This window comes from Manis javanica, chromosome X (genome assembly GCF_040802235.1).
Source record: "Manis javanica isolate MJ-LG chromosome X, MJ_LKY, whole genome shotgun sequence".
Classification (NCBI taxonomy): Eukaryota; Metazoa; Chordata; class Mammalia; order Pholidota; family Manidae; genus Manis; species Manis javanica.
Genome location: NC_133174.1, coordinates 110711787 through 110783875, shown reverse-complemented (window position 1 = coordinate 110783875; position 72089 = coordinate 110711787).

Below are 72089 nucleotides of genomic sequence, written 5' to 3'. Positions count from 1 at the left end.
GTCACTCTTAAGAGAAATTAAAGGGGACACTAATAAATGGAAACTCATCCCATGCTCATGGCTAGGAAGAATTAATATCGTCAAAATGGCCATCCTGCCGAAAGCAATATACAAATTTGATGCAATCCCTCTCAAATTACCAGCAACATTCTTCAATGAATTGGAACAAATAATTCAAAAATTCATATGGAAACACCAAAGACCCCGAATAGCCAAAGCAATCCTGAAAAAGAAGAATAAAGTAGGGGGGATCTCACTCCCCAACTTCAAGCTCTACTACAAAGCCATAGTAATCAAGACAATTTGGTACTGGCACAAGAACAGAGCCACAGACCAGTGGAACAGATTAGAGACCCCAGAAATTAACCCAAACATATATGGTCAATTAATATTTGATAAAGGAGCCATGGACATACAATGGCAAAATGACAGTCTCTTCAACAGATGGTGCTGGCAAAACTGGACAGCTACATGTAGGAGAATGAAACTGGACCATTGTCTAACCCCATATACAAAGGTAAACTCAAAATGGATCAAAGACCTGAATGTAAGTCACGAAACCATTAAACTCTTGGAAAAAAACATAGGCAAAAACCTCTTAGACATAAACATGAGTGATCTCTTCTTGAACATATCTCCCCGGGCAAGGAAAACAACAGCAAAAATGAGCAAGTGGGACTACATTAAGCTGAAAAGCTTCTGTACAGCGAAAGACACCATCAATAGAACAAAAAGGAACCCTACAGTATGGGAGAATATATTTGAAAATGACAGATCTGATAAAGGCTTGACGTCCAGAATATATAAAGAGCTCACACGCCTCAACAAACAAAAAACAAATAACCCAATTAAAAAATGGGCAGAGGAACTGAACAGAAAGTTCTCCAAAAAAGAAATACAGATGGCCAAGAGACACATGAAAAGATGCTCCACATCGCTAATTATCAGAGAAATGCAAATTAAAACTACAATGAGGTATCACCTCACACCAGTAAGGATAGCTGCCATCCAAAAGACAAACAACAACAAATGTTGGCGAGGCTGTGGAGAAAGGGGAACCCTCCTACACTGCTGGTGGGAATGTAAATTAGTTCAACCATTGTGGAAAGCAGTATGGAGGTGCATCAAAATGCTCAAAACAGACCTACCATTTGACCCAGGAATTCCACTCCTGGGAATTTACCCTAAGAACGCAGCAATCAAGTTTGAGAAAGACAGATGCACTCCTATGTTTATCGCAGCACTATTTACAATAGCCAAGAATTGGAAGCAACCTAAATGTCCATCTGTAGATGAATGGATAAAGAAGATGTGGTACATATACACAATGGAATACTACTCAGCCATAAGAAGTGGAAAAATCCAACCATTTGCAGCAACATGGATGGAGCTGGAGAGTATTATGCTCAGTGAAATAAGCCAAGCGGAGAAAGAGAAATACCAAATGATTTCACTCATCTGAGGAGTATAGGAACAAAGGAAAAACTGAAGGAACAAAACAGCAGCAGAATTACAGAACCCAAAAATGGACTAACAGGTACCAAAGGGAAAGGAACTGGGGAGGATGGGTGGGCAGGGAGGGATAAGGGGGGGGAAGAAGAAGGGGGGTATTAAGATTAGCATGCATGGGGGGGAGGGAGAAAGGGGAGGGTGGGCTGCACAACACAGAGAGGACAAGTAGTGACTCTACAACATTTTGCTAAGCTGATGGACAGTAACCGTAATGTGGTTGTTAGGGGGGACCTGATATAGGGGAGAGCATAGTAAACATAGTATTCTTCAGGTAAGTGTAGATTAAAAATTTAAAAAAAAAAAAAAAAAAGAAAGAAAGAAAGAAAAGGGGGATTACTCCTTAACAGGATAAAACTATTGGTAAATCAAAGATCAACGCATGCTTTAAATATCCTTAATGTTGATCACTTAAAGGGTGTCAGATGATCAGCTATGGAGGTACTCTTTTCTGATAATATTCCTTTCTCTTAATTAAAAAAAAAAAAAAAAAGCAGTTACTGTGTGCTGACCTCCAATGAGTTCTGCACAGTGGTATAGAGGGCATGTCAAAGTGTGGGCAAAGGGTCTGTTTGTTTCTACGCAGAAGATCAAGGCCTAGCTTGGATACCCAGAAAATGAACTAAGATACGATATGAGGAGGAGCTTCCGGCATCAGCACTCTCTGGAGGACTCGTGCCGGGGGATGATCATCAAAAAGCCTCCACAGGGATCCGGACGATGCTGCGGTTGTGGCTGCATCCAGCCCACCATCTCCTGGACTTGCCATAAGAAGGAGGAGGGAGATGTCTAGGCTGGCATGTGCATACAGTGAGACAACGAATTTGACTGGATCTGTACTGTTGGAACTCAACCAGGAGTTGGGAGGGGTGCAAGTTGTAGCACCCCAAAATCTCATGACTATAGACTATCTATGGTTAAAAGAACATATGGGATGTGAACAGATCCCAGAAATGGGCTGCTTTAATTTGTCTGATGGTTCAAGTACAGTTGGAAAATATCCATCATATCATAGATAAATTTTCACAAATGCCTAGGGTGCCTAAATGGTTTTCTTGGCTTCACTGGAGATGGCTGGTAATTATAGATTTGCTTTGTTTATGTCACCGTATTCCTATTATGTCAATATGTGTGTGCAAATTAGTTAGTAGTTTAAAACCTATACATACTTAAGGTACTATACAAGAAGATATGTCAAAGAAATAATCAATCCTCCCAAGTTTCCTTCATATGCTACATCTATAGCTTTTCTTCTTCCTTCCTAATTACAAACTTTAAATAGAATTCGTGCCTCATATCGAATTTACCGAGTATCATAATTCCTCCAGGTGGTAAAGATACCTCGAGACAAGTGCTGGGCATAGAAGCCACAGGGCATAAATCTGCAAAGAAGTAAAAAGCTAACCTTTGCAAACAATATGGCTTCTCTCTCACTTACCAACTTTACATTTCCCTGTATGGCCCCGGAAGATGACTGGTTAGCCAGAGACGGGTAAGATTCCTCAAGGGAGGAACAACCTAAGACAGGCACAGTCGCAGGGGGGCCATCAGGTGAGAATTTGGGGGTCAACAGAGGTGAGGCTCAGAACCTCACCCCCCCTGCTTTGAGAGAAATCTTCTGCATCCGTGGATGTCTTGCTGCCCTTGTCTAGCCTGGATTAATACTTAGTCCATAGGCACACACCTGATCATCTGTATCATCTACATTTGCCTTCTTACAGCACTAAACTATGTTTTCTACCTTTATCTTGCATCTACCTACCACTTCAGCATTTTATTAAAAATAAAAATAATAATAATAATAGGAGAAATGTGGGATCAACATATAAATCAAGTACAAAAATCAAATGAATATTCATATTTGACCTGATGGTTTAAAGGTCATATTGCATGATCAAAACCGAAAGTTTCTGTGATGACTGCCCTTGTACTGTTCACCATGTAAGAATTTATTCACTCTGTAAGAATTCGTTCACCATGTAAGAACTTGTTCGTTATGCTTCAGAAGATTGGAGACTGACGAGAATTAGGCTTGAGATGGATTAATGATTGTACATTGAGCACTGACCCCCCTATACTGAATTTTATTGTTGTTAACAACCATTTGATCAATAAATATGAGAGATGCCCTCTCAAAAAAAAAAAAAAAAAAAAAAAAAAAAAAAAAAAAAAAACATGGTCCCCTTTCTTCTTTGCTTTCCATTATCTGTATAAAAACTTCTACTCCTGAATCTGAGCCCTTCTGTATGACAAGGTCAAGTTTATGTCATATGATTAAAAGGCCTGTCTTACTAAATCTGTTTCCTAAATTCCATTATTTTATTCTGTCATTTTTGGTTATTCTTATTTATTATTCTGTCATTTGTCATTACTCTGTCTGAAATCTCAGGATAATAAGATCCCTTTTGTAAAGTCTGACAATCCTTGAGAAACTTCCAGGTGATCACTCTTTCATATCTTAGTATGAACTTATTGGATCACATTGCTCTACTTTAAACACCTAGCTGAGATTAGCACTAAGGAAAAAAGAATTTGGTAAACAGGTGGGAGGATGAGAGATGGTGCCAAGTTAAGAGAGAAGAGAGTGTTTTGGAGCATGAGGGAAACCCATTCAGGGGAGCTACTGCAGATTCAGGCCCGAGGGGAGATAGGGCCTGGAAGCAAAGCATGGCTACAGAAAAGGATTTGGTGAATGACACAGTCAAATTTAGAATCATCAAGTCATAGACTACAAGGGTCAAAATGATTATCACAGGCCCCTAATACCAATAGGATGTGCAGGTATAGAAAAGTTAAATGACTTTCCCAAGGTCACATGACTATTTCTTGGTTGAACTCAAAATAAATAAAACCAACTTATATTCCTACCAAGCGTTCCCACTTCTCCGCATCCTCGCCAGCATTTGTTGTTTCTTGTCTTTTGGATAGTGGCCATTCTAACTGCTGTGAGGTGGTATCTCATTGTGGCTTTGATTTGCATTCCCCTGATGATTAGTGATGTGGAACATCTTTTCATGTGCATGTTGGCCATCTGTATTTCTCCTCTGGAGAAATGTCTGTTTCGGTACTCATTTTAATCAGGTTATTTGTTTTTTGGGTGTTGAGGCACATGAGTACTTTATTCATTTTGTATGTTAACTCCTTATCAATAAATTATTTATGATATATTTTCCCATACTATAAGTTGCCTTTTTGTTCTGTTGATGATGTCCTTTGCTATACAGAAGCTTTTTAGTTTGATGTAGTCCAACTTGTTCATTCTGATTTTGTTTCCCTTCCCCAGGGAGATGTGCCCAGAAAAAAACTGCTCATGGTTATATTCAAGAGATTTTTGCCTATTTTCTTCTAAGAGTTTTTTATGGTTTCATGTCTTATATTTAGGTCTTTAATCCATCTTGAATTTACTTTTGTATATAGAGTTGGGCAGTAATCCAGTTTCATTCCCTTGCATGTAGCTGTCCAGTTTTCCCAATACCAGTTATTAAAAAGACCATCTCTTCCCCATTGTAAATTCATGGTTCCTTTATTGTGTTAATTAATCATATATGTGTGGGTTTATATCTGGGCTCTGTATTCTGTTCCATTGATTTATGGGTCTGTTCTTGTGCCAGTACCATACTGATTTGATTACTGTACCTTTGTTGTATAGCTTGAAGTCAAGGAATGTAGTTCTTCCAACTTTGTTCTCCTTTCTCAGGATTGCTTTGGCTCTTTGGGGTCTTTTGAGGTTCCATGTGAATTTAAGACTATTTGTTCTAGTTCATTGAAGAATGCTGTTGGCATTTTGATGGAGATTGCATTGAATCTGTAAATTGCTTTGGGCAGGATGACCATTTTGACATTATTAATTCTATTTGTGTCTTCTTTAATTTCTCCCATTAGTGTCTTGCAGTTTTCAGAGTGCAGGTCTTTTGCCTACTCAATTAGGTTTATTCCTAGGTATTTTACCCTTTTTAATGTAATTGTAAATTCAATTGTTTTCCTGATTTCTTTTTCTGCTAGTTTGTTGTTAGTATATAGGAATGCAACAGATTTATATGTATTAATTTTGTATCCTGCTACTTTGCTGGATTCACTTATTAGGCTTAATAGTTTCTTGGTGGCATCTTTAGGGTTTTCTATGTATAATATCATGTCATCTACAAATAGTGGCAGTTTTACTTCTTCCTTAGCAATTTGGATGCCCTTTATATCTCTCTCTTCTCTGATTGCCATGGCTAGGACTTCTAGTACTATGTTGAATAAAAGTGGTGAGAGTGGACATTCTTTTCTTGTTCCTGATCTTAAAGGAATAGCTTTCTGCTTTTTGCCATTGAGTATGATGTTAGATGTGGGTTTGTCATGTATGGCCTTTATTATGTTAAGGTACATTCCCTCTTTTTCCAATTTTGTTGAGAGTTGTTATGATGAATAGATGTTGAATTTTGACAAATACTTTCTCAGCATCTATTGTGATGATCATATGGCTTTTATCCTTCCTTTCATTATCATGTTATCTCACATTGATTGATTTATGAATATCGTACCAACTTTGCATCCATGGAAGGAATCCTACTTGGTTGTGATGCATGATCCTTTTGATATATATTTGAATTAGATTTCCTAATATTTTCTTGAGGATATATGCATCTATGTTCATCAGGAATATTGGTCTATAATTTTCTTTTTTTGTAGTGTCTTTTTCTGGTTTTGTTATTAGAGTGATGCTGGCCTCATAGAATGAGTTTTGAAGTATTCCATGCTCTTCTACTTTTTGGATTACTTTAAGAAGGATGGGTATGAGCTATTATTTAAATCCCTAGTAGAATTCAGCTGTGAAGCCATCAGGTCTTGGACTTTTGTCTGCTTTGAGTGTTTTGATTACTAATTCAATTTTATTACTGGTAATTGGTCTGTTCTGATCTTCTGTTTCTTCCTGAGTCAGTCTTGGAAAGTTGTATTTGTCCATTTCTAATTGGTTGTCCAATTTATTGGCATATCATTTTTCAATGAATTCTTTAATAATTCTTTATATTTCTGTGGTAACTTGTGAATTTCTTTTTCATTTCCAATTTTGTTTATTTGTGTCCTCTCTCTTTTTTTTTTTTTTTTTTTTTAGGAGAGCAAAGCAGAGGCTTTATTTAGAGAGAAAGCGAGAGGACAGATCTCCTGGCTCACGCCTGGAGGGGACAAGAGAGCCCCATCCTCTCTCTTTTTTAATTGATAATTCTGGCTAGGGGTTTTTCTGTTTTATTTATCTTCTCAAATAATCAGCTCTTGGTTTTGTAGATCTTTTTTACTGTTTTATTCTTCTCTGTTTTAATTATTTCTGCCTCCTACTATTAATTTTGGGTTGCATTAATTTATTGTTTTCTAGTTTCTTTAGTTGTGAGTTTAGACTGTTTATTTCGGATTTTTCTTATTTCCTGAGGTAGGCCTGTATTCCTATGTATTTGTGGTGTCTCCAAAATTTTGAACTGGTGTGTTTTTGTTTTCATTTGTTACATATATTGCTTGATTTTTACTGTGATTTGTTCATTGATCCATTGATTCTTTAGAAGCATGTTGTGCCATGTGTTTGTATGTTGTTTGTTTCCTCCATGTAATTTATTTCTAGTCATCATTGTGGTCTGAGAAGTTCTTGATAGAATTTCAATCTTTTTTAACTTATTGAGGATCACTTTGTGGCCTAGTATGTGATCTATTCTGGAAAATATTCAATGTGCATTTGAGGAAAATGTGTATCCTGTTATTTTTGGGTGGAATGTTCTGTAGATATCTCTTAAGTCTGTCTGATCTCAAGTGTTGTTCAGTGCCTATATTTCCTTATTTATTTTCTGCCTGGATGATTTGTCTATTGATATAAGTGGGGTTTTAAATGCTGACTGCAGCCTGCAGTGGGTGGCAGCTTGCCTTCTCCAGCCCTTTGTGAGCCATGCAAAGTGCTTGTGCTGGGATCATTGTGGGTGGGGCTGCCCTCTGCCTGCCTTGTGGTGATGGCAGGAATGCTGTGCTGATGGGTGGTTGAGGCAGTTGCATAGGGTATCTTGGAACAGGACTAGGCCACCTGCAAGAAGGAAGGAGCACTCAGAGCTGGCTTACACAGGCATCTGTGCAGTTGGGATGAGTGAGGGCTGAAATGCTAGGAAAGCCTCCCGACACCTGCCAGGCAGCAAAGTCTGATCGCTGCTGGGTTGAATGGGCTGACAAGCAGGTGGGCATGCAGGGAAGGACCTTGCCATCAGCCATTGCTGGCAGACAGAGAGGCAGAAAGGCGGTCCTGCCCTTAGCCCATCAGCAGCAAATGGGACTCTACCACAGAGGAGAATCAAGCACAAGAGAATAGAGTTTTGAGCTCCTGGGCACCACAGAATACCTTTTTCATAAAGGCATTACTCTAGACCAGGAGGCATAGTGGGTCTATGTAATACAAAGGAAGAAACACAGAAACCCTGACAAAATGAGGAGGCAAAGAAATATATGTTCCAAACAAAAAGACAGGGTAAGATATACCTCCATTCCTCTACCAATGAAGAAAAGGAGCATTTGGAGCCCCTGCAGGTCTCCAACCAGTTGGGCTGAGGAAAGCCTGGAAAAGCGTCTTCCATCTGCCCTTTCTCCTGCAGAGAGAGCTCTGTTCAAGCCTTGTCCCTCTGGCACCCTTCCCACTGCTAGTAAATCTTTCAAACTGCTGCCTCTGTGTTGGCTTTCAATAGGACAATTGCAGCATGCCTGTCCTCCACAAGCGGCAAGATCTTAGCCTCCCAGAGTGCCCCAACTGTCTCTGGTGTGCAGCCCATCAATCACTAAAACCCAGTGCAATGTGGACTGGTGTTCCCAAAGCAGATCTCCAGTGCCAGGTGTGTGGAGTCCCTGAGTGCTTCTCTCCTCCCCCCTTCATTCCTCTACCTCCCACTTGTGAGCTGGGATGGGGGAAGGGCTTGGGCCCCGACTGATCATGGCTCTGCCACTTTACTCTTCTCTGGGTAGTCTTCTTCACCAGGTATAGGTAGTCTCTTCAGGTAGTTTTCAGGGTTAGTTGTATTTGCTGTAGTTGCTTCCTTGGTGTGTGTAGGGGAGAAAGTTTCTGTCTTGCCTTCCTGCTCTGCCATCTTCCCTCCCCACCCCCTTATGCTGATTTTACAGTCATCCTCTTTGTCCTCTTCTGTAGTCATCTGTTTATGGATATTTTTTGTTCCTGACATTAGCTTATGCATTCATAGGGGCATAGAGTCTAGCTTCTTATCTTCCAATTCCCATATCCTAGCACAAATTAGGCACTCAGTAATGTTTCTTATTAATGATGATCATTTCTTATAATATTAAAGTGTTTTCATTTAATGTCCCATAATCAAATTTACAGAAGACATTTCTGCATTTGCTAAAGGCTTATGTTGTTATTTGATTTAATTTTTGTAACCATTACTTTTCAGAACACTATTTCATATTACATACGGTTTTACACACATACACACATTGGCATAGAGTTAAGTCAAGCTTTGTCAGAGGCTGACCTAATTCCTTAATATGTATCCCAGACACCTACACTGTTATGAATTGACTTGGTTCTCAGTGATTAAGCTTAGATCTGTCTTATCACTACTAAATATACAACCCATTCTGTCCAAGAATATTAAGAGAGAACAAATAACTCCCCCTTCTCTTTATGTTTTGCATTTGTTCTTTGTACTGGTTCCCACAGTGGGTACATTCCCAATGGATCCATAGGGAATGACCAGGAGTTTTAGCTGAAGACAAATGATGGCTTGTGTTCACTCAGGGAAATTGTGTACTCATTTTTAACAAGCTGGCAAACAAGATGTCATGGAAAATCATTGGCTTAGAAATCAGAACACAGGGTTCTTGACGGTTTTGCTGGGATAACGGTATAATCTTAGAGTCATACAAATACTCACTGTGAATCTATTTCCACACCTGTCAAACAAAAGGGGTCGTGGATTTGATTCATTCAGTTCATAGATCTTTGATGGTTTGCTGAATATGTGACAGGCATGGTGCAAGACACTTTGAGGAAAAGAAGGATGAACCAGATATGAGTGTCTGTCCTTGAGAGATTAATTTAAGTCTAGAAGGCAGAAGGCCTGAAATACAAAGTAGACAGGCATAAGAACCATGAAATAGGTACAGATAAAGTATGCAAGAATCATGCAGATCCTTTTAGCTTAAATATTCTATGATTTGTAATTAGCTCGTCATGGAGAAAATTCCTCTCTTCCCCAGAGATACTGTAATTATTTATTAAGTGTTTTTTCCACTAAGATTACCTCCTACATCAATGGGAAAGTTAGGAAGGTACAATTGAGTGATTTTGGCCTAAAATTGCAAGGAAATAGGAAAAGGATATTTTACAGAAAAAGTTAATACACTTTAACAAGCCAGCAAAAGGAAAAAACAGGAATTAAAAAAATTTACATTTTTAAAGTAACAATTTTATAAAAAATGTTGAAGACAAAAATCAATCACATATTACTGAGTCTCTGCTGTGCTTCTAGCTCTCCTCAAGAGGCTACACAAGTTAAAAATGAAACTCAGCATATGGTGCCTCTCCTAACCTGATTAGTATACAAGCAGTAGATAAAACTAAATACACAGAGGACAGTTTTAAAACAGTTTGGTGTAAAATTGCATAGTGCAAATTATGGTACCGTAGGAGGTAAGACAAGAGAAACATCACATAAAATAGAAGGCTTTGTCTTTAGAATCAGCCAGACCTGGTTTAAAACTTCTCTGTCACTTTGTGGTTGTGTGACCTTGGGCCTACTGCTTAATTTCCTTGTAACCCAGTTTCCTCAACTATACAATGAGGACAATTGTGGGATTTGTTAGGCAGGTTTATTGTGTAGATTAGATGAGCCAAACACGTAAAGTGCCAAACAGACTGTCTGGCCAATAGACATGCTTAATGGCTATTTGTTGATTTTGACAATCAAGGTGGGTGGGAATACCTGAGGAAAAGGTTCAGACCCAAGATGAACATATAAAGAAAGCAGAGAAAGATGTGGCTCTAAAGGATAGCCCCAGGGAGATTTTTCAGAGTGATGGGTTCCTTTGGAACAGTTCTAAATCCTGAGTGTGGTGTTGGTCATATGAAACAATATGTGTATTAAAATTTTCACAGAACCATATAGAAAGCAATTATATATAAAAATTGGTGAAATCCAAATAAAACCTGTCATTTAGTTTTTTAAAAAAAGATGCCAGAGAAGAGGGAGAAGGAAAACATAGAAATGCAATCTGGTTGTAATTTTGACCTGTAAGGAAAAAAATCAAGAGAGAAGAATACATATTATCTATACACTTCCACAATATATATAGCAATATACTAATGTCAGCAACCACCAACTAATGCCTCATAATAATTAAGAACCCAATTTATATCTGGTTCATGGACCATGAGAGTAAATACTAGAACAATTTATTATTTGCTAAGTTGACAAATTTTCTTTTGATTGGCTAGTAGACCCAAATGAGTACAACTTTGAAAAATAGTTCCCAGTAGCACAACTGTTTCTTTTTTGAAATTTTTTATTAAGGTATTATTGACATATACTCTGATGAAGGTTTCACATGAAAAAACAATGTGGTTACTACATTTACCCATATTATCAAGTCCCCACCCATACCCCAATGCAGTCACTGTCCGTCAGTGTAGTAAGATGACACAGATTCACTACTTGCCTTCTCTGTGCTACACTGTTTTCCCCGTGACCCCTCATACCATGTGTACCAAACATAATACCCCTCAATCCCCATCTCCCTCCTTCCCAACCTGCCCTCCCACATCCCTCGCCTTTGGTAACCACAAGACCCTTCTTGGAGTCTGTGAGTCTGCTGCTGTTTTGGTCCTTCAGTTTTGCCTTGTTGTTATACTCCACAAATGAGGGAAATCATTTGGCACTTGCCTTTCTCTGCCTGGCTTATTTCACTGACCATAATATCCTCCAGCTCCATCCACATTGTTGCAAATGGTAGGATTTGTTTCCTTCTTATGGCTGAATAGTATTTCATTGTGTATATGTACCACCTATTCATTATCCATTCATTTACTGATGGACACTTAGTTGCTTCCATATCTTGGCTATTGTAAATGGTGCTGCAATAAACATAGGGGTGCATATGTCTTTTTAAATCTGAGAACTTGTATTCTTTGGGTAAATTCCAAGGAGTGGGATTCCTGGGTCAAATGGTATTTCTATTTTGAGGTTTTTGAGGAACCTCCATAGTGCTTTCCACAACTGTTGCACTAATTTACATTCCCATCAGCAGTGTAGGGGGGTTCCCCTTTCTCTGCATCCTCACCAGCATTTGTTGTTCTTAAGTCTTTTCGATGCTGGCCATCCTTACTGGTGTGAAGAGATATCTCATTGTAGTTTTAATTTGCATTTCCCTGATGATTGGTGATGTGGAGCATCTTTTCATGTGTCCGTTGGCCATCTGAGTTTCCTTTTTGTAGAATTGCTTTTTCTTACACTCCATCCAGTTTTAATCGGGTTATTTGCTTTTTGGGTGTTCAGACGTGTGAGTTCTTTATATATTTTGGATGTTAACCCCTTGTCGGATACGTCATTTACAGATATATTCTTCCATACTGTAGGGTGCCTTTTGTTCTCTTGATGCTGTCCTTTGAAGTACAGAAGCTTTTTAGTTTGATGTAGTCCCATGTGTTCATTTCTGCATTCAGGAAAAAATTGCTCATGTTTATATTCAGGAGATTTTTGCCTATGTTGTCTTCTAAGAGTTTTATGGTTTCATGACTTACATTCAGATCTTTCATCAATTTTGAGTTTACTTTTGTGTATGCGGTTAGACAATAATCCAGTTTCACTCTCTTGCATGTAGCTGTCCAGTTTTGCCAACACCAATTGTTGAAGAGGCTGTCATTTCTCCATTGTATGTCCATGGCTCCTTTGTCATATATTAATTGACCATATATAGTTGGGTTTATATCTGGGCTCTCTAGTCTGTTCCATTGGCCTATGGTTCTGTCCTTGTTCCAGTTCCAAATTGTCTGGATTACTGTGGCTTTGTAGTCGAGCTTGAAGTTGGGGACCGAAATCCCCACAGCTTTATTCTTCCTTCTCAGGATTGCTTTGGCTATGCTGGGTCTTTTGTGGTTCCATATCAATTTTAGAACTATTTGCTCTAGCTCATTGAAGAATGTTGTTGGTATTGTGATAGGAATTGCATTGAATCTGTAGACTGGTTTAGACAGAATGGCCATTTTGAAAATATTAATTCTTCCTATCCATAAGCACAGGATGATTCCATTTATTGATATCTTCTTTAATGTCACTGAGGAATCTCTTGTAGTTTTCAGAGAATAGGTCTTTTACTTCCTCGGTTAGGTTTATTCCTAGGTATTTTAGTCTTTTTGATGCAAATGTGAATGGAATTGTTTTCCTGATTTCTCTTTCTGCTAGTTCATCATTAATGTATAGGAATGCACCAGATTTCTGTGTATTACTTTTGTATCCTGCAACTTTGCTGAATTCAGATATTAGATCTAGCAGTTTTGGAGTGGATTCTTACGGGTTTTTTATGTACAATCTCATGTCATCTGCAAACAGGGATATATTACCTTCTTCATTGCCAATCTGGATGCCTTTTATTTCTTTGTGTTGTCTGATTGACATGGTTATGACCTCCAGAACTATGTTGAATAACAGTGGGGAAAGTGGGCATCCCTGTCTTGTTCCTGATCTTAGGTGAAAAACTTTCAGTTTCTCACTGTTAAGTATAATGTTGGCTGTGGGTTTGTCATATGTGGCCTTTATTATGTTGAGGTACTTGCCTTCTATACCCATGCTGTTGAGAGTTTTTATCATGAATGGATGTTGAATTTTGTCAAATGTTTTTTCAGCATCTATGGAGATAATTGTGTGGTTTTTGTCCTTTTTGTTGATGTGGTTGATGATGTTGATGGATTTTCAAATATTGTACCATCCTTGCATTACTGAAATCAATCCTTCTTGATCATAATGGATGATCTTTTTGATGTATTTTTGTTTGCAGATTGCTGATATTTTGTTCAGTATTTTTTCATCTATGTTCATCAGGGATATTGGTCTGTCATTTTCTTTTTTTATGGGGTCTTTGTCCAGTTTTGGTATTAGAGTGATGCTGGCCTCATAGAGTGAGTTTGGAAGTATTCCCTGTTCTTCTACTCTTTGGAAAACTTTAGGAGGATGGGTATTAGGTCTTCACTAAATGTTTGAAAAAATTCAGCAGTGAATCCATCTGGTCCAGGAGTTTTGTCCTTAGGTCATTGTTTGATTACCAATTCAATTTCATTGCTGGTAATTGGTCTGTTCAGATATTCTGTTTCTTTCTGAGTCAGCCTTGGAAGGTTGTATTTTTCTAGGAAGTTGTCCATTTCTTCTAGGTTATCCAGTCTGTTAGCATATAATTTTTCATAGTATTCTCTAATAATTCTTTGTATTTCTGTGGTGTCCGTAGTGATTTTTCCTTTCTCATTTCTGATTCTATTTATGTGTGTAGACTCTCTTTTTTTCTTGATAAGTCTGGCCAGGGGTTTATCTACTTTGTTTATTATCTTGAAGAACAAGCTCTTGGTTTCATTGATTTTTTTCTATTGTTTTATTCATCTCAATTTTATTTATTCTGCTCTAATCTTTATTCTGTCCCTCCTTCTATTGACATTGGGCCTCATTTGTTCTTTTTCTGGTTTCATTAATTGTGAGTTTAGAGTGTTCATATGGGATTGTTCTTCTTTCCTGATATAGGCCTGTATTGCAATATACTTTCCTCTTAGCATGGCCTTCTCTGTGTCCCACAGATTTTGTGGTGTTGAATTATTGTTTTCATTTGTCTCCATATATTGCTTGATGTCTATTTTTGTTGGATCATTGATCCACTGGTTATTGAGCAGCATGTTGTGAAGCCTCCATGTGTTTGTTGGATTTTTCATTTTCTCTGCATAATTTATTTCTTGTTTCATACCTTTGTGGTCTGAGAAACTGGTTGGTACAATTTCTATATTTTTGAATTTACTGAGGCTCTTTTTGTGACCTAGTATATAATCTATTCTTGAAAATGTTCCATGTGCACTTGAGAAGAATGTGTATTTTGTTGCTTTTGAGTATAGAGTTCTGTAGATGTCTGTTAGGTCCATCTGTTCTAATGCGTTGTTCAGTGCCTCTGTGTCCTTTCTTATTTTCTGTCTGTTTGATCTGTCCTTCAAAGTGAGTGGAGTGTTGAAGTCTCCTAGAATGAATGCTTCGAATTATATTTCCCCATTTAATTCTGTTAGTGTTTGTTTCACATATGTAGGTGCTCCTGTGTTGGTTGCATAGATATTTATAATGGTTGTATCTTCCTGTTGGATTGACCCCTTAATCATTATGTAATGTCCATCTTTGTCTCTTGTGACGTTCTTTGTTTTGAAGTCTATTTTGTCTGATACAAGTACTGCAACTCCTGCTTTTTTTCTCCCTATTAGTTGCATGAAATATCTTTTTCCAACCCTTCACTTTTAGTCGTGTATGTCTTTTCATTTAAGGTGAGTCTCTTGTAGGCAGCATATAGATGGGTCTTATTTTTTTATCCATTCAGCGACTCTATGTCTTTTGATTGGTACATTCAGTCCATTTACATTTAGGGTGGTTATTGAAAGAATATGTATTTATTGCCATTGCAGCCTTTAGATTTGTGGTTACCAACGGTTCAAGGTTAACTTCCTTCCTATCTAAGAGTCTAACTTTACTCACTTATTATGCTATTACAAACACAATCTGAAGGTTCTTTTCTTTCTCCTTTTTATTCCTCCTCCATTCTTTATATATTAGGTACCATATTCTGTGCATTTTGTCTATCCCTTGATTTACTTTGGGGATAGTTGATTTAATTTTGCATTTGCTTAGTAATTAACTGTTCTACTTTCTTTACTGTGGTTTTATTGCCTCTGGTGACAGCTATTAAACCTTAGGAACACTTCCATCTACAGCAGTCCCTCCAAAATACACTGCAGAGACAGTTTGTGGGAGGTAAATTCTCTCAACTTTTTCTTATCTGGAAATTGTTTAATTCCTCCTTCAAGTTTAAATGATAATCTTGCCGGGTAAAGTATTCATGGTTTGAGGCCCTACTGCTTCATTGCATTAAATATATCATGAACTCCCTTCTAGCCTATAAGGTTTCTGCTGAGAAGTCTGATGACAGCCTGATGTGCTTTCCTTTGCCTGTGATCTTATTTCTCTCTCTGGCTGCTTTTAATAGTCTGTCTTTATCCTTGATCTTTGCCATTTTAATTACTATATGTCTTAGTGTTGTCTTCCTTGGGTCCCTTGTGTTGGGAGATCTGTGCACCTCCATGGCCTGAGATGCTGTCTGCTTCCCCAGATTGGGGAAGTTTTCAGCAATTACCTCCGCAAAGACACTTTCTATCCCTTTTTCTCTCATCTTCTTCTTCTGGTACCCCTATAATGCGAATATTATTCTGTTTGGATTGGTCACACAATTCTCTCAGTATTCTTTCATTCTTAGAGATCCTTTTTTCTCTCTGTGCCTCAGCTTCTTTGTATTCCTCTTCTCTAATTCTGTTTCATCTATCGTCTTCTCCACACTATCTAATCTGCTTTTGATACCCTCCATTGTGCTCTCAAACTATTGGATCTCCAACCAGAATTCATTCCTGAGTTCTTGAATATTTTTCTGTACCTCCATGAGCATGTTAATGTTTTTTATTTTGAAATCCCTTTCAGGAAGATTCATGAGGTCGATTTCATTTCAATCTTTCTCAGGTTTTGTATTCATAATTTTACTTTGAACCAGGTTTCTTTGGCGTTTCATATTTGTATATGGAACCCTCTAGTGCCCATAAGCTCTACTCTCTGGAGCTGCTCAGCCCCTGAAGCAATGTCAGAGATAACAGGGGAGTGGGATTGGTGCCTGGGGGGAGGAAAGAGCTGTTTCCTGCTTCCCAGCTGCTATGCCTGTCTCCACTGCCAGAACCAGTGGGCTGAGCACATATGCTTTGCATTTGTAGTTGCTGTAGACAGGTCTTTCCTCTGGCTGGCCTAATGCCAGAGTAGGTTTTGCTGGTTTGTGAGCCAGGTGGGGCTGGCCAGGAGAAAGGCACAGCTGGCTGGGTATCACAGCAGGGTTCCTTGGAGCTGTGTAGCCAGCCAGGGAGCTGGAGTGCCTGAAAATCAAGAAAGTTCCCAACCTGTTGGGCAGAGTGCACCCAGACAATTTTGTCTACCTGTCCTTTGTCCTTAGCAGTAAGCTCTGTGAAATCCTTGCCCCTTTAGCAGCCCTCTTGCTATTAGGAAGTCTCTCAGACTGCCCACCTTTCTTTTGTCCCAGTGCAGCCAGATATGGATCCCTGCTTTCCACAAGTGGCTGGAATCTCAGTCTCTCCAGGTATTCTGCCTGTTTTAGCTTTCCAACCCCCTAATCATGAGAGTACCATGCAAGCACCATGAAATGTAGGTTTGTGCTCCCAGAGCAGATCTCCAGAGTTAGGTATTCATCAGTCCCACGCCTCCACTCACTCCCCACTCCATTTCTCTTCCTCCCACCAGTAAGCTGGTGTCAGGGAAGGGCTTGGGTCCAGCCGGTCCATGGCTTTGGTATGTTACCGTGTTCAGTAAGGTTTATTCTTTTCTCCAGGTGTATGCAGTCTGGTGCAGCCTTCTTTCTGTTGCTTTTTCAGGATTAGTTGTATTCATTATATATTTTTTATTATATGCGATTTTAAGAAGAAGCTTCTGTCTCATCTCTCATGCCACCATCTTTAATCCAATCTCTGCGTAACTCTTATATCAACCTTTCTAAAATCATTGAAACTGGACGAAGCATTTGACCAGTCTTGCTCCTTTTCTCTTTTTACATAGTTAACATTCTGATGACTGGTAGACCAAAAATATTTTGGTGTTTGGGGATGAAATATGTTATTAGAAACACAAGAAAGAAATAATCAAAAATGAAATTTGGAAGAGAGAAGCTTATCCACTGAATTCAGCTCTCAAGGGAGAAAACCAAGCACACTATTGAGAATAAGTTATTTTCAGATTTTGATATGAACTATAGATATACTGTTTTGTCTGAAGTATAAGCAAACAATAGTCTTATAGTCTTTGACACACTGGAGCTGTTGTGGAAACATCACATCCCACTTTGATTCATGTACTGTAAGTTAGGAAAATTGATTTGGAAAAAAACCAACTCCCTCTATTTAACTTTCTGATGAAATTGGACTTGCTTTTTCTGTCCCTATTACTTGATTTTGAGTGGAAGTAATCATGCTCTTCCTACAGCCCTGCATGATTAGAAAAACTCACAGCAGCATTTGGCCTTTACTTTGTTTCAGCTCGACCCAAGAATCATCCATCCCTGGGATGTCAGTGAGGCATATTTCCAGACATGATAAGAAAGCCATTTTCTGAGGAATTGATGGCATTTTTTAAAGGAGGGGGGAAAAACTCATAAAAGCATTTTCAAAGACTGAGCACTTGAGAATCAAGTTCTTTCCAGAGTTCATCTTTCTGTGCACAGCCAGTGCTTCTAAGAAGTAAACCCCAACTGCCCTCACCCCTCATAAATGAAAGACTTCTACCATTAGGAAAGATTATCCCCAGAGGTGTGCCTTTGTTGTTAGAAGATGAGCCATAAGTCTAGTTAGTGAAATCAATTATTTAAAATCTACCAAACCGATCTGGAGTCAAGCACCAATTTTAAGGTTTAGTAACACAAGCATCCTTACATTGGCTTGAGGCCTGAGTCACAACCCGGAATATATTGTGATCCTGTGGGGGACAAGCTCATTATTTCCTGCAAAAGAGATTTAAAGAAACTTTAAAAATAGTTAAGTACATCCAACCTTAAGAATAACAAGACACATTTTGAATAAATAGGTAATAAGATATAGGCACACAAAAGATGTAATAAAATTGTGATGTTCTTCCAGTGTCTAACATTAATAGACGTTTTTCACAATTAAAGATTTTAAGATCTTGTCTTTCCATCTGGAGATGGTTTTAACATAAAAATATGGCAGATGAAATGGATAATTCAGGTTGCAAGTCTATGAATTTTATGTTCTTTTCCAGCTACATGTTGTTTCCCTCCCAAGATACTGTCTCAGAGATCTGCCAATTACAACAGTTTTGAAAGAATGTTCATTTGAGCACCCAGCAAAAATAATTTCAAGGAGACACTGCCATTCAAAACATTCACAAATGAACTCCATACTTCATTACTTCAATTGCAGAAAAAAATATAAAGGCAATATGACTTTTTCATTCAAAATATGTTTTTGGCAGAAACAGACAGAAAAATCATGCTCTCTGTTAGAAAAAGATGCCCAAAGAAGGGTGAAGAGGTGAAGGTAGATTGCCTCTACTGCTAATGTGAACTGAATAACTGTGTTTTGTGACTGACAATGACATACACATTTTGTTCCCCATGGAGCCTATTTTACTACCTCTGACCATTTTATAACTGTTTAGGTTTGTAGGCTGTTTAATATCTGTGCCCATGGCAAACCACTGGAGAGAAAATGTACAGAGGAAAGAGAATGTGGTTTATTGGATCCTAAGTTAAACTGAAATTCAGCAGCCCTCGGCTCTATTTCTGGCTCCTCTTTTGACAAGTCATACCTTCCTTGACCTTCAGCAAGTCATTTACTCTCACTCTGCCCTAGATGGTGCAATTAGGTATCATTATAAGAAAACTCCAATACCACATTTTTCCATAGCATAATTTATAAAGCAAGGAATAAATATAAAATGCATTAGTTGAAGAATTTCACATTCAAGATGCCACAAAGTCCCACTGCCTAATGGTACCATTAAAACTACAGCTAAGAACAAGCTCTAGAATAGCAGCAGGAATAAATGGCTCTTACGTCCTCAGGTGAGATCTGAGGGGGCAGTTGTGGGAAGAAAAGCAGAAGCCAAGGACAAAATTTGCAGTTAGTCTTCCTTTCACCCTTTCTTTCTTCTACATCTTTTACGGGAGGAGGAGTTGGAATTGCTGAACTTTGCTTCCATTGGGGACATCCATAGTGATGTTATTGACCAGAGGAAAATTCTACCTGACCAAGGCAAGGGAACAATGACTGGGGGTTTCATAGATGAGAGGAACGGGAGTGGTCCATCATCTGCACCTCTGATAATGTAATTGAAGCTTCAGAAGGGGAAACCAGTCTTACTGCCAGTATGTCTGAAGGGATTTCTAAGCAACTAGGCTATATAAACCAAGCTGCTATTTTGAAGCCACTTTTTTTCCAAGCCTGGGAATGTGACTTTTAACAAAGTCATATCCCAGGAATACATCTTCAGCTATAGGAAGAGTAAGATGGTGGTAAGCCAGCATTAGTTTTTTCAAGGTTGCTCTACCAAAAAAAAAAAAAAAATGCATGGATGATTTTATTTTATATATTGAGGGATAGTTAGACCACATGATTGTTATTTCTGTTCTATTTTATGGAACCAACTTAATTCAGTATAATAATAAAATAGAGAGTTCTGGAGCTGGATGGTGCCTTAGAAATAACCCAGTCATTTTATAGGCGAATACACTGAGGCGTAGAAAAAGAAAGTGAGCTGCCTAAGAACAACACTTAGTAAGCATTGAGATTAGAAATGAAATCTTCCAAATTTCATTACACCAATAATTATTCCATTGCTTAGATGTGACATCATATGATCTGACAAGTTCCTAGAAGTAGTAGTCTTTGAATTTTCCTGCTTTCTGTGTTTCCTATTCCACTTTTTAAAAAATTGAAGTATGGTAAATACACAATATTACATTTGTTTCGAGTATACAACACAGTGGTTCAACAGTTACACACATTATTAAATCCTCACCTCCACTAGTACAGTTATTATCTGTCAGCATAGGAAGATGTTATAGAATCAAAGGCTATATTCTCCATGCTGTTCTACTATCCCTGTGACCAACTTATATTATGATTGAGAATTTTTGTGCCCTTTACCTCCCTCACCCTCCCGATCCACCTAACCCAAACCTTCCCCTATGGTAACCACTAGTCACTTCTCAGTATGTATGAGTCTACTGCTGTTTTTCTCATTTTGTTTTTAATTTTATTCTTTTAACTTAAGAAAGTTTTAATCCTTTGGTTGTTTAATGTATAGTTGATATACAATCTTATACTGGTTTCAGGTATACAACACGGTGATTCAATAGTTACCCATTTTAAATCCTCATCCCCACTAGGGCAGTTACTATCTTTCAACATATCCACGTGCTTATTTCACTTAGCAAAATACCCTCTAGGTGGACTCATGTGCATTCATGTTGTTGCAATTGGCAGGATTTCTTTTCTTATGGTGGAATAATATTGCATTGTGTATATGTACCACCTCTTCTTTATCCATTCATCTACTGATGGACACATAGGTTGCTTCCATATCTTGGCTATTGTAAATAGTGCTGTGATAAACATAGAGGTACATATGTCTTTTTGAATCAGGGATTTTGTTTTCTTTAGGTAAATTCCTAGAAGTGCAGTTACTGGGTCTCATGGTATTTCCATTTTCAGTTTCTTAAGGAACCTCCATACTGCTTTCCGTAGTGGCTATACCAAATTACCTTCCCACCAACAGTGTAAGAGGGTTCCCTTTTCTTCTTACCCTTGCCAACACTTGTTATTTCTTGTCTTTTGGATAGTCACCATTATAACAGCTGTGAAGTGAGACTTCATTGTAGTTTTAATTTGCACTTCCCTGATGATTAGTGATGTGGAGCATCTTTTCATGTGCCTGTTGGGTATCTGAATTTCTTCTTTGGGAAAATGTCTGTTCAGATCCTCTGTCCACTTTTTAATTGGGTTATTTGCTTTTTTGGTGTTGAGGCATATGAGTTCTTTATATATTTTGGATGTTAACCCCTTATTGCATAAATCATTTACAAATATAATTTTCCACACTGTAGGTTGCCTTTTTGTTCTGTTGATGGTGGCCTTTGTCAAACAGAAGCTTTTCAGTTTGATGTAGTCCCACTTGCTTATTTTTATTTTGTTTCCCTTCCCCAGGGAGATGTGTCCAGAAAAAACTGCTCATGCTTATGTTCAAGAGATTTTTGCATATGTTTTCTTCTAAGGGTTTTATGGTTTCATGTCTTATATTTAGGTTTTTAATTCATTTCAAGTTTACTTTTTTGTATGGAGTTAGGCAGTAATCCAGTTTCGTTTTCTTGCATGTAACTGTTCAGTTTTCACAACACTATTTGTTGAAGAAACTGTATTTTCCCTGCTGTATATGCATGACTCCTTTATCATATATTAATTGACCATACATGTGTGGGTTTATATCTTGGCTCTGTATTCTGTTTCATTGATCTATGGGTCTGTTCTTGTGCCAGTACCATACTGTTTTGATTACTGTACCTTTGTAGTATAGCTTGAAGTCAAGGAAAGTAATTCTCCCAACTTTGTTCTTCTTTCTCAGGATTGCTTTTGCTCTTTGGGGTCTTTCACAATTCATATGAATTTTAGAACTATTTGTTCCAGTTCATTAAAAAATGCTGTTGGTATTTTGATAGGGTTTGCATTGAATCTGTGAATTGCTTTGGGAAGAATGGTTATTTTGACTATATTAATTCTTCCCAGCCATGACTGCCAAAATCCATAAGATTTCCACATATTTGTATCTTCTTTAATTCATCTTGTGAGTGTCTTATAATTTTCAGAGTATAGCTCTTTCATTTCCTTGATTAGGTTTATTCCTAGGTAATTTATTCTTTTTGATGCAATTGTAAATAGAATTGTTTTCCTGATTTCTCTTTCTGCTAGTTTGTTGTTAGTTTATAAGAACGAAACAGATTTTTGTGTATTAATTTTGTATCCTGCAACTTTGCTGAATTCAGTTATTATTTCTAATATTTCTTTGCTGGAATCTTTATGGTTTTCTATATATATTGTATCATGCCATCTACAAATAGCAACAGTTTTACTTCTTCCTTACCAATTTGAATGCCTTTTATTACTTTCTCTTCTTTGATTGCTGTGGCTTGGACTTCCAGACTATGTTGAATAAATGTGGTGAGAGTGGGCATCCTAGTCTTATTCATAATCTTAGAGGAACAGCTTTCAGCTTTTCACCATTGAATATGATGTTAGCTGTGGATTTGTCATATATGGCCTCTTACGTTCCCTCTATACACATTTTCTGGAGAGTTTTGATCATGAATGGATGTTGAATTTTGTCGAATGCTTTTCCAGCATCTATTGAGATACTCAAATATATTATTAAATTTTTTATTTTGTTATCATTAATCTACAATTACATGAGCAACATTACAGTTACTAGATTCCCCCCCCTTTAATGAGTCCCAACCACATACCGCATTACAGTCACTGTCCATCAGCATAGTAAGATGTTATAGAATCACTACTTGTCTTCTCTGTGTTCTACAGCCTTCTCCATGCCCCCCACCCTCCACATTATGATTACCAATTCAATTTCCTTGCTGGTAATTGGTCTGTTTAGATTTTCTGTTTCTTCCTTGGTCAGTCTTGGGAGGTTCTATTTTTCTAGAAAGTTGCCCATTTCTTCTAGCTTATCCAGCTTGTTAGCATATAGATTTTCATAGTATTTTCTAGTGATTCTTTGTATTTTTGTGGGGTCCATCATGATTTTTCCTTTCCCATTTCTGATTCTGTTTATGCGTGTAGATTCTCTTTTTCTCTTAATAAGTCTGGCTAGGGGTTTATCTATTTTGTCTATTTTCTCAAAGAACCAGCTCTTGGTTTCATTGATTTTTCCTATTGTTTTATTCTTCTCAATTTTATTTATTTCTTCTTTGATCTTTATTATATCCCTCCTTTTGCTAACTTTGGGCCTCATTTGTTCTTCTTTTTCCAGTTTCAATAACTGTGACTTTAGACTATTCATTTGGGATTGTTCTTCCTTCTTTCAACAGGCCTGGATTGCTATATACTTTCCTCTTAGAACTGCCTTCGCTGCAGAAGTTGGAGCATTGTGCTCTTGTTGTCATTTGCTTCCATATATTGCTTGATCTGTTTTAATTTGGTCATTGATCCATTGGTTATTTAGGAGCATGTTGTTAAGCCTCCATGTATTTGTGAGCCTTTTTGTTTTCTTTGTACAATTTATTTCTAGTTTTATACCTTTGTGATATGAGAAGTTGCTTGGTAGAATTTCAATCATTTTGAATTTACTGAGGTTCTTGTTGTGGCCTAGTATGTGGTCTATTCTGGAAAATGTTCCATGTGCACTTGAGAGGAATGTGTATCCTACTGCTGCTTTTAGGTGTATACTTATATAGATGTCTGTTAGGTCCATCTGTTCTACTGTGCTGTTCAGTACCTCTGTGTCCTTACTTATTTTCTGTCTGGTGGATCTGTCATTTGGAGTTAGTGGTGCATTGAAGTTTCCTAAAATGAATGCATTGCATTCTATTTCCTCCTTTAATTCTGTTAGCATTTGTTTCACATATGTCAGTGCTCCTGCATTGGGTACATATATATTTATAATGGTTATATCCTCTTGTTGGACTGACCCCTTTATCATTATGCAATGTCCTTCTTTATCTCTTGTTACTTTCTTTCTTCTGAAGTCTATTTTGTCTGATACAAGTGCTGCAATACCTGCTTTTTTCTCCCTATTGTTTGCATGAAATATTTTTTCCATCCCTTCACTTTTAGTCTGTGTATGTCTTTGGGTTTGAGGTGAGTCTCTTGTAAGCAGCATATAGATGGTTCTTGCTTTTTTATCCTTTCTATTACTCTGTGTCTTTTGATTGGTGCATTCAGTTCATTTACATTTAGGGTGATTATCGATAGATATGTGCTTATTGCCATTGTAGGATTTGGATTCGTGGTTACCAAATGTTCAAGGGTAGCTTCTTTACTATCTAACTGTCTCACTTTAACTTACTTATTATGCTATTAAAAACACAGTCTGATGATTCTTTATTTATCTCCCTTATTATTCTTCCTCCTCCACTCTTAATATGTTAGGTGTTTCATTCTGTACTCTTTTTTGTTTCCTTTGACTGCTTTTCTGGATAGTTTATTTTATTTTTTGCCTTTAGTTAGTATTTGGCTGGTCTGCATTATTTCCTGTGATTTTATTTTCTCTGGTGACATCTATTTAGCCTTAGGAGTGCTTCCATCTAGAGCAGTCTCTTTAAAATACCCTGTAGAGGTGGTTTGTGGGAGGCAAGTTCCCTCAACTTTTGCTTATCTGGAAATTGTTTAATCCCTCCTTCAAATTTAAATGATAATCGTGCTGGATAAAGTATTTTTGGTTCAAGGCCCTTCTGTCTCTTTGCATTAAATATATCATGCTATTCTCTTCTGGCCTGTAAGGCTTCTGTTGGGAAGTCTGATGATAGTCTGATGGGTTTTCCTTTGTAGGTGATCTTTTTTCTCTCTCTGGCTACCTTTAATACCCTGTCCTTCTCTTTGTTCTTTGCCATTTTAATTATTATATGTCTTGGTGTTTTCCTCCTTGGGTCCCTCGTGTTGGGAGACCTGTGGGCTTCCATGGTCTGAGAGATTATTTCCTTCCCCAGCTTGGGGAAGTTTTCAGCAATTATTTCTTTAAAGACACTTTCTATTTTTCTCTCTTCTTCTTCTTCTGGTACCCCTATAAAGTGAATATTGTTCCATTTGGATTGGTCAAACAGTTCTCTTAATATTCTTTCATTCGTAGAGATCCTTTTACCTCTCTCTGCCTCAGTTTCTCTGAATTCTTGTTCTCTGATTTCTATTCCATTAACAGTCTCTTGCACCTCATCCAATCTGCTCTTATGTCCTTCTATTGATTGTTTCATTTCTGTTATCTCCCTCTGAACTTCATCCCTTAGCTCTTGCATATTTCTCTGCAGGTCCATCAGCATGGTTATGACTTTTATTTTGAATTCTTTTTCAGGAAGATTGGTTATATCTATCTTGCCAGGCCCTCTCTGTGGGGTTGTTTGAGTGATTTTTGACTGGACCAGGTTCTTCTGCCTTTTCATGGTGATAGAAGTGATAGCTGGCACATGGTGTGTGTATCAGCTGGGAGAAAAAAATCCCTTCCTGCTTGCTGGTCACCTTGCCCTTGTCCACTGCCTGTGCCAGTTACCTGCACACAGGGAGCAGTCTCTGGGTTAATCTCCTGAGTTGCCATGGGTGGGGTGGCCCACGGCATAACCTAGGGCACTGTGGGGGGTCTCAGACATGCTGGGTGTGTTCTTCTATGAGAAAAGCACCTCTTCGTGCTTTTAGGATTTTGTGCTGGCTTCCTTTGCCTGTGCAGTGCAGCTGCATGCTGGCGGCAGCCCCTGGGTCTGTCCCTGTTATATGCGCACTGGGACTTGAAGACTCTGTGTGGTTGCTGTGGGCGGGCCTGATCCCTGGCTGCTCCACAACAGTGGTGGGTCAGCTGGTTTGCTTGCTGCACCAGCAGGTGGGAATAAACAGCAGGCTGCTTCTCTCTATGAGGGGCTTTGGAGCTGCACTGCCACCCAGGGAGTTAGGGAACCTGAAGTTCCTTACAATTCCCTTCCTGGCTGAGTGGGCTGGGATGACTTTGTCCACCTATTAAACCCTTGTCCCTTTAAGACTTATAAAGCACCCCCTTTTTTTTGTCCCAGGGGAGCTGGCTTTGGGGACATGCTTGCAGTCTCCATCTCAGACCCTACCCTTCCATTTCTCTAATATCCAGTACACCATGCAATGTGTGTCTGTGCTCCTGGTGCAGATTACTAGGGCTGATTATTTAGTAGTCCTGTGCTTCCACTCCATCCCCACTCTGATTCTTTTCCTCCTGCTGGTAAGCTGGGGTGAGGGTAGTGCTCGGGTACTGCCAGGTCAGGGCTTTGTATCTTACCCTTTGCATGAGGTGCTGAGTTCTCACAGATGTAGATGTAGCCTGGCTGTTGAACTGTATCTTCTGGTCTCTCTTTTAGAAATAGTTGTATTTGCTGTATTTTCAAAAATATATATGGTTTTGGGAGGAGATTTCTGCCACCCTCCTCCTGCTGCCATCTTGAGTGCCTCCACTGATCATATGTTTTTTATTATTCCTTTGTTAATGTGGTCTATGACATTAATTGATTTATGAATACTGTACCATCCTTGCATCCCTGGCTTGAACCCACTTGGTCATGATAGATGATCCTTTTGTTATCTTATTGACTTCATTTGCTAATATTTTGTGGACAATTTTTGTATCTATTTTCATCAGGGTGAATTTTCCTTATTTCTATAAGAGGTCCAACTACTAAATATGAAACCAGTTACTGAGGTCATAATTTACTTTAGTTGGATGTTCCCTATTTTCATTTTGGCTTTAATTTTTCCACCAGTATGGCATAAGTTATTAATTATTGTGATTGTTATTATTAGTCCCCACAGAATGAAAAGAGGAAAAACACATTGAGATGGAAATGTGTTGCTCAACAATGCCAGAGGACTTTCTACAGAAGTTTTAATAAGGAAGAAAATTACTGATGGCTTATTTTCCTGCCTAAATATAGTAGGCCAGATTAATGTTCTCTAAAGCAATCTTTTACTAGTCTATAGCATTGCTAGGGCCACTACTGGAACATACACTATCTCTGGCAAATTACAAAATGGCACTTCATCTAGGCCCAGTATTGAGGGAAAAAAAGTAGAAAAAAGAAAGTGTCCCCTTTCAGCAGATCAATTGCAAAATGGCACAGAATCTGGAAGTGTATGTGCCAGTGGATTTCCCCATTTCCTGCCCATTCACCCAATGCCTTTGTGCAGAGTGAGGCCTACACACCTTAAGCAGAGACCCTGGGCATTATTCTGTTTACTCCAAATGCTGTCACATCTATTTACATCTTCTTCATTAATAATAAGTTAAAATTAAGTTGTGGAAAACACACAGTCTTGAGTTTCTTTGGCTCAATGTGAACAAAGGGAGGAGCCCCATGTCTTTGCAAGATCCTAGCAATAAGAATGGATTTTTATGTGACTAAACACATCAACCCATTCCACAAATTTGAAGACTGCCATGCCCACCTCTTCTCTCCAGCCAAATCCTACTGATGTTTTCAGGCCTCCGCTTCCAAGTACTCTTTGCTGACTCATTCCAATCCTCATTGATATTTCTTCCTTACATTCCCTAAGATTTGGCAGTGATTAACATAGCATTGAATGGCATTTGGTAAGACAATCCAGTAACATTTATATCCCTGGGCCTCAGGGCAGTGACAGTGGCATTCTTCCAGGAGTGGCTTCAGGGCAAGGTGGAAGTTAGTAGGAGATTATCCAGCATCTCTGTATGTGGAATAATGTAGACTTATAAGAAAACAAGCATCTAGCTGCCCAGAATTCCCAGTTTCTTGGCCTATAGTACAGACACCCACCCAACCAGTGCTTCCGAAAACAGAGAATTGATTCCTTCATATGGCAATTGTGATAATAATTGAATGTATGTCTCATAAGTAATAAAGGTGGGGCTTTTACTGTCTCCATTACTTTCAACATGAAAAACTTCTGTAGACTGTTTAAAAATGGGGGAAAGAATTAAGGTAGCTACTAAATTATCATAGTAATGAAGAAATTTATTGTAAAAATGTAGCTCATCCTCTAAAACAGTTGCCACCAGATACTCCCTCTCTTAAAATTGGTGAAAGTTTAAGTTAAAAAGATATGAGCACTTACAAGTTTACCTTTTTGTCTTCAAACAGAAAGGAGCTAAGCAGGGAGTGGGAGGAATAACAGGAACTGATATGACTACTGCTGATAGCTTATCAAATATGTACATAGACGTGTTTATTCTTTGCAACTGGTTTGTAGTTGTGGTGCTAATGAATGTTACTTTAGAGGTTGCTTTGAATTACAACTTGCTTTTCTATGAAAAAACAAAACAACTAAAGAGTGAGGAAGGAAGCTAAAAGCCACTTTACTTCTCTTTCTATCCCAAAACCCATCCCAAATCCTAACAGTCCAATTGAGATCAATCATGCTGATGAAATAATAGAAGATGAACACATACTCAAGCTCCAATGCCTAGATAGGTGTGTGTGTGTGTGGAGGTGGAGGGATGAGGTTGGTGTATGATTCTTGGATGAAAATGCCTGTGGCTTCTCTACCTAACCACTTACAACTGAACAGAGCACTGTCAGACGGACAGACAGAGAGATAACCCAGCTTGCTCAGAGCAGCCCCTATGCTCTTATGGAAAGGTAAGAAGCCCACTTCATTTCAGTTTCTCTAGCAGAGTGAGCGACTTTTAGAGGCTGTCCTTTTGGGGGCATTTGAGTATATTCCATGTAATACACATATTAGAACCTAGGACGGTCTCTGTTTTATAATGTTGTCTTGAATCCCCAGAAAGATTAGAAACTTAGTGAGAACCAGGTCGATATCCATGATGCTTCTATTTCCTGAAGGGTTTAACTGAGGTACATAAGTATTCAGTCAATATTTGTGTGATTAAATGTAAAAAATGTAAATCTTTATTCTTGAAACTCAGTATATCCTCTTTTATAGATATAAGGTTAATGACATAGCATATTATATTCAAAGGAGGTAGAAAAGAGTTAATAACTGGCAAATGAGTTTAAACCATCAAGAGTAGCTCCACTGGATGAAAAAAAGCATACCCTCAAACCTTCTAATTATAGACTAGGCTCTGTGAGTTAATGACATTTCTTTATAAGACATGCAATTTTTTTCTGTCTGGAAGCAACACACATTCAGGAATTGAGAGAAACATCAATAGAACAAAAGCTGTAGCTCAGCTGTTCAGAGGAAATCAATTCAAACAACTCATAATTTGCTGGGTGACACATCATGAAACAAGCTAAGTGGTGGCACCTGGCTTCAGAAGCGTGATCTCTAGTACAGCTACCAATTTATTCATGCTGAAAAGGGAATTCTCCCTCTCCCCACTCCTTTCATAGAGAGCTTATAAACCAAAATGAGAATGATATCAAAGGGCTGTAGAAAAAAAGAGCTTCCCGACAGACAGTTGTCTCTTTGTCGGGTTATTTCAAGCAACTTTCTCAAACAAAGTGAACAATGAGCTGTACTAAGGAAATGCTTTGAGGTCTGTAAGCTGTGAACAGAATTTATGAGGCTCAGTATGGAAGTGAGCAGATCTGCCATCATTGTGGCAGATACCAGTATGATGGAAGCCTGCTGCACAGGTTTGCAAGGTTGTCAGCAAAGATGTTTTCATTAGAAATCAGAATTAGCAAAGGAAGCACTACACCTTGGTACCTTAAAAATAGCAGCCAGAGAAATGGGCACTGGTTCATTATGATCAGCTACTTCCTGTCTCAAAAAAACACAGTGAAAGCAGAGCACGCAGAAGGGAAAAGAGGCAGAAGGCTGACTTAGACTGGGAAAGATGGTCAATAGGTGTACACTGTTTGTGATGAGCAAGGTGTTAGGTGTCATGGAGAAACTTGGGGAATATTCACCTCAACATTGTTGACCACAAGTAAATACTGAGTGAAGACTTCCTATATGGTCAGCTTGAGCAAGTTGAGATGCAAGATAGAGAACAAATGTAGCCATGTTTCTCAGAGAATATATCATCTAATGGTGACAAGATGAATAGTGGTCACTGAGTGCTCACTGTGTGCCAAATAGTGCTTCATATGTGCTATCCTACAATTGAATCCTCATAACACCCCAATGAAGAGGGTGCTGTTATTCCCAATGTTGTACAGATAAGGAGACTGAATTCAAAAGGTTATGATTCTTAGACAACATCACTCGTCCAGTAAGTGATAGAGCCAAGATATGAACCATGATTTTACTCTCAGTCTATGCATTTAATCACTAAAATAGAGCCAACTGTAAAATGGTGATAAAAATGGTGTCAACCACAGAGTTGTCACGAGAATATATGAGTTAACATATGCAAACAAGGAGAGTGCCTGGTGTGGAGCCAATATTTTTAAATGGTCAGCTCTTTTCATCTTTAATGTCAGTGGTGTTTTCCTGTGTCTTAATGCATGAATCCTTTGCAACATCCTTGACAGGTAGTTGCCAGCTCCTGATTATACATCTCCCCAAGGGTAGGAAGCTCAGTACTTGAGCAAGCTGCTTCACTGTGCAATAGCCTTTGTTGTTCAGAGGGATTTCCTTTGAAAAGCTGAAATAAACCTTCCTTATAACTTTTGCCACTGGACCTAGCTCTGTTATTGAGAATAACACAGAATAAACTGACACATTCTTCCATCTGACATGACAGATTAAATATGTCAAGAAATAGAGAGTTATTTAAGATTGTTGAGCTGGAGAACAACATAAGGAAAGGCACGTCTAAGCAAGATGTGTTTGATAAGAATGAGTAGAGCTGGGTTGGAGAGCATTGAGAATGGAGACAGGGAGGCCAGTGAGGAGGATGTCACAGTGATCCAGGTCATATGGGCCAGGACAAGAGTAATGGCGGTGAGGGAGGGAGGAGAAACAGCGCAGATAAAGGAAACCTTTCATGGAGAAATCTTACAGGGCTTACAAGGACTGGCCAGCTGTGGGGATGAGGGGATAAATAAAAGAAATCTCACTATTGACCCTAAGTTTTCAAAGTTTACCATGGAGAAGAACCAGGCTTTTTTGTTTTGTTTGTTTATTTGTTTGGCAGGTGGAGGACATTTTGCAATTGGAGGGTGGGAAGATGATGGTTTGGATTTGAGTTAACAAATAAGCCTTAAAAAGTATCTAGTAAGTAACGATTTGTGACTGGCAAGAGATATCTTGGTAAGAGTTTACTTATTTTAAAGTTTCAGGCCTCCAAATGCTAAGATAAGAATCTGAATGTGGTCCAGTAGGTAGTGAAGCTCTGAAGGAATTGGTATTCTGAAGCCCCACACTATCTTTTTCTTTTCTTTTGATGGTGCCAGCTTCCACACCACTTAGATATCTGACACCATTATTTCCCTCCTCTTGTCCTCCTATTAATAACATGATGAAGGCAAAATTAATTTTAACGGGTCAAAGTGGTCATGTGGGAAGAGCATAAACTATGAGTCAAGAAACCTGGATTCTCGTCTCAACATTTCCACTCCTCCTGAATCCCAGAAGGGCCCTAAGGGTCCCTACAGCTCAAAAAAATCAATGTGTATCCAATCTGCCTGTAGTGAACACTGTCTCAGTTCATTCACTTAGTGCCATAAACCTGTTTTCAGATTTTCGATTCACTCTAAGGTGCAAAAGACAGCACAGCTTCTTGTGTCCTGCTGGAAAGAAAGACACGGATAATATGTTTGAGTATCCTGAAACGATCGTCTTTGGTCTTGGATGCAGTCTGATATAGATATCCAAACACATGCCTACTAGTACAACTAGTGCAACACTCATTCTTTCTCTCCTGAACTCAGCTGGATAGTTCGCTGCTGGAGCAAGGTAAGATATGGTAGGGGGAGAGAGAAGTTGCACCAAATAGACTTCTCATAGGGAAAACCTAGTGTTATTTGTTTGTTGCATATCATTTACATAGGTAACTATAAAGAGGTCTGGAGGGCCATATATGGAACAGTCAGCAGCATTTCCCTCTGGGGATGAGAATAACATCAGAATGTAGGGTTGAGAGTGAAAGGGGACTTACAATGCACTCTAGATGGTTCCATGTGTGGAGTTTTATAATGAGAATGTATTCCCGTAGTCCTAGTGTAATTATAAACAATAAAAATGCTTTTTTAATTAAAAAATACAACTACTTATTAAATCTGAGAAGCTGAGAAGTTTAGAGCAGCATTTCTATTTATCTCTCTCACTAGTATCGCAATGATAAATGACTTCTTATCTTGGGTTGCTTGCATTTTTGGAATGGTGGACAACTTCCTCCTCTCCCTTTCCAGGATCACCAGCCTCTCTAGGCTCAGAGCCACTGAAGAAATAGAATCAAAAGAAAGGCTGTTTATAAATGAGAAAGGAAAAATCATGACAGATACCACAAAAATGCACAGAATTATTAGAGAACACTATAAAAATCTATATGCTAACAAACTGGATAACCTAGAAGAAATGGAAAACTATCTAGAAATATACAACCTTCCAAGGCTGACCCAGGAAGAAACAGAAAATCTAAACAGAACAACTACTAGCAATGAAATTGAATCAGTAATCAAAAAACTACCCAAGAACAAAACCCCAGACCAGAAGGATTCACAACTGAATTTTATAAGACATTTAGAGAAGACATAATACCCATTCTCCTTAAAGTTTTCCAAAAAAATACAAGACGAGGGAATCCTTCCAAACTCATTCTGTGAAGGCAGCATCACTCTAATACCAAAAACAGGCAAAGGACACCACCAAAAAAAGGAAACTACAGACCAATGTCCATGATGAACATAGATGCAAAAATACTCAACAAAATATTAGCAAACCAAACTCAAAAATACATCAAGAGGATCATGCACCATGATCAAGTGGGATTCATCCCAGGGATGCAAGGATGGTACAACATTCAAAAATCCATCAACATCATCAACCACATCAATGAAAAGAAGGACAGAAACCACATGATAATCTCCATAGATGCTGAAAAAGCATTTGACAAAATTCAACATCCATTCATGATAAAAACTCTCAACAAAATGGGTATAGAGGGCAAGTACCTCAAAATAACAAAGGCATATATGACAAACCCACAGCCAACATTATACTTAAGAGTGAGAAGCTAAAAGCTTTTCCTTTAAGATTGGGAACAAGACAAGGATGCCCACTCCCCACTTTTATTCAACATAGTTCTGGAGGTCCTAACCATGGAAATCAGACAACACAAAGAAATAAAAGGCATTCAGATTGGTGAGGAAGAAGCCAACTGTCACTCTTTGCAGATGACATATTGTACATAATAAATCCTAAAGACTCCACTCCAAAATGAACTAATATCTGAATTCAGCAAAGTCGCAGGATTCAAAATTAATACACAGAAATCTGTTGCATTCCTATACACTAAGCAGAAAGAGAAATCAAGAAAACAATTCCATTCACAATTGCATCAACAAGAATAAAATATCTAGGAATAAACCTAGCCAAGGAAGTGAAAGACCTATATCCTGAAAACTACAAGACACTATGGAGAGAAATTAAAGATGACAGTAATAAATGGAAATGCATCCCATGCTCTTGGGTAGGAAGAACTAATATTGTCAAATGGCCATCCTGCCTAAAGCAATCTACAGATTCAATGCAATTCGTATCAAAATACCAACAGCATTCTTCAACGAACTGGAACAAATAGTTCTAAAATTCATATGGAACCACAAAAGATCTCGAATAGCCAAAACAGTCCTAAGAAGGAAGAATAAGGCAGAGGGGATCTCGCTTCCCAATTTCAAGCTCTACTGAAAAGCCACCGTAATCAAGACAATTTGGTACTGGCACAAGAACAGACTCAGACCAGTGGAACAGAATAGAGAGTCCAGATATTAACCCAAACATATATGGTCAATTAATATATGATAAAGGATCCATGGATATACAATGGGGAAATAACAGCCTCTTCAACAGCTGGTGCTGGCAAAACTGGAGAGCTACATGTAAGAGAATGAAGCTGGATTACTGCCTGACTCCATACACAAATGTAAACTTGAAATGGATCAAAGACCTGAATGTAAGTCATGAAACCATAAAATGCTTAGAAGAAAACAAAGGCAAAACTCTCTTAAATATAAACATGAACAACTTCTTCATGAACACATCTCCACAGGAAAGGGAAACAAAAGCAAAAATGAACAAGTGAGACTATATCAAGCTAAAAACTTCCGTAAAGCCCAGGACACCATCAGTAGAACAAAAGGGCATCCTACAGTATGGGAGAATATATTCATAAGTGACATATCCCATAAAGGTTGACATCCAAAATATATAAAGAGCTCATGCACTTCAACAAACAAAAAGCAAATAATCCAATTAAAAAATGGGCAGAGGAGATGAACAGACACTTCTCCAAAGATGAAATTCAGGTTGCCAACAGGCACATGAAAAGATGCTCCACATTGCTAATCATCAGAGAAATGCAAATTTAAACCACAATGAGATATCACCTCACCCCAGTTAGGGTGGCCACCATCCAAAAGACAAACAACAACAAATGTTGGCGAGGTTGTGGAGAAAGGGGAACCCTCCTACACTGCTTGTGGGAATGTAACTTAGTCCAACTATTGTGGAAAGCAGTATTGAGGTTCCTCAAAAAACTCAAAATAGAAATACCATTTGACCCAGGAATTCCACTTCTCAGAATTTATGCTAAGAATGCAGGAGTCCAGTTTTAAAAAGACATATGCACCCCTGTGTTTATTGCAGCACTATTTACAATAGCCAAGAAATGGAAGCAACCTAAGTGTCCATCATTAGATGAATGGATAAAGAAGAGGTGGTACATATACACAGTGGAATATTATTCAGCCATAAGAAGAAAACAAATCCTACCATTTTCAACAACATGGATGGAGCTAGAGGGTATTATGGTCAGTGAAATAAGCCAGGCAGGGAAGGACAAGTATCAAATGATTTCACTCATCTGTGGAGTATCAGAACAAAGCAAAAACTGAAGGAACGAAACAGCAGCAGACTCACAGAACCCAAGAATGGACTAACAGTTACCAAAGGGAAAGGGACTTGGGAGGATGGGTGGAAAGGGACGTATAAGAGGAAAAAGGGGCATTATGATTAGCACACATAATGTAGTGGCAGGGGGGTGGTCACGTGGAAGGCAGTACAACACAGAGAAGACAAGTAGTGATTCTATAGCATCTTACTACGTTGATGGACAGTGACTGTAATGGGGTATGTGGTGGGGACTTGATAATGGGGGGAATCTAGTAACCGCAGTGTTCCTCATGTAATTGTAAATTAATGATGCCAAAATAAATTTTTTTTAAAAAAAGGAGAAAGACTGTTTAAAAAGAAAGCAAAGAAGAAATGGAATGTTTCAAATGGCCTCAGGAAGGCTGGCTGGTGGGCTACAGTCCCCAAAGATTAGCCAAGCAGTGTGTTTGGCTGAAAACCAGAGGAGCCTCCTTAACCTCCTCCCACCAGTTGACAAGCAAACAAGAGAAAATGTGGCTGGTGAGAGCCCACTGCAGAGGTGGTGAGTTCTTTATGCAGTAGTGACAATGCCCCGCTTCCCTAGATCTGGCACATTTCAGAAGCTGCTGACGTGTTGATGCCTGCTAAAACATGAAGTGGGAAGAAGAATGAATGTGGGCAAGCTTGGCTAGCCACTCAGAGGGAAATGATCTCATTTCCCCTGCTGGGCAACCCCCAGTTGATGGTAAATGGAATAAGACAGGGTAGCATTTAAATTCCATCATTATGGGTTTTTTTCTTGAAAGCCACAAGTTTACAGATGATGGCTTCTGTTGTCTCTTGAGCTCTTTATCATAGCCGTAGCCATAAAAGGAGAAAGATTCAGAAACACTGTCTTGGCCAGAATTTCATTCTCCTGCTTCTTTTGGGGATACTTCTATTATTTTTTTCCCCAAATATACAGGGCAGCCTTTGGCACTTGTTATGGTCTTAAGTGCTGGCTGGTTGGAAGTCATGAATATTGGAGCCTTTAATCTATAATCTCTCCCAGTGCAATTTGTCTGTGAGACGCCTTTCCTTTCCTGCCAGAGGGTAGTAGAGTTATAATTCATGATCCTGTGATCTTCAACACAGCTCTGGCTTAGTGAGTAAGTTCTTTGTTCTTTTAGGACAGAACTGTCACTCATCACTAAACAGCCTTTCATTTTTTTCCCCAACACTGACTCATAGAATCATAGATTCTCAGGGATGGAGGGAAGCTGAGAGGTCATCTAATCCAACCCCTTACTAGTTGACTCCAAGCAGTGCCTAGGCATAGTGAATTACTTCATGCCCCAAATAAGTAATATTGAGTGAAATGAAAAGGATGATTTCTGAGAGATGAAACACCTCCAAAAGGCCCTAAAGAGATGTGTGTCCTAAAAGGTATGACGTAGAAAAAAGTTACATTTAATAACATCTTTGTTTCTGTGAGAATTAAGCAGGTACAAACCCAAACTAAAAACTGAGAACCTCCTAATTATATAATAATAACAGTAGTAATGATGATGGTGATGATAATAAGAACAGTTCAAATCAGTTAAGATTTTTCTGAACCCTTGCTATATGTCTGGCATGGAGCTAAGTTATTCATGTGAGTTATATAATCGTCAAATCACTCCTATGGGTCTGAATATTTCCTCAATTTTGCTGATGAGGAAATTGGGGTTCTAGGAAGGCTGGAGTAGTTTGCCCAAGGTCATATACCTTTGAGGTGGCAGAACTAGTACTGGAACCCAGGAATATGTCTTTATCATCAGGCCATACTACCCTATTATTCTCAAAAGCAGACAATTACTGCAGGAAATAGTTATCTCCCAGACTGGTCCCCAGTGCCTGGCTAGTAAGGGAATATGTTTCATAGTCTTCTCCCTAAATCCCTTGAGATGCTTTTCAGTTTATAAGCCCTCATTTGAGCTGAAGCAGAAATAGTTCTTGCTTCTCCCCCTTCATACAAAGGATGTTTTGGTTTCAGCCAAGAGCAAAAGAAATGCTTCCTTGAGCTTCCGGTATCTAGGAGCATATTTAAAGCAGGTGATACATTTAAAGAGAAAATAATAGCCTGTGGTCCTGGACAGCTGGTTTGAAAGGAATTAAAACCCTACTCTGATCCAAAGAATAAGGATCTTTCATACAAACTCTCTGCACAGCTTGTCAAAAATCCATAAATTCATCAGATAGAGTGAAGTTTCTGTCTTAAATTGCCTCAAGGATAAGTGCTCCTATTAAGTGCAGCTTCCTTTGAACACTGCATTTTCAAAAGCTGGGTTGCACTGGTGTGAGTAAACAGCAAAAGGGGGTAAGAATATTTGCTCTTTTGATTGTGGTGATCTTCTTAACAGTGTCTACTTATGTCAAAATTTATCAAGTTGTATACTTTTAAAATGGGAAATTTATCATATGTCAATTGTACTTCAAAAAAGCTGTTTTTTAAAAAATGCCACAGAAATAAAGAATCACATGGAACAAAGGACCCATGCTTTGGTCTCACGTTCATACTTTACTTGAGCATCACAATGACCTGGTGAAGTAGACCAGACATCTTTTATTTTCCTAATTTGGTGAGAAAGAAAATTGAGACACAGAGTTTAAGAGGAACACTTAAAGTTATGTGGTGAGGAGACAAAAAAGAGGGCTAGACCCAGGAATCCTTTTATCTTGTTCTACCCATAGTGAATAGCCCTACTTATGGATATCATGTTTGTGATTTTTTTAATCATTATGAAACGTCTATAATAATTTTATTATCCTCCTTTGATCATAGAGATCTTGGTGTTAACAATGTCCTTGCTCTTTAATCCTCATGGAAGTTGGTATATGTCAAAGCATTAGTATGTTATGTCTGTGCTGGAATTTCCTGAATCTAATACTTTAAAATTCAATATACAGTCATTGTCCTCACTAAAGGTTAGCACAGCAATAATTATTCTTAACTACTCATTAATTAATATTAATTAAATTACTATCTTAACATAATGATTATCAATACTCACTAATCTTTAATGAGTTTGTAAATATGATCGGTTGTACATGTAGAAAGAAGAGAGGGAAATAACACTAATTGAATATTGACTATCTCCTGGATACTTTATGTTCATTATCTCATTTAATGCTATCAATACCAAAAATATTCACTATTGTCCCACTTTACATTTAAGAAATTGACTCTTAGAGATGTTAAATAACATGACCAAGGTCCCACAGATATCAAATGGCAAAGCTAGGATTCAAACTGGTGTAGTCTGACTCCAAAGTACAGGTTTTTAACAACTGTGCACAGTGCTTTCTAGTAGCTGAAACCGAGTAAATACTAACAGTATTTATTTGAGTATTTATTACCTACTAACCACTGTGCTGATGACTTTACCTTCCTTATCCCATTATTGTTAAAACCTAGGAAATAGGCACTAATACTATCCCCATTTTACAGATGAGGAAACTGAGACTAATAATGTTAAATAATTTAAGTAAAACAGCAAATAAGGGAAGGATGAGAATAATTACTATACATCTCTGATTTTCTGTGTGCCATTTAGACAACACAACTTATGAGTATGAAAAAGGAGTAAAGAATCACTCTGCAGCAATAATTTGGTTTGGCATGTATATGCACAAACTCACAGGTCAAAAGCTCAAGGCCTGTGAGAAACATCACACTATTGTTCTCAAGGTTACTGACTGGTTATGTGGGGGAGTGGGGGGCATGCTTTATATGTAAGAAGCCCTTAGTGAAGACAGAAACCATTGAATAAATGAGTAAGGTTAAGAAGTGCTAACTGGGGCACGGCTTATTCATTCGTTGGCTTGATCGCATTAGCCACTTCATACATAATCTTTTATGTTGTACCTGTTTTGGAAATTTTATAGATGAAAAAAATTCAGATAATGATGCAGTGAATTGCTATGTGATGACACATGAACTACATTGTCAAAATATATAAAAGATAAAGTATATACACACAGAAAAGTATCATTTGGGATCCCAACTCTGCTGCTTCCTAGCTGTGTGATCCTGGTCTAGATATTTAATTTCTCTGAGCCTTAGGCTACTTGTCTTTAAAATGAGGCAATCACACCTACTTCACAGGGTTGTTGCTGGCCTCTAATGAGTTTAAATATGCAAAGCACCTAGACCTGTATTTGGCATATAGCAGTGACTCAGTATTACATCAGTGCCCTTTGCCTTTCCCTTGAGCATCATTATTTAAAATTAATCTCCATAGAGAAAGAGCCTTTTAAGATCTGAAAAGCAAACATTTTATGTGTATTTATTATTATTATTAGTTTCATATTATTTCACCATTTCTACTTTATTAGGTAGTTGTGGCTACCACAGTTCCTGTGCTTCTTAGTAGCATATGTAGAAACTGACCCACACAAAATGGATAACTTTGTGGCTAGTTTAATAAGATTTGCACAAAATTATTGCTGCATTTTCACTTGTTTACTCTTTTTTCCTTTTCATAGTTTGGCAGAATTGCCTAAATGACACTTAGAAAAGCAGAAAAACACGGGAAAGTAAGTTATCCAAGCAGACACTCAGAATTGCTTAGCCTGCTTCACCACAACTGGTACATTAACCTTCACAGAGTCTGATAATACTGCAGAGTTAAAGGAGCAACTGCACAGCCTCCATGCAGCTGTCTAGTTTGCTAATGCAGTGTTCCTAAAATAAAAATTTAAAAAAGAACCACACACATACTAACTGTCTTTCTCCTTCCAACAACCCAGCCACTCAATCCTTCTTGAAGCCCAGTTTCGTAAACACTGTTGACCAAGAAGTGTCTGGAGATGGGAGGGTGGAAAAAGCGTGTATTGTTTATTGAGTATCAGAGGACATTTCCTCCAAGCGACCTAAGGCATGTGTGAGTGCTATCATGAGAGGCACATTTTAAACGGGTGAAGTCATTGCAAATGCCTTAGAAGAGTGTGCTGGTGCCAAAGACTATCCTCAACAGCATTTCCAGATTTGCTTTTATAAAAATCCAGAGTTTTTGTTTAAAGCACATAAATCAAGAGTAGACAAAGGTTCAGCAGTTCACTTCCATGCACTGATACTCTTCATCACAGAACTCAATTTCTTAGCCAGGTTGCCTTTTGGGGCTAAAAAACGGAAAACAGAGATGGGGAAGACAGGGCCAAGAATCCAGTACAGACACGGGCTGTATGAAGGTATAATAATCAGTAATCCTAAGCAAGAGAAAGCAGAGGAGAAGGAAAGTTACTTAAAATCAGAGAAAATGGAGAGGAAAAAAAGTTACTTAAAATTGGAATACAGCAAAAAAAATGGTAAGTTCCGTTTTACTAACGAATGCCTTTAAGTCTGGAATTAGAATTCTGTAAAATCAAACAAAGAGCCACAGTTAATTTCCTGGAAGACTCCAGTTTCAACTTGGATTAGCTTTAACAATTTAAAAAAATGTGTTTGTGAAAATTCAGAGGGCAGCACACAAAAAAATGAAAGAATGAGAAAGTCTCTCCTAGGTGAGTATGGCAGCCTCCCGTAAAGGGGAAATGAAAATCTTTTCATACAATTGCCCTCTGCTCCAAAGTTCTACTAATCCTGACCTTTCATGTTTTGTAAAACATCAAATGCAGATTAAATGAAAACAAAATCACTGGGCATTAATTTTAGAGAAGAAAGGAAAGGCTAATTAGGAATGCTTTTCACTAGTAAGAAATGGCCAGGTGAATATGGTGCTTAGTAACTGCTCAGACAAGAAAGTGGGTATAAGCTTTCTCTCCTACCATGAGGGTTTGTGCATCTATTCTCCGAGGGGAAAAATTCTCTGTATATTGAATAAAGGAGATTTACTTCCATTGGGCTTAAGTGGGAGTCTGGCCAATAGAGATCTGTTCCTTTTTGGGAATATGAGCAATTCCCTGTATGGAAAGTACATAACCACACATACAGGCATCATGACCACTCTCTCTCCTTGCCTGCAACTTTTGCCTCCAAAGCTAAGGGACCACACACCATCTTCCTTTCATAGGCCCCTGTTTGACACTTTTCAGCATTTCAGGTTTATCCTGGCAATGCCCATATTTAATATTCTAGATTAAAATCAGAGAATGTTAGAAGTTATCTTCTATATACATAGTTCAGCTAGTCACTATTTTCCTGGATCACTTATACCTGCAGCCCCCCAAAGGTTCATCCTTTAAGTGATAGGTAACATAGACACAATTAAAATAGTTTAATTGGCACAAATTTACCTTCTCTTTTTAGAAAAAAATTCCCTATTATGTAAAGCTAAGTGGGACTCTACACAGTTCTTGTGCTTTAGCTATAATCTAGCCAATTTAGTTTAGTGATTGTTAAGGAAAATTTATCATTCTAAGTCCTCAGAGGCATTTAGAGGTGAATTGAAAGTACTCATTTTTTAATTGGTTCTTCCTCTATTTCTTATGATCCTCTCTATCTTCCATACATATGTACCTGGCAAAGAGATAGGGAAAATCAGAAAGAAAAAAAAATAGGTGTTAGGACAGGCTGAAGATGGATGGCATCTGGAAGTTTCCAGAAATGAAAGGTGAAAGGTGCTGAGATGCCTTTTATTTATTTTTAATTAAAGTTATCATTGATATATAATCTTATGTTGGTTTTAAATATACAACACAGTGGTTCAATAGTTACCCATATTATCAAATCCTCACCCCCACTAGTGCAGTTACTATCTATCAAGGTAGTAAGATGTTACAGAATCATTGACTATATTGCTATAGTCATAAATGTGTCTAAGGCCACCTTTTAAATGTTCTTTCCCAGGAGCAAAATCAAAGAGTGGATGTTGCAGACTTAAAAATGGGTAAGCAATATTTATACCTCCATCTCTATCTCTTCACAATCAACTAAAGAGTGATTGCACTGCCCACTAAAGATGTCTAGTTGTGCTTCAGTTGCAATATATTCCTCAGATGCCAATCTCCCTAGTGTCTGAATTTCCCCAGATTAACAGTAGAAACTGGGATTGTCCCAAACAATGCAGAACTTGTAATATTCAGTAGAGTTCAAGACTGTTTCCAGGTATGAAAGAATGGGAAAACACAGCAACACAATTTAGGGTGAAACAAAATACAGTGATGTCCTACTTATCTAGTCATCTAGCATACAACTTTATACAGAAAGGCCCATAATTTCTCTCTGTAGTAGAAAGTGTGTGATCTTAAGCCATCCATGGCTAAATGATTGTGAGGAAGGTAAAAAAGCATATTGGAAGGGATACATCCAGACATGAAAGTGAATGCTAATAGTGGAGGAAAAGAATGTGCAGGTACTAGGGTCCAAGGTTAGCACACTATGGTTAACTGGAGAAGAGAAACAGCTTGTCAGTACTCAAGAGCCCCAAGAGCCCCAGCCATCACCGTGTAATACACAGTGTCATAATTACACATAGAATGCTGCTTCTGCCCCTCAGGTATCATACTTACTCCAAGGCAGTTCCCATCCTACTGTGGTGAGCACTCCCCTATACTGGTTCCAAGTTTCAAGGGAGCATATGAACTTGAAATACCTTTCCTTAACTAAGGCCACTGGTTACTTTAAGGCACTTTTCCATGACCGCCTCGCCATTCAAAAACAGGTTAGGTCCCCATTATCATTATACCCTTAAGTCTTATTCAAAGCACTTACCAAAATTGTAATTAAGTATTTGTGTAATTTTTTAATTACCCATACATTCATTCATTTGGCACATACTACTGATCATCAGCTCTAGCCATGAGCTTCGCTAGGCACTGGGGTACAATAGTGGCTTCAACAGGCAAGGGTCCTGCTCTCATGAAGCAGAGAGGCTGCGACCGATTATACAAGTTATTACTTAGACACATTTATGTCATGACAATCTCCTTTGCAAGAGTAAACATAGTGAGGCAGGAAACTTTTGTCTTGCTCAGGCTGGGAGGGGTCTCAGTGGGAACTGGCTTAGAAAGCTTTTGCTTCAGTTCAAAGCATCTCTTGGGCTTCTACAGTAGGCAATGAGGCTGTTCCTATAAGTTCTCAGAAGGCAACACACCAGGCTTCCTTCTGACCAACGGATTTAGCTTCTCAAGTTCTAGATTTTCAGTGGGTCAGGACCTTCTCTTTCCAAGGGAAACCGTGCTTGGAATTAGGAATTTACTGGTCCCCAACAGTGCTGCACTTGTAAATTCTCAAGATTGACCTCTGGGCCCAGGGGACCTAATAGCAGCAGTTTTACAGTGTTTCAGGGCCTCGGGACAGAAAGAGGACAACTTCAACCATTATACAGGAGGAGTTCAGAAAGAATAAGTGTGGACTGCCAAGAAAAAAGAAAGTTTGGATTAATTCCTGGGCATGTTGAGGCTTGGGTTGAGGTTCACCAAGAGTGGCTTTCTTCTCTCTGAAATTCATTCATTATATAGCAGTAGGTCAAGTGGGAACAGGTGACTGCATGGCATCACCCTTCACTAATATAATAAAATTCTTACTGTCATTTTTGCTTATCTGAAAATGATTACTGGTTTTAATCACAAGTAAGCTTAAATTTGTAACAAGAATATTACTAGCTGCCCCAGGAAGCAATGGAAAGTTCCAGAGCCATGACCTGCTCATTTACATCCTGAATAGTGGTAGTTCTTGGGGGTATATATGGTATAATTTTAAATAGAAGAATATATTTTTATTATTATAAAAACAATACATGTTCCTATAGAAAATCTGTGAAATACTTTAAAAAATGAGAAAGAAAACAGAAGTCCTACTTCCCAAATAATCACATTAACATCTCGGTACATATCCTGCCAAACACTTTTCCTATGGCTGTATTCCATAGTGCAGCAGGGTCAGTACCAAGGTCAAACCCAAGGTCTGAGTAACTTTTCTCTTGCCCAGACTCTCATCTACAGTTTCTACACTTTCCGCAGTTTCCCTGACTCAACATACCTTTGGAGCCCTGAGAAGCCGACTTCAGTGGAAAAGCTGAGCTGCAGATAACAATTTAGGAGTCTTCAGCCCAAAGTGGTAACAGAGGCAGTAGGAAGCAATACTACCTACCATTTATCAACAGCTTACTATGTGTCAGGGCTATGCCAAAGTACCATTACCTACATTCTCTCTAATCCCCACAACAAAATTTTGAATCTGTATATCCATTTTATGAGTGAGGAAACAGAAATTCAGGGGGAAAAAGGTGGTGTATTAGTTTTCCAATGCTGTTGTAAAAAATTACCGTACACTTAGTGGCTGAAAACATCACAAATGCACCAGCTCACAGGTCTGTGGATTGGAAGTCCAAGCACAGCATGGCTTCTCTGGTTCTCAGCTTAAGAGTCTCACAGGCTGAAATCAAGGTGCTGGCTGGATTGCATTCCTTTCAGGAGGCTAGGCGTGTGAATCTTCTTCCAAGCTCATTCAGCGTGTTTGCAGAATTCCATTCCTTCCAGTTGCAGGACTGAGGTCCCATTTTCTTTGCTGGCTGTCAGTTGAGGGCTGTTCTCAATTTCTAGAGACTGCACTTCATCTTCAAAGGTGTAATGCTGGGGGGAGTCCTTCTCACACTCCTTATCTCCCACCTCTGCTCTGCTTCTCCCTTCCTCTGCTTCCTCTTTCTTTACCACTTACATGAGGCATGGAAAAGCTGCACATATATAACATATACACCTTGATGAATCTAAGGATAAGTATACACCTGGGAAACCACCACCACCATGAAGGCCATAGACATATCCATCACTTCCCAAAGTTTCCTCCAGATAAGTTTCCTCTTACCTATTCTAAGATCAGCTGATTAGCAGCTTTAGTTACATCTGCAAAGTCCTTACACAGCTGCACTGAGATTAGTGTTTAGATAAATAACCAGGGGATGGAAACATTGAGGAAACATCTTTAGAATCTTGCCCTCCATAGGTGATTTTCCCCAAGGTCACACAGCTAATTAAGTGGTGGACCTGGGCTTAGAACACAGGTTTTCTAGATCCAAAAGAGTTAATTACTTAGTTTTTTGAAATTCATAAAAAGGAAGCCAGCTGCTATTTCAAGAAAGACTATATAAAGAAAGAGCAGAAGGCCAGGGCCAAAGATGTTGGGAACACCTGGCAAAAGGCTTTGCAATAAATACGTTAAAGCAATCCTTGTTGACTAAGTTATTTTATTCAGCTAGACATCACATATTGAAGCCACTCCCCTAGGCCATCACTCTTAAGTATTTTGTGGAAACCAGGATAGTTTGGGAATTGAAAAAGTCAAATTCATAGAAACAGAGAGTAGAATGGTGGTTGGTGGTTACCAGGGGCTGTGAAGAGATGGAAATGGAGAGATGTTGGTCAAAGGGTACAGACTTACAGTTAGAAAATGAATAAATTCTGGGGATCCAATGTACAACAGGGTGATTACACAGTTCTTGCCCCTTGAATAATGAGGGGTCAGGGATGTTCACCCCCTCACTGTGCACTTGGAAATACATGCAGAGAAAGACAAATACCATATGATTTCACTTGTATGTAGAATCTAAAGAAAACAAAAGAAATGAACAAAACAGACATAGACTCATCGACACTGAGAAGTAACTGGTGGTTCCCATGGAGGAGGGGTGGGGGCAGGTGGGTAAAATTGGTGAAGGGGATAAAGAGGCACAAAATCTCAGTCATATATAAATTTGTCAGGGGGATGAAAGTAGAGCATACAGAATATAGTCAATAAATCTGTAACATCATTCTATGTTGACAATAGTAATTACACTAGTTGGGGTGAGCATTTAGTGGAGATAACTGTTGAATCACTATGTTGTACACTATATGTACATTGTATATCAACTATACTTCAGTTAAAAAGGAAAAGAAAAAAAGAATATCCATGTATAAATTTTGACTCACCAAAAACTTAACTAGTGATAGTTTACCGTTGACCAGAAGCCTTACTGATGATATAAAAGGTGTTAACACATATTTTGTATGTTATATGTATTATATACTATATGCTTACAACAAAGTAACCTAGAGGACAGTTTTAAAATTCTGGCAAAACGTGTTTCAATATATTTATTGAAGAAATCCACATATAAATGAACTCATGCAGTTCAAACAATGGTTCAATGGTCAACTGTAGTTAATAACACTCCTATATACTTGCAAGTTGCTAAGAGAGTGGTCTTAAATGTTCTTACCACAAAAAAGAAATGGTAATTACATGACATGATGGAGGTGTTAGCTAACACTATGTTGGTAATCATTTTGCAATATATAAAGATATCAAATCAACACACTATACACATTAAACTTACACAATGTTATATGTCAATTATATCTCAATAAGTCTAGAGAGAGGAAAAATTCTGAACATTCTTGGCCATTTATCCTTCTCAATAAAATTTAGAGTCAGTTTACCAATTTAAAAAAAAAGCAATAGTTTCAAATCCTTATATTCTATAAGTCAGTAGCATGAAAACTAGCTTTAAAACTAAAGTCATTCTAAATCATTCATCTACACATGCATATGGCTCCAGGCATGCTCCCGTCCTTGCAGGCTCCCAAGCAACAGAAATGATTCTGTCACTGCCTGGAACAAGCAAGGTGTCAGTGTTCTATCTCCATCCACCCTCAGGCTATGGGAGCTTTCTCTGGAGGTAAGGGCCTGTCTCTGCCTCCATCTGGCTTTGGAGAAAAGCTTGTCACCTTTGATCAGATTAAGATTTCATCAAGTGCATAGATATTTGTGGGATATGCTTTGGGTTAGCCTTTTGACCTCTGAATTGGACCTCTGACTCTAGCCTGTAGATGGTGAACAAAGGGCAAGACGCAGGCAACAGATACCACAGGTAAAAAGAGCCAAGAACCGGAAGTGGAAAATTAGTACAGGCTCAGAGAAATTGGAAGAATTTTTCTTTTACTTTGGAATACGAAGCAATTAAAACTAATAAATTCAATCCCTTCCTTTGCCTTTTCTATACCAGCACATTCCCAGCCCCCAGTCTTCCCCCACAATTCATTTTACATATACACATGTAGATATACACACATATGTGTACAAAAGAATGCAGAACAAAGCTCGCTGAGATGAAGAAAAGGAAGGAGTTCAGAATTAAAAGGTTGTTCAAGGTCACTGAGGGTCACTTTGAGGGCCCCTGAAACAAGCCCTAAAAGCAGTCCAGTAGGCAATGGAACCATGACCAGTCCCTCTAATCCAGGAGAAATAACTGAGTGTCACCTTCTCTTTGAAGGTCAAAGTCTATGCATGCCCATAACCTTGCTGACTTCAATTTGGTCATTTGCTCAGATCTATAAATACTTTATTTCCATAAGAAATTCCATCAGTTACAAAGCCAAATATTTGGCCCTTATTAGATCCAGACTTTTATCTTTATTTTCAAGGACCTGTCTGCACTTTTGGGTTTAGTTTGCTGAGACCTGATCTGACTTCAATAGGAATAAAAGGGATTTAAATATAGAAAACAGTTCATTTATTCATATTCTGCTTGTGTTTATAGGGTGGATAGGGATAACTACATAGCACAATTTTTATTTTATTTATTTATTTATTTTTATTACAGTTTCATTGATACACAATCTAATGAAGGTTTCATATGAGCAACATCATGGTTTCAATACTCACCCATACTATTAAGTCCCCACCCACCCACCTTATTGCAGTCACTGCCTATCAGCATAGTAAGATATTATACAGTCACTACTTGTCTTCTCCACGCTATAGTGCTTTCCCTGTGCCCCCACACACATATTATGTCTGCTAATCATAATGCCCTTTAATCCCCTTCTCCCTCCCACCCCAACCCCTTTCCCTTTGGTAACTGCTAGTCCCTTCTTGGAGTCCGTGAGTCTGCTGCTGTTTTGCTCCTTCAGTTTTGCTTCGTTGGTATACTCCACAAATGAGGGAAATCATTTGATACTTGTCTTTCTCTGCCTACTTATTTCACTGAGCATAATACCCTCTAGATCCATCCATGTTGCTGCAAATGGGAGGATTTCTTTTCTTTTTATGGCTGAATATTCCATTGTGTATATGTACCACATTTTCTTTATCTGTTCATCCATTTATGGATACTTAGGTTACACAGCACAATTCTTAAAAGCTATTGATACTCTAAGGTAAGTGAATTCGAATTATGGTTCCCCCTTGTGTCTCTGAGAAACATAGTACAGGACAATTCAACTAGTGTTTATTGAGTGCTAGTACATTGTCTCCATGATGCCACACTGTATCTCAAAAGTAGGTGCTCAACTATTGTATGAGTCAAATGGCTATTAGTTAATTTTATCAGTTAAAAAGAAAGGTGATTAAAAAATATCTTTAATTCTCTGGCTGGCATTTGAGTGGTTTGGAAAGGATCAGAATTCATTTCTAGGAATGGATTTATCTTCTAATCAGGGTTCTGGAGTGTGGATAAAATGAGAGTTCCTGTGGCCAGGATTTTCACCTGGCCCTGGTTGACTAGCTCACTGCACACCAGTGGACAATACATGGCTGTTGACTCTATATAAAGATCTCTGCCCAGTGCTCTGGACACGACACGGTGGCAGGGCTGCAAGGCTGCAGGAGAGCAGAGCAGAGGCTGGAGTGCTGGCAGTGCCAAGGACAGAGGCCCAGAGGAGCTGTGTGGGATGACTGTGCAGAGAGGCCCAGAGGACAGCTGCATGGGACTGCTGTGCAGGCAGAGAGGCCCAGAGGCAGAGACCAGCTTGCTGCATGCAGACTTTCTCTGAGTGAATGGGATTCTAGTGACTGACCTGCCACCTGGAAATAAAGTTGGGTGTAACTCTATCACTCCGACAATGTTTTGCTGTCAATTTCTTTGGTTACATTGAATCCATAGTGAACTTGCCCAGGACTGAAAACCATTGGCAAGACAATTGGCATGGTCGGCAGGATTCATTGTTGACCAAGGAAAAAGACAGGCTGCCTTATGGGAGGGGTGCTTCAGTGGGCTGCCCCTGTGAATGGGGAGACAGTGGATCATCCCCCAATGGGTATGTGGTCTGAGGTGGCTTGCCTCCTAGAGGACTGGGCCCCACCCCAGGACTGGAAGCAAGTGGAGGTGACACCTGAGGCCGTAGGGGTGGCCCTTGGTATAGTAAGCAGATCCTTTGAAAAGCAGAGTGCCCGTGAGGCAGTGGGAACTGTGGGTTGGCTGCCTCTTGCAGTATTAAAAAAGTCTACAGAGGAGACCCAAGAAATGGCAGCAAGAGAATGCAAGCTGCAAAATTCTGTGGATTCCCTGAGGAAGGAGATGGCCTTGATGAGAGAGGAGGTGGCATGAGAACACCAGCAGCAAGGTGCCATTGGAGAGGTAAACAATTCCTTACCAGATGAGATGGCAATACTGCCAGATATTCTGAAGGAGGAAGAGGCCATCAAGGAAAAAGACAACTCCTGAGGGAAGCACAGGCGACGGTGGCATGAGAACATCGGCTGCTAAGCCTTGAGGTGAAGGTGAGAGAGCTGCTGAAGACTGAGCTGACACTGTTGCAAGGCACTGTAGCAGAGGAGGCACTTGGGGTTGTGGAGAGAAAGGTGCCATCTGCCCCAGAAATGGAGGAGCTGGGGAAGGATGAAGGGGTGGTGCAGGAGGCACTGGCCCCTCCTGTATTGAAAGCACACCCAGTGGTTGTAAAGAAAATAAAGACCCAGCCACTGAAAGTTCCCCAAGGAGAGGAGCAGCCCCCTCCCCAGTTGTGGAGCACTCTATGGTCCGCCCCTATACTCAGGCTGAGCCAGTGGCTGTGGGCCATAGGGGTGGATGGAATTGTTCTGTCGGGATCAGAGATGGGAAAGCTGTCTTCCCTGACAGTGCAGCCTGCCTTGAGGCAGCAATTACAAAATGCAAGGTGACACATACAGTAGCTGAAGCAACGAGAACTTGGAAAGAAATGACCTGTTACTCACAGGAGGAATTTGAGGGGCCTCTTGAGGGTTACGAGGACCCATATGTGGGTTGATTTGATACGGGCAGGAGCAGATGGAAGGAAATTAGATGGGAAGCCAAATAGGATCTTACTGGAGCTATGGCAACAACTGAAACCAGAACAGCAATTCCAGCCATTAAGACCAAAGAGGCAGAGGTCAGAGACAGAGCCACGAGTCCAGCCCGTGTGTCTGCAAGACTTTTTGCTGGAGAGGCTGGAGAACAGTGTTTGAGCTTCCTTGCACAGGGACCACTGCAGAGGACTAAGGGCACATGGATTGAGAGGAGAGGATCCTGGAGGGGTGGAGTGTGGATAAAATGAGTGTTACTGTGTCCAGAATTCTCACCTGGCTCTGATTGACTAGCTCACTGCACACCTGTGGGCAATATATGGCTGTTGACTCTATATAAAGATCTCTGCCCAGTGCTCTGGACACGACACGGTGGCAGGGCTGCAAGGCTGCAGGAGAGCAGAACAGAGGCTGGAGTGGTGGCAGTGCCGAGGACAGAGCCCCAGAGGAGAGCTGTGTGGGACGACTGTGCAGAGGCCCAGAGGACAGCTATGTGGGACTGCTGTGCAGGCAGAGAGGCCAAGAGGATGGCTGTGTGGACAGAGGGTCCCATAGGATGGCTGTGCAGGCAGAGGGGCCCAGAGGCAGAGACCGGCTTGCTGTTTGCAGAGTTTCTCTGAGTGAATGGGATTCTAGTGACTGACCTGCCACCTGGAAATAAAGTTGGGTATAACTCTTTCACTCCAAGAACGTTTTGCTGTCAATTTCTTTGGTTACATTGAATCCATGGTGAACTTGCTCGAGGCTGAAACCCATTGGCAAGACATGGAGTGAAAAAATGTTGGAGTACAGATGCTGTTAAGAAATAGATGAAGTTTGTTTTACTGCCCATGATTATCTAGTGTTAGTCTTATGCTACTACACCCCTTCCCACTTCAGTGCATAAGGAACAACATTAACATGCTCCTCTCTGCCAAGTTGGATGGGTGGGGCAATAGGGAAAAAAAGTCTTGAAAACTGAAACTCAGGAAAATTGATTCATAACAGATGACCTTGGCCTCTTTGGGAGGGGCTTTCTTTGGGACATAGCTTATAAATATGTCATACATAGGAAAGGTGTCACTGGGATCTTGCCAGAAAGATTTGAGTCTTCCTCAAGGTCAGTCAACAAACAAGAGTGACTGGAATGTGACAGCTGGAAAAATTGTAATCTCTTCAACAGCACTGGAACTTCCCTGGCATGCATGAGGTCATGGTGAAAAACGTAAGAGGAGAATGGGAAAAAACTGGTAATGAAAAGTTGGGGCAATGGAAATAAAACATGGGACTAATTTGTCAGCTTTCAGAGAAGAGTGGGCTCTGGCCCTTGCTATGAGTTACTGAGAGAAAACAGCCCTGTGGTAGAGAAGGATATTCATCCAGATATGTTTATTTGATGAAACTAAAATGGTAGAAATCAAGAACACTGCTTCCCTTTGTTCAAAGTCTGCTGTCCAAGCAATCTTCCCATCTGTAACCTGGTTCTTAGAGTGATATGCCCATTTAGAGGGAATGTGCTGAGTAAATACAAATGTGCATTAACCCACTAGATCCAGCTGTAAATTAATAAATGAATTCCTGGTTGTATGTCTTTTGCAGATGTAGTTAGTGCAAAGCAGTCCCGCAGGATTTGGCTACTTTGGGTGCACTAAATAAACTCAGTTTCTGGATCTAGAAAGCTGAGGATCTGACCCTGAACTCATGAGGAACTTGCAGTCAGCTTGCCTATTAAACTTTGATAACTCCAGCACATTAAGCATTATCATTATTATTCTCTAGCTCTCACATAGCCTGCAGGTCAGATTTACTTCTGCTAGAAACCAATATGCCAAAAAACAAGAAAGTGAGAAGAAAGTAATGTAGCAGAAAGAGAAAGGGCTTTCATTCATAAGATCTGAATTTGGACAAGATACTCATGTTCCTACTCTTCATTTTCTCATTTGAAAATGGGGTTAATAATATCTACTTCTGGAAAGTTTCTCATAAGTTCAAATGATTATATATACATATGCCTATGGTGGGTGTTCAATAAGATATAAGTTGTGTTACTGCCATCCCAGACTGAATTTACATTTTAAGCATACCATAGACTTTACCCAAAGGCACAAATGTCTTTGGGAGTCATTTCAGGCCCCAGTCAGGAAGTGGCAAGAGATTCTGGGGGATCCAGCCCCCATCAGGATCTTTGGAAATCATACTCCAGTGGCCCTGAAAACTAGACCTTCTAATTGTCCTCTAAAACTACTCAGGGAGGATGATGTAATTAAGAAGGTGCTGCTGTCATAAGTTTCGTAAATGGATGGTTCATAGAGATAAGGTACTCGCAACAAATTGTCCCAAGATGCCTTCTATTTTCATCCAGGGAAAGCTTCTGAGAGGCGACATGAATAATATGATCTAACACTTATTTTGTGTCTGAGCCTGTTTTAACAAAAGTATTTCTATAACTATTTTCATATGTATTTGTTTTATCTCACCAAGATTATCCTAAACTCCTTCAGAACTTCATGTTCCCTTGTCTCGCCTGAGGGTGTCAGCCACCAGGCAAGTTCACTCTGGATTCGATGAGACCAAATAACAACAACAGAATGTTAAGGGTAAAAGGCTTTATATCAAGCTTTATTTTCATGGGGGCAGGTCAAATGCTGGAATCACATCTGCCACTGAGGCAGTGACAATCTGTCTCCCTCTCTGCCTCTGGGAAGAGCTCTTTATATAGTAACACAGGCAATAATGGCTTATTGACAACAGGTATGTAATCATTAGCCTAGCAGTAGGCCAATTACATAATCAAGTAGTTTAGGGTCAGGTGAGGATCCTGGCCACAGCAATTTCCATTTTCCACACCCTCATCACCTAGTACAGTGTAGGGTGCAATGGAAGAACAAAGGCTATGGCTGATGATGCTGAACTACCACCATTTATTGATTTGTTACCATGAGCCAAGCAATATACTAACGTGTGTGTGTGTGTGCTTTATCTCATTCAATTCTGTTATTAACCTGATGAATTAGATACTAGTATTACCCCTAACTTACAGAGGAGGCCTTGGGGCTTGAAGGTTATGTCACTTGCCTAAGGTCAAACAGCTTCAAGTGGCTGAGTAGGGATTAAATCCAAGTTGATGATTATAAAAACCATTCTACTACCAATCTACTACCTCCAATATTGGCATTACCATTTATCTCAGGCAAGCTATTTAATATTTTTAAGATACACCTGTAAAAATTTCCTCTCTCACCAAAAACAGAATAAAGTGAATTCATCCTTTTGACTCTGAGAATGATGAAGCCCTAACAACTGTTCCTTAGAGCAGTCCTGAGATCTCTAATTTCATAGTTTCTCATGGATTAAATAACAAATAAAAATAAAACTTTCCTGATTTAGCTAATTAATAATCAATATTACTGGTAAAAACAATCAGCACAAAGTAAAGCTTAAAAAGGCAATGGGTGCAGTGGATAAAGTGAATGTTCCTATGGCCATGATTCTCACCCGGCCCTGGTCAGCTTGCTCACTACACACGTGTGGGCAATATGTTCTTATTGACTCTACATAAAGAGCTCTGCCCAGTGCTCGGGGCTCCTGCATGGCTGCAGGTCTGCAAGACTGCAGGGAGGCAGAGGCTGGAGAGGTGACAGTGCCGAGAACAGAGACTGAGATGGCTTTGGAGGCAGAGAGGCCCAGAGGCAGAGACTGGCTTGTTGCATGCAGACTCACTCTGAGTGGACAGGATTCTACTGATTGACCTGCCACCATGGGAAAAAGTTGGGTATAAACCCTTTCACTCCAAGAACGTTATATTGTCATTTCCTTGGTCACACTGAATTCATAGTGAACTTGTCCAGAGCTGAAACCCATTTGCAAGACACCTCCCACAATGCATTCTGGTGTTTAACACTAATTAAGTAGCTATGTTAAGGCCTGGATGTGGTGGGAGGAGGAAAATCCAGGGAAAAAAATTGGGTAGAGAACATCTTCCCTTCACCACCAGTATTTTTTTTAAGTCCTATAATGAAAGTTTTCACATCTTTTTTTGTTTTCCCGTTGTCCAGGACTTTCTTTACCCTTCATATGCCTGTCACCCTTTCTTCTGTCTCTTGCCCCCTTTATTGCCCAGTTTTCAGGATCAGTTCATTTTTCATCTCTTCCCTCCTTTACTAGTCAAGGTGCTCTCTTCCCTGAATTCACATTGCAGTACTGATCATGCCCCTGGAATTTTAGATCTTATTACTTGTACTGGTTTCCAAGTCATATATTCTTTTAGTCTAGCATTCTCAACCACAGCTGCCCACTGGAATTACCTGGGGAGCTTTAAAAATGCTGATGCCTAGGTCCCACCTGAGATATTTCATTGGTTTCAGCTGTAGCCTGGAGATTGGGGTTTTTTTAAGCTCCCCAGGAGATCTTAATGTCAGCCAGGGTTGCAAACCACAATTTTAGCCCATCATGAAGGTAAGCTCCTTTATAATAGAGAGTGTTTTCCATTAACAGCCCTCAAACTGGTTCACATGCTGGTATACCTGCAAGTTATGGTTCTCCTTGAAAAACACTATAAATTAGTGATGAATTTGATTGATTTGTATAAATGAAGAACGATTTTAGAGGTGAAGAAACTACTATAGTTTAAGTATAAAATATAAAGGCACAGCCCTAAGAGTAGGTAACCACAAGTTCTTGAACTAAATTTGATTGGCTAGTTCCCAGTTTCCCCCTAATATTCCTCGCTTTTCATTCTGTCATCTGTTAGCACTCATCAACAGTCTAGCATCAGCAGGTGTCAAAGTTTTAAAGAAAAATTATGAGCCAAAAAATAGTTACTGAATTCAGTCTTTCTGCTTTCTTTTTTTGCAAAGTGAGAAAGGACTACTGTAACTAGACTTTTAGTCTTGGAATAATTCCACTGAGGTTGCAGAACACCCAACACAATAATAATTGCTGACATTTATTAAACTCTTATTACATAGCAGATGCTCTGCTTTGTATACATTATTTATAACATATACTTTAAATATTTATAAAGTATATAAATTATCATTTTGTAAGACAGCTTTTGGCAAAAAGGGATGAATGCTTTACAAAAAGTATTTTATTTAGAAATAACTTCTCTGAAGTAGGCCCCTTAGATCTCTTTATGAAGTGAACTCATATTTTATTAATAACAATGGCACAGACATGAATTTTTAAATGGTAGCACTTATACATTGTGGAAAAATTAGTTCCTATGGCCAGGATTCTCACCTGACCCTGGTCTTCTTGCTCATTGCATATATGTGGGCAATATATTATTATGGACTCTGTATAAAGAGCTCTGTCCAGTGCACTGGGCTGCACAGCTGCAGGAGAGCAGAGGCTGGAGGGGTAGCAGCACCAAGGACAGAGACTAAGACAGCTGCACAGGTGGAGAGGCCCAGAGGCAGAGACCTGTCTGCTGCAAGCAGACTTGCTCTGAGGCGGATGGGATTCTAGCATTTGACCTGTCACCATGGGAATAAAGTTGGGTATAAACAACTGGTCACCCAAGAGTTTTGATGCAGATGGACAATGAAATGAATGTTGTTTTCATGACTGCTAACACAAAATCCATCCTGCAGCCCATGGATCAAGAAGTCATTTTGACTTTCAAGTCTTATTATTTAAGAAATAAATTTTGTAAGGCTATAGCTGCCACAAACAGTGATTCTTCTGGTGGATCTAGGCAAGGTAAATTGAAAACCTGAAAAGAATTTACTATTCTAGATGCCATTAAGAACATTTGTGTGTCATGGGAAGAGGTCAAAATATCAACATTAACAGGAATTTGGAAGCAGTTGAATCTAACTTTCATGGATGACTTTGAGGGATTCAGGACTTCAGTGGTGAAAGTAACTGTGGATGTGATGGAAATTAAAAGAGAACTAGAATTAGAAGTGGGGCCTAAATATGTGACTGAATTGCTGCATCTCATAATAAAACTTAAATGGGTGAAGAGTTGGTTCTGAAGGATGAGCAAAGAAAGTGTTTTCTTGAGATGGAATCTACTCCTGGTGAAGACTGTGAGATTACTGAAATGACAGCAAGGGTTTAGGATATTATGTAAATTTAGTTGATAAAACAGTGTCAGGGTTTAAGAGGACTGTCTCCAGCTTTTAAAGTTCTACTGTGAGTAAAGAGCCATCAAACAACATTTCATGCTACAGTGAAATTGTTCCTGAAAGAAAGAGTCCATCAATGCAACAAATTTTATTATTGTCATAATTTAAGAGTTGCCACAACCACCCCAACCAGCATCCATCACTTCGATCAGTCCGCAGCCATCAACATCGAGGCAAGACCCTCCATCAGCAAAAAGATGATGACTTCTTAAAGGCTCAGATGAGGGTTAGCGTTTTTTAGTAATAAAGTATTTTTTAATTAAGCTATGTACACTGTTTTTTTAGATATAATGCTACTGAATACTTAATAGACTAAAGAATAATGTAAATGTAACTTTTATATGCACTAGGAAACCAAAAACATCATTTTGACTCACTTATTGTGATATTCACTTTGTTGCAGTCATCTGGAACTGAACCTGCAATATATCCATGACTGTATATCCATTATTACAAATTCATTTGGTCCAACAAAATTTTATATTGTGGTAACTCAAAACTATTTGTGAAAACAACAGACTATTTACTTGACCTATAAAACAAAGTAGGAAATTTAAATATCTTAAACCTTCATAAATTAAACTCAAGTCTTGAACTATTTAGAATATTGTATTTTTATTATTTTCACATGGTGGTAAAATTAGGGAGAAAACAAGAAGATTGTTATTAAACTAAAATTAAGTCACTCTGATTTGCCCAAAGTGCCATCATTTTATTTGGAATATTACATGAACCATTTTCTAATACAATACATAAAACTTTTTACCCGTGAAATCACCCCCTAAATACTCTTGAGTCTCTCTTTTCTACTTAATTTGTTACCTACCAACCTAGGCCATTGTTTGAAGTCACAGTTAAATTTTTTTCGCAGTTTCAGTGAGAAAAACATTGAAAGCCAACATATGTAATGAAACAAAAAGAAACAGTTAAATCTCTTTTTTGTTGTTATTTGGAAGTTGTTGACTGTTTATCTGGAATAAATGTATTCCTATAGTGTTCAGATAATAACAAAATTAATTTTTGATCAATTACACATTGATTTTTCCCAAAATATGGAAAAAGAGAGGAAGAGGAAGAACAAAAGAGACAAGTAAGCAGGAGCCAGCCCTAGATATGTATAAAGTGGTCATAGTACAAAACTAACTATATTTCCTTACAAGTTTGGGAGATGGTATAGAGGCAGGAACTCTCAGGTTGGCACACCCATACTAAAAAGTGACTACACCTGGTTTAAGCAGTAAGTCAGATAAGTGACGATTTTAAGTCCAAACCTTAGAAAGATATTTATTGTTTCCTAAAGTATGGAAACAAAGGAGGGGATTTTCAAATTATCAATGATAAATGGAAAAGGAAAGAAAAGAAAATTTGACATTTAATTAACAGGAGGTAGCAAAGTTAAAAGTTAATGATATGTGTGACATCCATTCCTTTATTTATTTCTAGTTTCCCACAGGTTAGGAGATTCTACACTTTCAATTATTTCTACCAGTTGTCAAATTTTAGAAATCAATGGTTAGTGGGTGATGTCAACAAGATGGTGGACTAGGAAACTCCAGACCCTATTTCCTCCATAGAAATACCAAATAAGCAACCACAGATTGACTAAAGCCTTTATAGGATCTCTGTAAACCAAAGGTCTACAGCAACCAAGCGATCCACCAGTCAAGAAAAAGCTACATCAAAAACAGCAGGAAATGTTGTAGCCCTTTTGCTCACCCTTGGCACACCCCTGCCTTGGAAGAGGGTTGGAAAGTAGCAGCCCAATTCCCGTTTCCATCCATTGGACTGAAGAAGCAGAGCAAAAATTGTTTACAAGTTTTTGTTGGCCTGTGGGGCTGTTTGAGTGATTGGTTCCTGTTTTGCCTGACTCAGAGCTCAGTTGAGCAGAAAACTTTAGATCTAAACCTGGACATCATGGAAGGCAACAAAGTGCATCATGATGTGTAAAAACTGTAGGGTTTGCAGACATGCGGATGCCTGCGGTCAAGAGATTACAAGTAGAGGAATACAATAGAAATTCTAAGGCCTCAGGAAGAAACTAGGATGAGATGTTTTGGGATATTGAGATATTCAAAAGTAGTTGGGGAAGTAAAAATTTAAAAAGCATACACATAGACCCAGAGAGGGCACATGCCAAGAAAAGACCATAGAAGACCTCAATCCTTCATACACCTAAGGCTCAGGGGTGCTCTGAACGGTAAAGAGCTTCCATGTCACTCTTGAAAGACTGGGAGAGATGGGCATTTTCTCAGATGCCTAATTTTCAACAAAATATCAAAAAACATACAAAAAAACAAGGAATCATGGCTCATTCAAAGGAACAAAATAAATCTCCAGGAATCATTCTTGAAGGAATACATGCATCAGCCTTACTAGACAAGGACTTTAAAAGAGCTGTCCTTATGTTCAAAGAGCTAAAGGGAAACATGAACAGAGGAGTAAATGAATGCAGTTCACTCAATTTTATCTGATGAAACAAGAAACTCAGGTGTCAGGATAACCACAATAACATACCAAGGCACTGTTATTATCCAGTCATTAAATATTAAAATCGTTTAATTCTCTATCCTAACTTCTCTGTTTGTATGCCCTACAATGACAGGAGAAAATTTCTTCCATATCTAGAGCTTCAGCTATCAGTTATATGCAGATGTCTCACAAATTTATGTCTTCAGTTATCTTCCCGAGATCAATTATTTCATACTTCAATGTCCCCTCAAACTCAGCACAGCCAAGACCAAATTCATAATGGGTAACCCCATATGTGGTTATTTCCCATCCATCCAATGAGCAAGCCATAAAGGCAGGAACTTCATTCTCCTTTACATTCCATACCCTATTATAAGCTCCATGTACTTGCTCTCACTCATCTCATTAGCACTTTGACATTCATTTCTGTGGGTATTAGTGTCTGTCTCCCACACATTTCAGTTGAGCAGAGACTATTTTTTCTCATAATCTTATTCCCAGAATATATCACAGTAAACACCCTTTACATGGGTGTTTAATAAATACTTATTGAAGAAATTTATCTTTAATCTTTGAATTCATAATCAGGAAGTAAGTCTGATATGAAAAATGTATAAATGTAATTCCTTTTCTCCCTACCTATAGGAAGATGTTATTCCCCAGAGTTAATGGGTTTCAGTTTGACACTCACTGTGAGATTACCCTGGTTATTGTTTTTACTTCTGAGTTTTTAGTTCAGGGTCATCTTGTACATTTACCTGAATTTCCTGAATATTTTCTAACTTGTCTAGTAAATTCTTCCTGTATCTATAATCTCTCATTAATATGAATTCAAATACACTGTTCAATTTCTTGGGTGGAAAATATTCAGTACTTACAAGTCAGCAAGTGAAACCAGAGGTCCTAAGGATGGAGACGAGGTTGAGGAAATGGTAGAGTTTGTCTCAGGATGCCACTCTGGATTCAGGTCCTGCTTGTGCTACTAGTTTCAAGTAAGGTCACTTAACACCTGAATCTGTTCCTGCATTTCCAAAAGCAGACACAGCATTAAAAATACCTGTAGAACAAAATTATGGTGAGAATTATATTGGAAGATGTCCCTGCAATTAGTTTTTAAACTGTACAATCACACAAATGTACACAATTGTCCTAAAGTGAACAGAGTTGGAGTGAATCCTGTAATAACAATAGGTGCATGGAAGTTTCTGGCAAAGGCTAACAAACAGTGGATACATTTTACAGTTCATTTCTATCTTGTTTTTGAATGTGTTTTTGAAATGAATAGTGTGATGGTTGAGGCAAAGACAGACATATCTTAAAGAATAGGAGGAGGGAGGAGTACTTCTAAAATCTTGTACTTCACCAGTCAGTTTGGAATCTATTTCTACCACGTTTCAGCTTCCCAGGAGTCCCAAACTCCCCCATCATGCCTTAACTCCCCTCTCTTAACTACGTGACCCAGGAACCGCCAGCGCGAGGCTACAAAATGCCTGCTGGTCTCCCTCCGGCCAGCTTGACGTCATCACGTTGTGACATCGCGAGCACCCCCACGCGCATGCTCACTGTGAGGCCAGGCACCCTGTAGGCTAAAGGAGCCGAAGCGCCCCTCAGCTACGGCGGAGCGTGACTGCACCGCGCCTTCCCCTCACCAGGCAGCTAGGGTCCCCCTGCTTTCCAACCAACTGCCAACCGGGTGCCTCCATTCCGGAGAAGAGGGAGACCCTGAGCAGACACCATGAGCATCCTCCTGTTCTTACTGAGCGTCATTTTCTTAGCCTTGTTGTTCTGTTTATGTAAATGCTGTTGTGAGGTAAAGTGTAACTGGAATTAGGTGAAGCTAGATGAATACGTGGAGGGCGGGCGGGGGTTGGGGGGATGTCTAAGAGTAGAAAGGTAGTAAAATAGTAAAGTTAAGGGGAGGTCAATTCGTTCCTCTCTCTCTCCTGAGAGCCCCAGGTGGTTACTCTTTACCCTCACACTTCCCTCACGTGGGCGGACCATTCGACGGCCCGGGTCCGTCATAAAAAGCCCCGTCACTAAGCGATACTGCCCGCTTTCCACCCACTTGAAGAGCTGAAAGTGCCCACTCCCTACCACCACCTCCCACTTTACGAGTGTGTACCTTCTCTATCTGTGGCTTCCACTGCCCCCCATGTCACTACTTGCCTTCCTCAGCTGTATTTTCCTTTTCTGCCATCTTTTTTTTTTTTGTGAGAGCGTTTTGAGCATTCACAAATAATTCCGGTCAAAATGTGGGTTTCCTGGCGGTATTTAAAAGTTGCAAGTGAAGTACTTTTAGATATGGGTCAGACACGGTAAAAACATAGACCGACTTGGCTGCTCAGAAATGTAAGCCAAGGCTATGGCATTTAGGCATTAAAAGGCTGCCTTCATATTTTAGTGTAGTCATTCAATAGATTTTTAATCTCTGATCCTTAAGGGAGGACAGTCAGGTCACTTTGGTAACCAAGACTCAGCATGTTATTTGGTAGTATTAGAAATTGCTAAACTCAGTAAACTACGTACGTGTAATGTCTTTCCCTTACAGACACACCATGGTGAAATACCCGCAAGTTCGACTACTCTCGCCCCAGTAAGGCCGTCGTCCTCTTCTTCTGGGTCAACTAAGAGCAACACTGATAGCCTTTCAGTCAAGAGTCTCTCTCGGGATAGTTTAAGTAATTATCCTGATTCAGAAGCCATGCTGGAGCAAATACTGAGAAACGTCAGGATCATGCGACTCACGGTGACTGAATTGGAACATCTACTTGCCTGGAGTGCATCAGATAGCTCGACGTCCACCGACGGGCTTACAGACCATACTGATGATGAAGGCACTCATTAAAGGCACTCATTAAATGCTTTGAGTCCACTTTGAGTGGATTCACTTGATTGTATGTGTTTATACCATATAAATTATTGTTTAGAAGGAGAGGGAATGCCAAGTCAGTTACAAAATCCAGACTCATCAATTTGCCTACTCACATTTAAAGAATTGGTTATATGTGGCTAATACATATTACTGGGGAAGGAATGAAAGCACAATAGAGAAAAACAGCACAAGAGCTTTTTTTTTTTTTTACATAAAATACAGTAAAAATATAGTTGAGATGGTGACTTTAATTTCACTTGAGTGTGAAAAAGTTTTGTGTAATGATTTACAATTCTGCAGATGTCTCCACTTTGTATAAGATGGGATTTGATGTTTTATTTTCCATTATGCAGAAGACTCTGTCTTAACCACTGTTGAATCTGTGTGATAATGAGAGCTGTCATTCAGCACCCTAAAATATGCTAGTAACTGTTAAGATCTGTACTTTACAAGCTTGTGAAGAAAGTCACACAAACTCTTTGTAGTCAGCTCTTGAAGGGGACTTGTTCCCCATCGTACCCCAAACACCCATACACAACAATTACATATTATTTCAGTAGAAATGTGTGAAAATCTTCCCAGAATTGCAAGTCAGGAGTTGGGCTAGAGCTTCTGGATAAGCAGTGAATGCCAAATTGAAACCTAAGAAAAAACGTATGGCATTTTAAGTTGGTTGCCAAGAAAATTCACATATTTGGACATTTTCAGAAGATAATACTAGAAAAATCTCATCATAATTTGGTACCCCAATCCATGATATAAACTCTTTAGCAACTATTTCACTTTCATCTTTAAAAATATTTGACTTGGTTCTTCTATGATGTGATAATGTGAACATGTGGCATGAGTTAAGTTAGATAAATTTTGTAAATGGTGCGTTTTTCACAGAGGAAATCTTTAGCTATTTCAATGATTTTGTTTAACTGATTTCATTTTTTTTAACATTAATGAAGACTAGCAACTGTCTGAAACTCCAGAAACCTAAGTCAGGTCACCTTTTCTTAGCCTAAAAATTCTAAAATAATTACACCATGTAAGAAAGATTTATGAAACTAACTTTTTAGTCTTCAACTGTGTCTCCAAATCTTTGCCCAAAATCATTATATGTAGTGCTACTTTAATTAATGTATGGGCACCTGAAAAATTGTATATAATAAAACTATAAACTGAATCTTTTCTATTTGATGTATGTTACCATCAGAGATCCTTTTTTAAAAAAACCATTCAATTATATTGTGTAATATTTAGTTTTAAGTATGCTAAGTTTCTCCAACGTTCCAGAAAACTCATCTAGGATTCAGGACAATTAGCTTCTACCCTAGGCTCTGTCACTTCCTAATATTCTATTCTCATTCACCAGTCCCTCCATCAAATGATAAATCAAAATTTAATAAGTAATTCATACTTTAACGAACCTTAAAACTCTTCCTAAGAATCTTTAACCAGATAACTAAGCATCCCTAGCTAATGTCTTTAAAGTTAGGAAGTTCATTGATCAGATTCCTTCAAACCTGGACACAGCTGGGCAATCAAAGTCACTTGGGTTTCTATCTATATGATATTGATGTGTTTTAAAAATTCAAACCCAATACTGTAATTGTACATGGAGGAATTTTTGTATGTGTTGTTGCTCACATATTCATACATATGTATTGTATATATATGTAAATACATGGATGTATAGTGCTTATCATGGTGCCTCATACTTTAATTGTGCAGTAAGTAGTTCGTATTAAGGCCTAAACAAAACTTGGAAAAATGTCTTCTTAAATAATGGTTCCCTCACATAGTTCTATTTTCTCAGATCATTTAAGAATTATTACATCATTAAAACAACTAAATTATATAAGATGAAATGCGAAAGAAAATGCAATACCTTAAATCTCGAATGCTTTAAGTAAATTGCTATAAAAATATATTAGTGTTTCTTAAGTGAGGTACATTGGATTATTCATAGTTAATAATATACAGCATGACATACCTGATTTTACAGCTTGAGAGACTTCCTTTCCAGATATATGAGCCATGTGTCCCAAGATAGAGAAAATAGCAAATCTAGCAAACACGCTAGTGAGGCAGTTTGTCAAACAAACTATAATGGCATCTGAGAAGCAGTTGTTATTGAACTTATTGTAAGATGATAAAGCAACTAAGCCACCCCAAGCCACTGAAAGGGAGTGAAATATCTGAGTGGCAGCATCTTTCCAAACCTACAGAAGAAAATAATTTGAAATTTTAAAGAATATGTTCTTAATTTTTAATTTTCGAAAGTAATTTAATTTTAGAATTAAATTTAAATGTAAAACTAAATCATTTAAATTTAATCTTAGAAAGTAATTTAATACATAGAAATATGGACTCTTAATTTTCATTTCCATCTGTATAAGACACATATACAAATGAATAACTATTATTAATACAATGCAATCAACACCCAAGTACCCACTACTCAGCTTAAGAAATACAATGTTACCAGTCTTCTAAAGCCTCCTTGTGCCCCTTCCTGATCATCCCACCCTTCTACCCTCCAGTGGTAACTATCCTGACTTTTGTGTTTGTCATTTCCTTGTTTACATTTTTACTACATAAATATGTAAACCTAACACAATATGGCATTTAGCTTTGTATGTTTTTGGATTTATAGAAAAGTTTCCTGAGTGTTGTAGATAAACTGGCATATCATCAGGCAAGGGTTTTTTTAGTCCATCTGAAAACAGGACTGGTCAGTGGAAGGCCAGCAGTATAATACGGTGACTCAGAGTTCTAGCTCTGGAGTCAGGAAGATTGACGTTTACATCCAATACCTCTCACTCTCTTTGGCATCAATTTACTTAACATTTTTAAGCCTGTTTCTTCATCTATAAAATAAAGATGATAATAATTATGTGTCCTAGGAATGATGTGAGAATTAAATAAGATAGCATATGTAAAACAATTAGGTTGCTCAATGGTAGCTATTATTGTTATTATGAAAAATCTTCAAAAATTGATACTCAGTTTCTTCTGTGGAAGTTAAAAACAATAATTTCCCCCTAGAATAATGGTATGTAATCTATTTCCAATTTCAACAGAAATAGAGTTGTTAGAGAGTAAGGGGAATATTACTAGGACTTCAGAATACAACGTGATGTTAGATGATTACTTCACTATAATTGCCTCATCATGGCAAGAAGCCCATAGGAAGCAAAATGGATGGATAGAGTGACTGAGCAATCAATCAGGGTTATTTCACTCACATATAACAGAGTCACATTAGAAATGAAAAGCTCTCGTTTCTTGGGCAGTTGTACACATTAAGAGGTCAACAACATGCTTTTGTTGGTCTCAGCTGCTTGTACTTGATACATTATATATGTATATGTGAGTGAGGGGGAGCTGGAAGTGGGTATGGCAGGTCCGGGTTGGGTAAGAATGCTACTGCATACCTTGAGGTGACCTAAGTTGCAAGAAAAGTGAGATTCCAAACATAATTATAATCTCCATATTTAGCAGCAGTCTCATAGCTGTATACAAGATGATTAGTTTAAGGACTGGGAAATCTTAATTCAAGATGTACAAAAGATTTGTGATTTGTGTTTGTTGATGTTCCTATTGTAATTGCTTTGGGGCATCACGCACTATGCCCATGTAAGATGATGAACTTAATAAGTACTGTGTGTGCTCTCACTGCTCCACCAACTGGCCATTCCCTGTCTCTCTCCCTCTTCTCAAGCCTCCCTATGCCCTGGAACACAGCAACATTAAAATCAGGCCAGTTAATCACCTCACAATGGCCTTTAAGTGTCCAAGTGAAAGGAAGAGTTGCGTTTCTCTCACGTTAAAGTAAACCCAGAAATGATGAAGCTTAGTGAGGAAGGCATCTCAGAAGCTGAGATAGGATGAAAGCTGAGCCCCTTGCACCAAAGAGTTAGCCAAACTGTGACTGCAAAGGGAATGTTCTTGAAAGAAATTAAAGTGCTACTACGGTGAACAAAGGAGTAATAAGAAAGCAAAAGCAAAACAACCTTATTGATGATATGGAGAAAGTTCTAGTGGTCTGGATAGAAGATGGGCTATACTCCAAAATATATGAAGAAATCATATACCTCAAATCAAGAAAAAAAAAATAACCTCATTAAAAAATGGGCAGAGTACCTAAATAGAAATTTTTCTGAAGAAAAAATACAGGTGGCCAACAGGGACATGTTAAGATGTTCCACATCTTTTCTAATCGTTAGGGAAATGCAAATCAAAACCACATGAGATATCACTTCACACCAGGCAGAATGGCCACTATCCAAAACACAAAAGATAACAAGTGTTGGCAAAGATGTGAAGAAAAAGGAACCCTCCTAGACTGTTGGTGGGCATATAAATTGGTGCAGCTACTGTGGAAAGCAATATGGAGGTACAGCAAAAAGCTTAAAATAGAAATACCATATGACCCAGTAATTCCACTTCTAGTAATTTACCTGAAGAAAATAAAATCTCTGATTTGAAAAGATATATATGCACCTCTATGTTTATTGCCACATTATTTACAATAGCCAAGGTATGGAATCAATAGATGAATGAATAAAGAACATGTGGTACATATGAACAATGGAATATCACTAAGCCTTAAAAAAGAAAGAAATCCTGCCATTTGCAACAGCATGGATGGACCTAGAAGTTATTATACTCAGTGAAATAAGCCAGACAGAGGAAAACAAATACCATATGATATCACTTATGTGTGGAATCTAAAAGCAAAACAAAATGAACAAAATAGCAGTAGACTCATAGACACTGAGAAGGGACTGGTAGTTCCCATGGGGGAGGGGTTGAGGGTGATGAAATTGGTGAAGAAGATAAAGAGGCAGGAAATCCCAATCATAATATAAATTAGTCATGGGGATGAAAGTACAGCATAGCGAATATAGTCTATAGTTCTGTAGCATCTTTCTACATTGACAGTAACTATACAAGTTGGGGTGAGGATTTAATAATGTAGATAACTGTTGAACCAGTATGTTGTAGATAACTGATGAATCACTATATTGTATACTTGAGACCAATATAGTATTGTATATCAACTATACTTCAATGAAAAAGTATATCAACAACAAAAAAGAAAGTCAAACCTATACAACTACATGATAAAAATAGATGACATTGTTAAAGGGGAAAAAATACAGCCACAACATTCCCTGAAACCAAAACCTAATTCATAGCAAGGCCCTAACCTTCTTCAATTCTAAGAAGATAGAGAAAGGCAAGGAAGCTGCAGAAGAAAAGTTTGAAGTTAGCAGAGGTTGGTTCACGAGGTTTAAGAAAATAAGCCATCTCGCTAATATGGATGGACATAGAGGGCAATTTGCTTAGTGAAATAAGTCAGATAGAGAAAGATGAATACTGTATGATCTCACTTATATGTGGAATCTAAAAACTAAACTCATAGAAACAGATATCAGATTTGTGGTTGCCAGAGGTGGGGGATGGGAGGTAGGGGTATAGGGTGAAGGTAGTCAAAATGTACAAACTTCCAATTACAAGTTACGTTCTGGGAATGTAATGGACAGCATGGTGACTATAGTTAATACTGTATTGCATATTTGGAATTTGCTAAAAGAGTAGATCTTAACAGGTCTCTACAAGGAAACAAGTTATATGAGGTGACGGACGTTAACTAAACCCATTGTGGTAATCATTTCACAATATATACATATATCAAATCATCATGTTGTGTACCTTAAACTTATACAATGTAATATGTCAATTTTATCTCAATAAAACTGGGGGAGAGAATAAGATAAAAAGAATCCTATTAGAAATTGTAGAAATGAAAAATATCATTATTGGACTAGCAATTCAGTAAACAAGAGAAACTCTAAACTGGACATAAGTGAAGAGGGAATTCATGAAATGGATTATGTGACCAAGGAATTTACTCAGAATGCAGCACATAAATAAGGATATAAAAATGATGGAACATGAGTTAATAGAAATAGATTGACAGACTCCACTATAAATCTAGTAAGACTTAGAAAATAAGAATAAATGGAATGGCACAGAAACATTTGAAGAGATTTTGAAAACAATTTCCAGAATTGAAGAAAGGCATGAGTCGTACTCTCAAAAGTAGACTTTAAATAGCAGGATAAATAAAATGAAATTCATAGATAGATACAACTTGAGAAACTGCAGAATATTACTGTCAAATATTAAGGTACAGGGAAAAATTTTAAAAGTACCGTACATAGAAGACAGATGATCTGTAGAAGAGTAATTTAAAAACTGGATTTCTCTTTGGAATGAAGAGATGCCAGAAGTCCATGGCATACTATAGTCAGTCCAACTACCATTGAAAGAGCAAAGAAAAATAAAGACATTAAAAAAATACAGACATTAGGATGTGTAATCACACAAAGCCTGTCTTTGAAAGACGCCCTAAAGGAGGTAAGAATAAAAGTGAATGTAAAAGTGTGTAATGCATGAAACAGTGGCAAGCACCACAGATTTTGATATTGGCAAATTAAATTTAGTATGAAATTGAAAACATTTTACAATTAAAATGAAAGAAGGAACTAAAATATTAGACAATAATAATAATGGGATTTGAGTTGGTACTCTTCAATATGTTCAGTGGTTACTCAAAGCAAGTCAAGACTATTTTTTTGTGTGTGTGAGGAGGAGAAAAGGTATATTCAATAATGTTAGATATTATTAGAAATTTCTTTTTAGGTAAGGATATATGCAAAAATATAAAGTCTCTTTATAAAATAGAAATGCAATCCATATATTTCAGGAGGCCAGAGGAAAGATAAAGGTTCGTGGAAAACTTTATAACTTAAAAAAAGCTGTAAAGTGTGGAAATGAATTGTTAAGAAGGGATTGTAAAAAGAAAACACAAAAGAGAGTGGGTGAAATGCTCTGAAATATATCATAATCAAAAGAGAAGCAAATAAGAGTATCAGATTGGGTTTGAGAAAAATAAATTATATTGTGCATATAGCAGAGAGACCTAAAACAAAATTAAATATAAAGTTGGAAAATGGATATATTAATAAAGGTATATTAAACTGTCATTGTACTTGATGTGATTACATAAAAACTAAAAGAATCTGCAGAATTAATAGAATTAATAAACAGGTTGCCAAATTTCTTGGACACAAAAATCCACCAGGTACACTTATGTTCACCAGAAACCAACAGAATATGTCTAAAAAGATACTATTACTATTACTAGTAAAATATAAGTATTTTATATTTTATGAAATATTACTAGTAAAATATTGCTAGTGAGTTTTAAATTCATATGGAAGAGCAAAGGCCAAGGATAGTCAAGACACTGCTAAAAGAAAATGATAAGATGCAGCGTTCTGCCTTATCAGATAGCAATAATTATTATTAAACTATGCTAGTTAAGATGGCTTAGTTAATTATGACAGGCAGGGACAGATAACCTGACCAGAGGAACAGAATAGACAGCCCAGAATATGATTCACACATATGTTGTAGTAAACTATATTATTATTCCCCCAAATTACTCTCCTCTCTCTCTCTAAGAGGATTATATGTGCCCACTTGTTGCCGTATAACTTGGAATGCCTCTATGCTGAGGGGAATGTATCCTTTCTCCCAGCCACACTGATGTCTGGCTTGGCCATCTAACTTGTTTTATTCAACAAAATGTGAGCAGATGTACACCACACTGGACAGAAGCTTTAACCATGGAAACTATATAATGACAGAAATTTCATTGCATGGTTTGACAATTCTTTTCCTTCTACCAAAAAGCATCATGCCCCAAATAGGGACTGCTCCTTCAGTTTGAATCCTGACAGAAAAAGTAGAAATGTAGATGAGACCCACTGCTGACATGCTATCAGTATGTAATGTAAGCAAGAGGTAAACTGTGTAAGTCACTGAGATTTGGAGGCCATTTGTTATTGCAGAATTAATTTCATGAGAACCTAATGTAAGACAGAATGAGCATTCCAGTTCAGGGGGGAAGGAATGGAATTTGTAATAGAAAGATATGAAATTGTACTCCCATGCACATTGTACATAAAAATAGATTCTAAGTATATTAAGAACTGCAGGCTGATATTATTAATAATAAAACTTTAGAAGACAATATAAGGGACAAGAGGTACATGGAATGAAGAAAAGGTAGATAAATTAGATTAAGTTTCAGTGTTTCTATTCAGCAAATAAGGCACAAACTGAAAAGACATGTGCAACACTTGTAACTCAGGTGGGACTAATATGCAGGACATAAGACAAATCAGTCCACTTGAAAACTGGCTAAAGTCTTGACTAGGAAGTCTCTCCACAGAAGAGGAAACCCAAGTGGCCAATAAACATATGAAATAATGTTTGGTCTCATTAAATTAAAATGGCAATGAGATACCATTTCATATTCCCCATGTTGGCAAAAATATGAAAGTTTGGCATCTATGTCATTCCTGGCTTTTTACTCTGCAGGGATTGGTAAACTAAGGCCATGGACAAGTATGTCCTGCAGCCTGTTTTGGTAAGGGACTGCAAACTAAGAAAGTTTTTTCTGTTTTTGAAGAGTTGGAGGAAAAAAAGAGAATATGCCACTGAGACCATGTATGGGCCACAAGCCTAAATATTTACTATCTAGACCTTCACAGAAATAGTTTGCCAAACCCTGAGAGAAACTCTAATGTATGCATTCCAGGAAATGTTTACAAAAATGGTCTGAACTGTACTATTTGTTAATGGTCACAATCTGGAAATAAGGCAAATGTATATCTGTTAGGAAATAGATCAATTGTATATTCATGCAATGGACCATTATATAGCAATGTAAATGAACAAATGATGCTAAGCAACAACATGGATGAATCTCTTAGCCATAATCTTGAGTGATAAAAGGAAGTTACAAAAGAATATAATTTCATTTATCTAACATTGAAAATGTACACAATTAAAGTGTATTATTTTAGGCTTCAAATATGGTAAAATAAAACAAAAAATTCAGAATTTAGACTACATGTGAGAGAAAGGGAAAGGATGGGCAAAGTTCTTTTGATAAAATTTAAGGCATAAAGCATTAGCAGAGGTAAAAGAGGACATCATATCATAATAACAGGATCAAACTACCAAGAATATGTAACTGGTATGAGCTTTCATGCACTGAGAAAACCATAACTTCAAAAGTATATAGAGTATTAAAAAAATATAGAGAGAGAGGGAGAGAGTATTAACTGACAGATTTACAAGCAGAAATGGAGAAATCTATATTACAGTGGGAGATTTTCACACAGATCCATCTGAACCTGGTAGATCAAGCAGACAGAAAAATAGTTAAGTATTGAGAAGACTCAAAAAATGCAAACAATAAGCTTGATCTTATGCACACACATTACTTCAGAGAAGAAATATGGAATATATATGGTTTTCAAGATCACATTGTACATAAAAATTATCACATTAGAAAAATTATTACGCACTAGATCCTGAAGGAAATCTAAATGCATTTCAAAGAACTGATATCATGCAGGAAACTTTCTCTGAACACATTGCAGTTCAAGGATGAATTTAAAAATATATGACAGTTAAAAGCCATATGTTTGGAGGTTAAAAATATGAATTGCTAAATAACAAGCAAATCATAAGGGAAATCATACATATTTGATACTAAATGATAATGAAAGTAAAAATTCCTGAATTATATGCACAGCAAAGTACCATTTATGCTAATTAAAATATAAAGCATTCACACATATTTTAGAGATAAATACATATGTAGCTAATATATCAGAATATAATACATATAATACATATGTAGTAAAAAATCAGAATTATATTTATCGACTTCAGCATTGAATGGAGAATGGAATTGGGAAGACACATACAAGTTGCTACACCGCTGTGATATTTAAGATACAAAAGAAATGGAAAATAGTTCAGGTTTATTTAAGCTGAGTGGTGATTATATATTCTATTTTTATCTCTATGTTTCTGAGTGTTTGAAATATTTCATGATAAGAAATCTTATGAAGCAGAAGAAGGAAGACGATTATACATAAAATAGTATATATATTTTTGTTTTCTGCTGGGAATAAGCCATAATAAATGTATTGTTAGAACTTTATTTTTTCTCTGGGAGCAAGGATTTATTCTGAAAACAGAAGGGCCTTTAAATTGGTATGTGTTTCAAAGAGAAGGCAAGTATGAGATGAATTATGTTTTCCAGCAGCGTTGTTTCCTTTTTTCTGATGGATGTTTCATAAATCTTCTCTCTGGTGAACTATGTTGGACAATTTAGCTGCATATGGCTAAATATGGGTAACAGAATGGAGGTACATCTTTGGCCTAGTTTGCGGATAGCTTTGGGTTAAACCCAGTTACAGTAAAATGCTGGCCAGTATGGGTGATGGTACAGGAAAGAGAGTGGGAAGCTGTGGCCAGGAGGCAAGGTTCTTTATGTGAGTTTGCTTTCTCACACCTTTTATTTATGGTCAAATGACAAGGGCATGGAGTCACGGCCATAGTGCCAAGGACTGGACACTGAGTATGCCTCTATCTCATTCCTGAGCCCGGGGCCAAAAGGAGTTCAGCTTTTGCAGGTTCAGCACAGCTCAGTGAATAGGGGCTCATCAGGTGGTATTGGTCAGGGTCTGAGCTAATAAGAGTGTGGATATTTCTGGAGTTTTCTTGGTACTGCATGTATATATGTAATTTGTA